This window comes from Galeopterus variegatus, unplaced genomic scaffold (genome assembly GCF_000696425.1).
Source record: "Galeopterus variegatus unplaced genomic scaffold, G_variegatus-3.0.2 Scaffold2300, whole genome shotgun sequence".
NCBI lineage: Eukaryota > Metazoa > Chordata > Mammalia > Dermoptera > Cynocephalidae > Galeopterus > Galeopterus variegatus.
The window spans coordinates 206,849-276,033 of NW_007728411.1; the positions used below are offsets into that span (position 1 = coordinate 206,849).

The 69,185-nt window shown below is 46.8% G+C and overlaps 2 protein-coding genes across 2 annotated transcripts in view; both read right to left on the reverse strand.

Moving 5' to 3' along the window:
* The window catches only part of LOC103597390, a 30,620-nt gene extending 21,280 nt beyond the window's left edge, over positions 1 to 9,340 (reverse strand). The window contains exon 1 of the mRNA XM_008581218.1: positions 9,114 to 9,340. Within this exon, the coding sequence (XP_008579440.1) occupies positions 9,114 to 9,340 (227 nt within the window). The remainder of the gene's footprint in view (positions 1 to 9,113) is intronic.
* Positions 9,341 to 11,894: 2,554 nt separating this feature from the next.
* On the reverse strand, positions 11,895 to 60,538 carry DAP (death-associated protein; the record flags this gene model as incomplete). The annotated part of the gene is made up of 3 exons (XM_008581220.1): positions 11,895 to 12,090; positions 13,463 to 13,505; positions 60,442 to 60,538. Coding segments are annotated over 3 exons (254 nt in total), but the record flags the coding sequence as incomplete, so codon positions are not given.
* Positions 60,539 to 69,185: the final 8,647 nt, after the last annotated feature.

The window sequence follows — 69,185 nt, forward strand, 5'->3', positions numbered from 1 at the left end:
CAAAGCATGGCAGTTGGATTTATAATAATATTTAGGATTAAAGAGGAGGATAAGGGAAAAATAATTTTCTCTTGTCATAAATGCCCTTAATTGAATTTTAGAAAGTCTGCTTGGAAGAGCAGGTTAAGTCTTAAAATGTTGTGAGGATGTATGGACACTTTAATGTGGTCAAAGTAAAAACAGATCCAAGACGTTTTGAGGACTCAGAGAAAAATGAGCTGCAATGAGCTCTAATGTTGGTGAGCTTTGTGTGTCAACTTGGCTGGGCCATGGTGCTCAGATATTTTGTTAAACCTTATCCTCGAAGTTTCTGTGAGGGATGAGATTTACATTTAAATTGGGAGACTTCAAGTAAATCAGATTGCTCTCCATAATGTGGTGGGACCTCATTCAATCAGTTGGAGACTCAACAGAACAAAAGACTGATGGCCCCTGAGCAAGAGGAAGGTCTGCCAGCAAGAGGGCCTTTGGACTTGAACATCAGCTCTTCCTGGGTCTCCAGCCTGCTGGTCCTGCTGCAGATATTGGGCTTGCCGGTCTCCATAAGTGTATGAGCCAATTCCTTATAATCAGTCTCTCCACACACACACACACACACACACACACACACACACACACACACACACACACACGCGCGCGCGCGCGCGCGCGCACGCCCTTTGTTTCTGTTTCTTTGGAGAACGCTGGCTAACACAACTGTCAGGAGGAAATTTCAAGTACTCAGAGTTTCATGTTTCACTACCACCTACGCGGAGTCCGCCTCTCCCTGTTCTTCAGGAGCATACAGCTGAAGATACCTCCTGGGAGGATTAGGAAATGCCTGGATTTTTGTTTTGTTTTTGTTTTTATGCTGCAGAGGCCAGCAGGGTGCCAAGTCTTGTGGGAATAAAAAGTTTGCTTTTGGGTTCATAAAAAGATGCATTTAACCAGCACAGCAGCTGTGAAGCCGGGAAAAGCTGCAGAACAGCAGCAGAACACCAGGGGCTGTGGAGGCAGGAGGCAGGTGTTTTAAAAAGAATTAATTAATTAAAAACCTGCTGGCACTGATGACCTCTGCTTTCCACCCCCACCTCAATCCCTGCCTTTTCTGGGGCTGCCTGAGCACGGGGCATACCAGTGCTAGGCTGTGCCCTTCACTTAGCTGGTGGTCATTCTGCTGTCTCCATGGCCATGTTTTAGTCTGAGCCACCACCAACCACATCATACCCTGTAGCTTCAGCTCCCAACGCGCTCAACGTTCACCTGGCGCCCAAACCGAGGCTTATGGAAGAGTGCGAGGAGCAGCATTGCTCTGGTTGGGGTGTGTGTTTGAGTGCTCTGAAGTCAGGATTCACTCTCATGACACCCAGTTGTGTTCATAAGGCTCGTCTCAGGACCCGTCTACCTTCTCACTGGTTGCTTGGCCTCTTCTTGGCATTTGCGATGACTGGGCAGAATCTCAGAGTATCTCTGATCCTGTGTCATAAACTAACAATAATTACAATGATGATAAATTAACATTAAAAGAGTGCTCGCGACTTTAACATGCACACAGCCCCATCTGGAAGGTTCTGAAAAAGGTTCCCCTACAGTAAGGTGATAAAACTGAGGTTTGGAAAAGCAAGCTGCCTGATATATTACAGGCAATAAGTTGAGGAGGCAGAATGTGAACCCAAGGCCCACCCCGAGCTTCTGGGTTCTCTGCCCCTGGCTCGGGCCCCATCAGAGGCTGGTTCCAGTTTGAAGAGTGGAGTGAAGGAGATTCTTTGAAGTGGATGGGCACGGATCCAGCAGAAGCCCAGGAGAAATTTTAATACAGCCCCTGTTCTCCTCCCTGGATTCAGGGAGGAAAGGCCACAGGACTTCTCCCCTCTCCAGGAGGGGCCAAGAGGGGCAGTCCCCAGGGGGCTTGGGAGAGGGTGTCTGCTTCTCTGGCAGTCCCAGGGGAGAGCACTGGGCTCTTGGTCCTGTGGAGTGGCAGCTGGATGAGGCAGTGGCACAGGAAGACGACCCTCCAATCCTGAATCAGTCCAAAGACACTTGTAAAAATTATGAGGGATTTTTCTCAGTGAAAATATTCAAGGGACTGACCTTTGTACTGGAACCACATGGGCCTGAACAGAGACCACGGTACATGGCATGCAGGAGCTGAAAGCAAAGCAAGTGTTGCTGACTTCTGGATGACACGTGGTCCCTAGAGGGTCCTTAGGGTCCTCAGAATCCTCCAGCCCATCCCTGCTCTGGCTCTCATGAACGTGGGACTTAGGCCTCCTGTCCAGTACCTAGCTGTTGTTCCTGAACACCCTCTTGATTGGCAGGGATCCCAGCATCCCTTTCTGGAATCTTCTCTCCTCGCCAATCGCAAACCTTTGCACCTTCCCAGCACGTATGTCCACGAGCGGATCCCTGTCCTATGGATCCTAGCCCTGCCTCCGTTTACTGAGTGCCTGCATTAAGCAGGAGGTTGGTATACACAATTCCTTCTTGTCCTCACAAGGCTCTGTGGGTACATAATGGCCTGCTTAGGCAAGGGCAGAACTGGGGTCTAGATATGCTGATGGAGGCACTCTGTGCTCATCAGGGGCGAGGTGTGAACCGGTCAGGTGTGGCTGGAGCCTGGGCTTGCCCTGCAGTGCCATCAGCCCTGCCTTCCTTGATCCCCGCTTTCACCACCTGACCATTGCCGGCTGTGTCTGCTCAAGACCCCACATTCCCATGGCTCTGCTCAACAGAGGACAGCCGTCCCCCACCCCGTCTTCCCTAAGCAGAGCTTCTTGCCCCCGTGAGGGTTTCAGATCAGCATGTGCCCTTGCAACAGATCTTTCTCTGTGGATTCTGCCTTCTGCTTAAACCACCCTCTCCCAATCCAAATGCTACCATCTACTAGCGCTGGCGACTCTCTGTGTCCCTGAGATTTCAGCATTGGTCAGGGGTTTCACCCTTGGGGTTTCAGCATCCAAGTGGACCCTCCCAGGCCTTCTCATTTCGTTGATTTTTCTCAGTTGGATCTTTGCTGTACATGTCAGGGTTCTCCAAAGAGACAGGTTATATACATAGATATATGAGAGGGGACTTATTAGGGGAACTGGCTCCTGTAATTGTGGAGGCTGAGGAGTCCCACGATAGGCTGTCTGCCAACTGGATGCTGGTAGCGCAGCCCAGTCCAAGTCTGGAAGCCTCAGGACCAGGACACAATCAGCTGATGGTGTGATTCTCAGTCGGAGGCCAAAGATCTGAGAGCCAAGGGTGCTGCTGGGGTAAGACCTGGAACCCAAAGGCTGAGGAGTCTAGAGTTCTAATTTCCATGGTCAGGAGAGCAGAGTGTGTCCCAGCTCCAGCGGATAGAGTGACAGGTCCTCCTTTTCCTCTGTTTTTGTTCTCTCCGGGCCCCAGTGATTGGATGGTGCCCACCATACTGAGGGTGGATCTTTCCCACCCAGTCCACTCAGGCCTACAGGCTACTCTCTTCTGGAAACACCATCCATGGACATAACACAAAATAATGCTTTATCAGGTTTCTAGGTATTCCGTAATCCAGTCAAGTTGACACCTGAGATTAGCCATCACATTTGCCATTACGCCACCCTGAATTCCTCCGACTGCCAGTCTCTCTCCTGCCCTCACACCCCAAGGTACTGTCTCTGCAGTACCAGCCCCTCCTGGGCTAGCAGGCCATGAGGTTTGCTTGATAATTGAACATAAGACTGTGGTAACACTGCTTGCCTCCAAGTCCATCTTCCAAGCCTCAGTTTCCTGGTCTTGTGAGTGGGTGAGATGACACTGGGGTCTGCATCCTGGGGTGGATGGGGTACATAAAGCCCTAGCACATAACAAATAGCAAAAGTGCATGTACGAACGCTTGGTGCACGTCGGCTGAGACTGCTCCCTGGCTGGGCCCTACATGCAGCTCTCTCAGTGCATGGTGGGAAGCGCTCCTGACCCTCTGGGCCACAGCCTTGCACCCACCACGATGCTGATCCCCACTGCCCCTGGAGTGTGGGCAGCCTCTCCTTTCTCCAAGTCCACGGCTGGAGGAGTCTAAGCTTGGTGCAGCGATTCCACTACAGCTCCGCTCTACCTCAGCTCAGTCTTCCCAGGCTCGACAACCTTCTTTTTTTTTTTGTCTTTTTTTGTGTCTGGCAACGGATCGCAACCCTCAGGGTCGCACCCGTACTGGACTGGGACCGGCAACGGGATCACAACCCTCAGTGTTGCGCCCGCACCTCGCTCAGCCAGTGAGCGGGAACCGGTCTGTATGTGGGATCCGAACCCTCGGCGGGAGTGCCGCCATGCTCCCAAGCGGCGCACTGTAGCAGTGCGCCACCGGGCCGGCCCCTCGACAACCTTCTGAATCGCCTTTCACTGGCCTGCGGGTCACACATGGCGACCTTTCTGTTGCCTGTTCACAGACGGCCTTCTATGGGCTTTGCTGAGAGGGCTGAGCTGGCGCTGCTGAGCGGGTGGCCTTAGCTGTCCTCTTCCGGACCTCCACACCACTGTCCTGCGTCCACACCAACTTCTGTCATGCTCATCTTCATCTCCAGGGTGGGCTCCCTGCTCTGGAGCCCGAGCCCACCTTCCAGTGATTCCGCTACCATTGCCATCACTGACCATCTGGCTGCTGTTCTCTTCTCATGCCTTCAGTCACTCTGGGCCTTCCTCACAGCAAGTTCAGTTCTCCCTTTAGTTCATGCTGAAAACAGCCGTCCCTTCTTCAAACCCACTTTCCTCTTCTTCCCATTATGGACAAACCTCTATTCTGACTCCTGGAAGTCTGGCTTCTGGCCTCCCCTCCACCAGAGACCCCGGCTCTCGGGTCACCAGGAGATGGAACTGTCACCTGTCTTTAGCACCTGGCCATCCTCAGCCCCTGGGTCCCATCCGTGTGTGCTCCCCTTCCCTCCGTCGCACCTCGGGCTCACGTGGCTGTGCCGGGGCTGGCCCGCGCCCCCTTGCCCAGCCCGCCTCAGTGGCACCTCCTCGCAGACACCTCCAGCTGCTCTCCCGCCCCGCACCCCGCAGGCTCTGGTCCCACCTGTCGGAGCCCCGCTCAGTCGCTCTGCCAGGAGGGGGACACATCAGACTCTGCCCATGGTCTCTCGCCTCCCACACTCATTCTCCCGCTGTCGGTGCTCGTTTCTGTCAACTCCTTCCCCAACACCCTGGCCACCCAGGCTCGCAGCCGCAGCGTCTCCTGCGTCTCCTGTCCCTCGCCTCAGAACCACACTCTGCGATCGTGTCGCAGCAGCAGCAGTTCCTACCTGGGCTTCCTGTTCTTTCCTCCCAAGACCATGGCTGAGGGAGACATGACGCGCCATGGAGACGATGCTCTGCCGTCAGAATGACCTGGATTCAAGCCTCAGCTCTGCCATTTGCTAATAGTGACTTTTAAGAAAACATCTTTGAGGTGTAGCTACCATACTGAACAGCTCTTCCATCTACAGTGCACACTTCAGTGGCTCTCAAGCACATTCACAGACACGCACGCATCCCCACGGTTGATTTTAGAGTATTTTCATCATCTCCAAAAGAAACCCCCAACCCTTTAGCTGTCACCTTCTTATTCTCCCTGCCCCCACCAGCCCTAAGCCTGGTCTCTATAGATTTCCCTGTTCTGGACATTTCCTATGAATGGCATCATATGATGTGTGATCTTTCGAGACTGGCTTCTTTCACTGAGCATGTTTTCAGTGTTATTCCGTGTTGCAGTATGTTTGAGTCCTTCACTCGTTTTTATGGCTGAATAATATTCTTTGTGTGGATACACAAAATGTGGTATTCTTCAGCAGATGGACATTTGGATTGTGTCCACTTTGGGCAACTGTGAATAATGCTGCTGTAAACACATGTGTACATGTTTTCATGTTGACATGTTTTTTAAAAATTTTATTTGTTGAATCAAAATCGATTACACATATTTTTGGGCTTGAACATTGAGATATGTTGATTAAATCAATATTACTAGCATATATATTGTTACAAATCATAATTATTCTTTATGCCCCTTGTCCAGTCTCTCCCCATCCCCCTCTGCCTCTCCCTCCCGCCTCTGATAACCCTAGATTTCTTCTCTCCTTCTCAAAGAGTAATGGTTACTCTGGATTTGTTGCCTAGATGATCTGTCCAACGCTGAGAGATATGATCAGGTTCCCCAATATTATCATAGAGCAGATGCGTCTTCTGTCACTCTGAAATGGGTTTTGTGGAAAGAGACATCGTCTTCTTTTCTTTGTCTTTGCTAGCAACTCTTCTTGTGTGAATGTGCTCCAATGGTTGGCGGACCATCTGTGTGGTGGTTGTGGCATCTAGCCACTTTTGCGGCAGCCATGGTTACTGTGGTGGCTGTGGTGGGCCACCCAAGTAGAGGTGCTATTTTTGTTATGCTCCTTGGCACTGGTGGTGTGCCTGGTTGTGGGGTGTGTTTGGTCCCCTTCTCCATGCCTCTGGTCCCTGGGAAGGCCCCAAGGTGCTGGCGCCATGTGCCTGGTTGTGGGAGAGGGGTCTGGTCCCCTTCTCCCTGTACCAGGTCCCTGGGTGGGCCCCGAGGTGCTGGCACAGTGTGCCTGGTTGAGGAGGGAAGTCTGGTCCCCTTCTCCATGCCCCGGGTCTCTGGGCAGGCCTTAAGGTGCTGCCACCATGTGCCTGGTTGTGGGAGGAGGATCCGGTCCCCTTCTCCATGCCTCGGGTACCCAGGTGAGCCCTGAGGTGCTGGCATTCTATGCCTGGTGTGGGAGGAGGGTCCAGTACCTGGCTCCATACCTCAGGTCACTGGGCGGGACCTGAGGCACTGGCTTGGTGTGCCTGGTTGTGCAAGAGAGGTCCAGACCCCTTCTCCATGCTTCAGGTCCCTAGGCAGGCCCCAAGGCTCTGGCTTGGTGTGCCTGGTTGTAGAAGAGAGGGCCAGTCCCCTTCTCCTTGCCTCAGGTCCCTGGGTGGGCCCCGAGGTGCTTGCATGGTGTGCCTGGCTTTGAGTGGGGAGTCCAGTCCCCTTCTCCATGCCTCAGGTCCCTGGGCAGGCCCTGAAGCACTGGCATGGTGTGCCTAGTTGTGGGAGAGAGGACTATTCCCCTTCTCCTTGCCCCAGGTCCCTGGGTGGGCTCCGAGGTGCTGGCATGTTGTGCCTGGCTGTGGGAGGGTAGTCTGGTCCCATTCTTTGTGCCCTGGGTCCCTGGGCAGGCCCCAAGGTGCTGGCGTGGTGTGCCTGGTTGTGGGAGAGAAGTCCGGTCCCCTTCTCCTTGCCTTCGGTCCCTGGGCAGGCCCTAAGGTGCTGGCGTGGTGTGCCCGGTTGTGGGAGGGGCGGGTCCAGTCCCCTTCTCCATGCTTCGGGTCACCAGGCTGGCCCCAAGGCACTGGTGCAGTTTGCCGGGAAGTGGGAGTGGGGTCCGTCCCCAGATCCAAGCCTCCAGTTCCCAGGCAGGTCCCAAGGCGCTGGTGGTGTGACTGGGCCAGAACTAATTTTTTGTTCTTTGCTTCTAACATGGGGGAACCTCCTGTGGGAACCAGTACTTGAGCTGTGTGGTTGTTTAAATTGTTGCTTTGCTGCTGTTTCCCTAGGGAAGGCTTTTTGTGCAGCTCAGGGGTTAATGGTTGACCTTATAGGTACTTCCGGCTCTCCACAGACCCAGTGCACCTGGGTTCTGTAGAAACTCTGATCTGGGCCTGAGTCTTTTCATCAAACTGCACCCCATGCAATTCTCTATTCCTGACCAGTCTCTTCTGAGTGGTCCTGTGCTGATTGGGGGGCAGATCAGCTGTCCTTGCTGTGTTCAGTGTTCCCCTGGTAGGCCTGTCTCCTCTACCGCCTGTGCTCCAAACACTTCCCATGGGATGGGCCCTGCGCTGGTCCCTTGCGATGACTCACCGGCCTCTGAATGGCTCCCCTTTTTTCTGGTTTGTTCTGGCTCCTCGCTCCTGTGTGGGTCCATGGGAACCCTATTAGTGGTCTTGCTGTCCTGGGGGCCACCAACACCCTCTTCTCCCCTGCTGCCTCCAAGCAACTCCATCTGAAGGGCACAGCTGTGGCTTCTGCCGGCTCCTGCTCCATGTGCTCATCAGCTTGAGCCTTAAAGCAGCCGCGAACCGAAATGCTCAGAGCAGCTTTTTCTTTCTCTCATTGTGGTTTCTCCCACCTTCATGAACTCTGTAGGTCTCTCCTCCTCTTCCCCTGAGCTCCAGTGGCCCCAGCTTGGCTGATGTTACATTTTTATAGTTGTAAATTTGGTTGACTTGTGGGAGAGAGTGACGCTGGGGATCATCTATTCTGCCATCTTGATCGGATCCCTGTGTTGACATGTTTTCACTGGTCTTGAGTATAAACCTGGGAGAGAATTGCTGGGGCATGTGGTAACTATGTTGAATTGTTTGAGGAACTGCCAGACTGTTCTCCCCAGTAGCTGCACCGCTTGACATTGCTGGCAGTGCTGTATGAGGTTTCTGATTTCTCTACATTCTCATCAACTCTTGTCATTATCTGACTTTTTGATTCTTGCCATCTTGACAAAGTGGCATCTCATTGTGGATATGTGATTTGCATTTCCCTGGTCACTAAAGATGTTGAGCACCTTTTCCTCTGCTTGTTGGCCATCTGTGTATCTTCCTTGGAGAAGTGTTTGCTAACAGTGACTTTTGACACCAGACACTGAGCTTCAACCTTTCCATTTGCAAAATGAAACAACCACCACTGATGGAGCACTGTCTTAGAGAACAAGTGTGACCTGGAAGCACAGTGACTCTCTGAACTAAGGGCATGTGTGACTGAGAGCTGCAGCTCTCACAAGTGACTGGAACCAGGGGCAGACAGCCCTCCCAACCCTTCAAATCCCTGCTTCCAGTCTTCTCTCCCTGCCCCCTGCAGATGGGCTTTAACTGCTCCATGGCCAGTGACACTGTGTTATATTTGTAGCAGGTGAGGCATTATCAAAGAAAAGATTTTTTTTTCTTTCTTTTCAGAAAAGCAATTTACTGAATGAAGTTATTAAAATGGTGTGGGCTGGGAGTGAGGTTCCTGGCTTTTCAGCATATGGTTTATGTCCTGGGTTGAATAATGCCCCCCCAAAAGACATGTTCAAGACCTGTGAATGTGACCTTATTTGGAAAGGTCTTTGCAGATGCAATTAGTGAAGATGAGGTCATACTGCATTAGACTGGGCAGTAATCTAATGACTGGAGTCCTTAGAAGAAGAGGGAAATTCAGACACTGACACACATAGAGGGAGATGGCCATGTGATGGCACTGTGATTTTGGATTTATGCTGCCACGAGCCAGAGTGCCAAGGATGGCCAGCAACCGCCAGAAGCTGGAGGAGACGAGGAAGGATCCTCCCCCACAGCCTCTGGAGGGTGCATGGCCCTGCCAACACATTGATTCAAACTTCTAGACTCCCGTTTGTCACACCACAGCAGCCTCAGGAACCTGATGCTGGTGACAATAATGCTTTTGAACAATGCAGAAAGCCCTCGAGGACAGTTCTGCTCAGTTTGTGGCGTGTCTGCATTTCTGTCCACCACTATTTATTTACTGACAGCAGACTCTCTGTCCAGCAATACAGGATGAGTAAGACCCTGGTTCCCGTCCTCAATTTAGAACAAGACACAGGATGCCAGAGAACAGGAACAAACAGCAGCTTCCAGAGGCACTACGGAGGGCGCAGGCAAGACCGGGCTGTCGGGAGATGGATTCCAGCCAGGACCGCCTTGCCCAAGCAAGTGCGTCACCCAGTCCTTTCCTGATGAACATGGCTCTGAGTGGGAAAACTTCAAGGCCCCTCCCAGCTCAAATCCTGGGATCTGATTCTGGATCTCTCAGTTTAACAGCCGTGGTTCTCTTCTTACTCACAAGGGTCACAGAAGACCTTTGATAAAGGCGAATGTCTTGCACATCAAAAGCTGCTCACTGCTGCCCCGGGCTTGCTACTACTAATTAGCTCAGATCTGTTCCCAGAGGGCCTGCGTAGCACAGAGCTAGCTGCTGGGCCCAAGTAATATATTTTAATCAACTGTATTAAGCTTTTCCATTTTATGACATTTTAAGTAGATGATTAGACCTGAGTTGCCAGATGTCCAATAGTTTGTCTTTGTGTCTGGCAAATAATTTTTGAAAATATCCATCATGTACGTGTCTGTATTTCTATTGAAACCATCTGGTAACCCTAGTGGAATGTAAGAGGGACTCTGAAATATAAGAAAAGACAAACCACGAGAAGTGCAGGAGCTTTATTATAATCATAATTATTCTCAGTGTTAACCATGGATAAATTCATTTAGGAAAACATTTTGCATTCAATGTTCTAGAGCCTAGAGATGCATGCCAGATCTAGTTAAAAGTACAGGAAAAACACACCTTTGGAAAGAATGGTACTCCCTCTGGCTGCAGAACTAAAAAGTATTCAAGATGCTTCTGAATTTCTGTAGCCGAGGGTATGATGGTCTGTACAGGCCTGATTGGTGCTGCCGTTCCAGGTGGCCCTTCCTAGATGCTGGCTTCCCAAGACAGGCCGGGAGGAGGCTGCTAGTTTCGTGTGTTCCGTGAGGGGAAATGACACAGTGCCTTGAGGGTGACACTCGGGCTTCCCCTAAGTCAGTTAGCTGGGAAGCCAAACACTGCCTTTAAAATGTGAGGCAGTGCTATGCTTGTCCCTCAGGGAAGAGAGAGAGCTGGGCCTGACAGCTCTGCCTGTACTGACACCAGCTGGAGGTGTGGACTGGAGAATGGTATCAGGAAGGCTGGTGGTATGGACCCTGCTTCCAGTACCACTGCTGACCTGCAGCAAATTCAATTGTTGGGGAGAGGACAGTCGGGGCTGCACCCTTTCCATAAGCTTTGATCCAGAAGATTTTAATGTCTGACTAGATAAGCCCTTTGTTTTTCCAGAAAAGCATGGCATGTTATGGCCAGATCCAGGGAGCAGGGCAGAGTGGCTCTGAGCAGGAAACACGTATGTAGGTCAGAGGACAATTGACGTGCCCGTGAAGACCGGCCCAGGCAGGTACACGTGTGGGGCAGGAGGCATTCTGTACAGTTAGACTGACTGGCAAACAGGTTTTCTAGCTCAAAGGGAATGTGGTGTTACACCTCCCTAGAGAGACAAGAGCAGGTTTTTCACCTGGTCTTTTCATGCTTTTGACTCTCGTTCACGTGTTATAGAATTAGCAATAAGTCTCCTCCTCCGCCCTGGTCAGTGGTCACTTCCAGAACTCAAAACCATCGGTGTGGTTACTGAAACATGCAGGTTTGCCTTGATTTTCCTGGTGGAGCCTCTCTGGATTGAGGCAATGCTGGACTTGGGACCCATGTTGAGATCTCATTTCAGAAATGCTCCCCTGCCTACATCTTCATTTCTCAGCATGATGCCTCCTGGAATAAGAGAGCCATTTCAAAGCTGCATGTTTTTCTTTGGCTTCCCCTGTGAGAGCCTGATCACCTGTACAGCAACCCCTCACCCCACAAGGGAGGAACACTTGGTGTTGCTGTCGCCTGTGGCAAAGGTCTTTCCTACGCTGCCTTTCCAAAACCGGCCACCTTAATTAACTTCCTTATTGCTGACTCTCCTGTGGGTGTGAAGACTTTATTGTCCTATTACTAAAAAGCCTGAAATGATTGAGCTTTTCCCCTAACCTTAATCTAATGCTCCCCAGTTTGTGCCTTCTTGTTTTTAAGATCACAGATAAGGACCCTAGGAAATCACTAAAACAGAACTAAAGCTAAAGTTTGAATGACTTCATTTTACTAGGGTCTTGGCAACTCTGCTAATGGCACTTCTGGGGCACAACAGCCCTCGAATGGCATCTAGCCAGGACTCCCTGCCCTGTAAACAAGGTTTGGGGTTTGGGCCATTTCTAGTTTTAAATATGGAAATTTAAGGCAAAGGAAGGTTCGCTTTGCTTTGTCTTAGATTTCCCAATCGAGCAATACTTTGCAGCGTGCCAGTTCTCTCTGCTCGGAATATCACATGCAGGAGAATGGCACTGCTGGGGAGGGTGCGGGGTCCGGGTGCTGGTTCACTTGCGGGGCTGCTGGATGTGCTGTGTTCTCGGGGCAGGGTGCTTGTCCATGGAGGCGTGGGGCTTCTGGTGAGCCACCTGCGCGGCTGCAGGGGGGAAGTCTTTGTCACCCTGTCAGGAGACACAGAACACAGAGGCTGATCAACAGTGAACGTCTGGGCGAGTGTAAGAGGAAGCCCCCCACCCCAGCGTCCAGCCCCCGTCCCTGCAGCATGGGTGGGGACTGAGTAGGTGATGAAATGGTGAACCCATCAGCAGGCAGAAGCCTGTCTCCTGTTGGCTGGAGGGGGTCTGGAAGCTCTCATGGGTATCAGAGCTGGGAGCTGCAGGTGGCACTGAGGCCAGGCACCATCAGGACGGTGAGAGTGCTCACTGCCCCATGCCACAAGACACAGGCACCGTACCACTCACTCGCAACGAGGTGGGTGCAGCAGCTTTCTTCTGCTAGGTCTGTTTTGTGAACAGACCATCTGATCATTTGAATGGGGGCAAGACAGGGCTAAATCTAGTCTGAATTCAGATTTGCTGCCACAGCTGTGAGCCAGACCTGGATGCTGGTTGGGAAAGAAAGTCACAGGCAAGGGCTGAAAGCATAAAACAGAGCAGATTTGACCTGCTGAGTCTCGGGGAAGGTATCTGGCTGTGTCCGGGATGAATCAGCTTCTCGTGCCATCAGTGGGTGTATGACTGGAGCTGGGGCAACTGGCTGAGGTGTGAGCTCAGACTTGTGCTAGCATTCAATTTTCTCACATGTAGTACATATGCCACCCGTCCGTGCAGGGTCTCTGGGTGGCTGTGGTCACAGCTCCACCGACAGTGAGCTGTCCCCAACTATGGCATTTTCTTCAGACAACATATGATAAAGATCGAATGTCCTGAGGGACATGGATGGCACTCTGTGGGAATTTGCTGGTGGAAAGTCTGTAGTTAAGACAAAAATATAGATCTCACCAGAAGGGGGCTCTTCTAAGGTAAAAGGTGTGACAAAAACCATGAGTTCAGTGCACGGTTGGCAAACAAAAGCAGCCACAAATGGGTCGTAAATGAAAGGGCATGGCCATGCCACCAAAGCTTCATTCGTGGACACTAAATCTGCGTTTCATTAATTCTTATGTGTCATGACATGTAATTCACATTTTGATATTTTCAATCATCTAAGCATATAAAGACATTCTCAGCACACAGGTCACTTAAAAATGCCTGGCCTGCGGGCCCTAGCTTGTGACCCCTGGCTCAGTCTGAGGAGGGAGGTGGTTCTGCAGCCTGTGTGGCTCCCATCTGCTGAATCACACGTTCTTAACTGCAAAAGCACAAAAGCTCGCTGGAACGTGAGCGCCCAGGAAGCCCCGACCCGGGTTAGATGCGCAGTGTTGTCTGGTTATTCCAGGCAGAGCTGAACGGGAACAGGAGGAGTGGGGGAGGGCGCACTGGGCTGAGCTGGCGGCCACTGCAGATGCTGGCGGAGGTCGCGAGGAGCTCTTACCCGGGCGACAACACCAGAGATGAACACAGTCGGTTTGGGTGGACTGGAAGACAAGATGGGAGAAGGCGGGTTTACAGAACAATTCACTACAGGTGAGTGCAGAGGCAGGCACCGTGAATGTGGACCAGACTGTTTTTAGGGGTGGAATCAGCAGTGGCCATTTGGGCCACTCTGAGGAGCAGGGAGGGGATGCGGGCAAAGCTCTTCTTCTGAGGTTTTCGTCATGTCGATTGGGCTGTGTGGCTCAGCAGCCTCCCTCTCCTGAGCTCAGGGCAGACATACAGTGAGAGAGGAAAAGAGATCGCAGCCAAAGGCAGAATTGCCTAAAAACACTTCATGTTTTTGTTTTTCTGGTTAATCCTCAGTGTTTTTGTTGACTAGCCAGGACAGGGATCCAAACCCTTGACCTCGTGTTAAAACACCGTACTCTAACCAACTGCGCTCTTAACCATGGGCAAGCCCAGCAGTTCTGGTTTAATGCAATTTTGGAAACGGGCGCTCCTCTGAGGCAGCTTCACACTGGGATACATTGGAGACTCATCAACCAAGGGTCTCCTTCCTAGCGTCCTCATGGAGCCCACGGCTGGCATGAGACCCTACATAAAACTCCAGGCCCCTATGGACCCCCACGTATTACACGTGTAAGGTCCTTGTGAAGCTGCTGTCACTTCTTAACATTTTAACTCACACTGAGCTCGCCAAAACTGGCACAGTACTGAGGAGTGGAACACAGCACCAGAGTAACACAGGTTCGTTGCTGAAATGCAGACAAAGCACGTTCAACTGCTACCACCTGGAGATAATCACTGTTTACATGGTAGACACCCTTCTAGTCTTTCTTATGGGTAGATGTACTTGCTTATTTTCTTATTAAATTTTTTTCTTACAAAAAGAGTGTTTTGTAATTTGCTTCCTTGACCTGAGGACCTGCGGAGCACAATTCAATGTTAGGATATACTGTTCCATGTATTTTTTTTGATGGTGCATATATCATAGATTAAAAACAATGGGACACAGTTTGGGATAGTGCACAAGGTGTATGCACCTCTGAAATGCCTGTTGGGACAGTGCCATCAGGGGGCAACTCATGGAGGTATAAAATAGACACACACACTAAATGGGACCGTAAGCAGGCTGCCCCTGACTAGTAGATCTTGCTTTGTGGAGGTGGAGTGGCAAACACTGGATGCAGAGAAAAGACAGGCACCAGCTTCCAGTAGCTTCCAGCAGCCTCCATGCCGGAGGCTCCCGACAAGCTCCTCGTGACACCCCAGCCCCACCATGCAGCAGCCGTGCCACCCATGGCTCTTGGGAACCTGGTTATCAGGAGTCTATCCCCAGCACTTGCTCCCATCTGTGTGCATACAGGTGTCCAGACCCCAGGGACCTGCCATGGGTCTCACTCTTCCACCCAACTGCCTCGAGACATCTCACAGGAGATGTGTGTGAACTGTGAGGGTAAAGGATCATGACGAACCTGCTCCAGCCGGAATGTCAGAAACCCAAATAACAGAAGCAGCCTCACGTTTGGCTTTTGACTGCTTGGGGCCTGCTGAGGCCAGTTCCCTCTTCCTAATACCCACTTCAGCATCTTGTCCTCATGTGAGCCCCTCAAGGAGACTGTCCCATCACGACTGCTGAGTGGCCATGCAAGACTATGAGGGCTAAAAGGGACTCCCGGTAATAACAATGACCCCCCCCCAAGTCCCGGCTTATTCCAGGGGTGTCAGGGAGTGTGGTTGCAGATTTCAAGGGTCTCCATAGGTATCTGTGGAGGATGATTTCTTCGCTAAACCCCTGATCTTACAGGAGGCACCTGTGTTTTGATGAGTCACCATCTAATCTTCTGAGTATTAGTGGCTTGTTAGTTTCTGCTCAGAAAGGGAGAGCGTGTCAAGGGAGAGCGTGTTGGACTCAAGAGTAAAGAAATGTACTTCCGATAGCAATCAGGGCAGTGGGTGGAGGTGAGGTGGGGCTCGTGGGGTGCGGTGATGAGCTGGTGCTGGCTGGCTTTGTAAACCAGGCTCTGTGCAAAGCGGCTATTCACTCAGCTGGGAGTGGTGTTTGTGACTCGGCCCAGAAGCTGGCACGAACAAAGGTCTGCAGGCCCCATCAAAGGGACTCAGGATGGAAGGAATGTGAACTTGGCCTTGTGTGTACCCCAGCAGGCTAATTCTGAAGCCAAGACAGGGAATGTGACTTGATGGCAGCAAGCTCAGGTCAGAGCAGCCTTTTGGGGCACAACCAAAGCAATGTGCATTCTGTCCGGTTACCTTGGGGCAAGGGAGGGGCAATGTTAAGATCCCAAAGACTTTATCTTGCACTGCTGTTTCCCAGTGCCTCCATCTGTTTGATACTGGTAAGAAATAAGGTTCTGAGAGAAGTAAAGGAAAACTCTGCATATCCAACACATTTGCAAGTAAGGCTCTTGCTTTAACATGGCACTTAAAAAAAAAAAAAAAGAAATTCAAGAACAATGCTGCATGTGCAAAGTCTTCTTTGGCCGAGAGAGAGGAGACTCAGGTGGGAATCAACAGGGACACCAATAGAGGGTCTACTTTAGCTCTGGTCAGCTCCAGGAAAATGTTGCTGCTGAAGATAGAGCCCAAGCTCACCCATCTCCTAAATTTGCTTTAAAACCAAACCTAGTTCAGCAACTAATTAAGAAAAACGGTTTACCATAATTTTGGCCATTTTTAAGTGCACAGTTCAGTAGCATTAAGTACATTTATAATGTTATGCAACCATCACCACTATCTATTTCTAGAACTGTTCGCCATCTCAATGAGAACTCTGTACCCACTAAAAAATAACTCCCTGTTCCCCACTTCCCCCAGCTCCTAGCAACCACCATTCTACTTTCTGTCTCTATGAGTGTGACTACTCCAGGGACCTCATACAAGTGGAGTCAAGGTTCATCTATGTTGCAGCATGTGTCAGAATTTCAATCCTTTTTGAGGCTGGATAAATAATATTCCACTGTATGTCTATACCACATTTTATTTATCCACTCATCCGCAGATGGACCCTTGGGTTACAGTGGAATTGCTGGATCATATAATTCTGTGTCTAACTTTTTGAGGAACTGCCAAACTGTCTTCCAGTGTTTGAACCATTTTACATTCCCACCAGCAATGCACAAGGATTCCTAATTATCCTCACCAACACATTTCCTTTTTTATTTTTGACAAAAGCCATTCCAATAGGTGTGAAGTGGTATCTCATTGTGGTTTAGACTTAGCTAATTTTAACTAATTTTAAGAATAAGCTTCCCTGCAGCAAAGAATAATAAATATCAATCTGTATTGATCATTCCTTCAAGGTCTTTAAGAACCAAAAGTCCTCCGAAAAAAATCCTTCTTCTCTTCTCTAAAACTGAAAAGGCCATCATCGCCTGTAAGAGCATATGGCAGCTGCCTGTGAACAGACGGCAAAAAGCTGGCCTGGTCCCTGGCATCTACCAGCCACGCCCACCTTCACAGAACTCTTCTTTCAGCATGGCACATGTCGCACTGCAGGTGTTCACCAAGCTTGGCCAGAGGCCCCTGAGCACAACACCGTTTTCCACCCACAATTATTGGCACCTTAACTTTGTAAACGATTGTTTATTACATTTATATAGTAAAAACACTTTTTAAAATCTTTGAGATATGATAGCTTAAACAAAGATTCACAAACAAGAAACCCTGGTAAGGAATCTGGGTACAAAGCTGTGCTTGCAAAAAAACACGTGTTTTAAATTCCATTAGTGTTCCATGCAAAGTACAACCTACATTTCTGAGATTCTATAAACTGTGGTAGCTGCTTTGAGGATTTATTTAATCTGATGAAAACCATTCTGACAGATGCTGTTTTGAAGATGCCACATTATTTTCTCTCAGGAAACAAGAGACAGTGAAAACTATCATCCCTATCCTATCATATCCTCAGGACTTTCCAGTCTTTAAAAACCATGCTTATTTAAATTTAAAGGAACTGCAAGCCAGGCAGAATTAGCCAGGATTAGAGTCGCAGTAGCATTCCCATACGTCAGCAGAAACCGCAGCTTTGCCACACCTGGGACTGAGTGGCTGCTGAATGTGTGTATGCACAGATCTCTGCTGTCCACCTTTGAAGAACCACGTCAAACTCTTAACAAGGTCATTTGTCCTTAACAAAAGTTCTCTGTTATTTATTTTCTAAATTTCCTTAACAAATAAGGCTTACGCCCTTTGGTGTTTCATGGAAACTGTAGATGGGCAGGATAAAATGCAGAAATGCTCAGTGAACTGGTGATCTGTGGAGTGCAGACATCACTGAGACTGAGTTTGATGGTCTTATCTTGAACTGAAAGTCTTGAGGGCTGAGGAACCTGAATTCATGTTTTTAAAACTCCCCTGAACTCCAGAACAGCAGTTATTGAAATAAATTTCAATATATTTTATTTAACTCGGTATATCCAAATTACTACCATTCCAACATGCAATCAAAATAAAATCATTGAGATGACTTGACTTTGTTGACTGTGTGTTCTAAGACTTCATGAGCTTCCTTGTCAATGCAGGTCCCCGATGCCGTGATTTTTCTGCCCCAGCTCTGAGGTGTAAAGCAACACACGCTGCACACTAGAGCTGGACGGAACCCTACTGGTGACCTGATCCAGCATCCCTCCAGGTGGAACCTGTTGCTGCATGTGCCTTCACACCTCTGCAGACAGGAGCTGAGGGCTCCCAGGGCAATTGGGGAAGTCCCCATGTGACCTGCATTCTGGCTTCCTGCACTTTGCTCAGAGGTCCCATCCCAAGTCTAACCTGGGACATTTCCCAGGCTCAAGGGCATGTCTTCAAATTCCTTCAGTTGCTCTCCATTTAGGTTCCAGTGTGGTTTCTAGATTTTGCCCAGAACTGCACGTGACACCCCACATGTGCCCACAGAGTCCTTACAGACCACCCGTGTTCTAATATGACTCTCTCCTGGGCTACAGAGAGCAGGTCAGCCCGAGGAAACAATGCTGGGCTCCCAGGAAAAACCGATTGCTAGTACTAGTCTCGTAAGATCACTGCTGACAGGCAGCTTGTGTTCAGAGTAATCCATGTCTGCTGACTTGCTCTCCCAACTTGTTATGTGGGGTCTTCCCTCCCTCCCTTTGGTGCAGGGGGAGCTCCTGCACCCCGAGAAAAATTCAAAGCCCTTCCTAACCAAAGACAGGACTGTGTGCAGAAGGGAGGCATTCGATGCCCATATAACTGGTTCGTCTGTTCCTCCCTAACAATCCTGGTAGGGATTAGGGTCAGCTTACTTACCATGCAGGGCCATTTTGGGATGGGAAGACCCTCTCTCTCTCTCTCTCTCTCTCTCTCTCAAGTCACTGATCCTACTGAAAATAGCCAAGATGCACAGGCTTTACTGGAGAGTTGTGCAAGTATTTAACAGAATCATTTCCATGTTAGCAGCTCTCATCTGTGTTCAAGGAAGACCACTCAAGCTATCCTCTGCAAATGCTTTATCCTCTTCATGTAAACGCACTCTAAAAATACCAGCGGGAAGTGTTCACACTGAAGGTGGGGACATAGCCTTTCACGCGCTTTTTTTCCTTTATTTTCCCTAAAGGATAGGAGTGATCTTAGGTGACAACAACTACTATCTGTCCATCACTTACTATGGGCAAGGCACAGAGTTAAGTGCTTTATTTAGAACTGTTGCATCTAACCCTCTCAACCCTGCAAAGCAGGAACTGTTACCTCCATTTTACAGACAAGAGGAGTAAATCAGAGAGGGTCAGTAATCTGCCTGAAGGTTGCACAGTAGGAAAGGGCTGGGAGCCAGACCTGGAATAAGGCACATGATCTTGCCCATGAACCCAAGCCCTCATTTTGGGGGGCTTAGTAGCCTCGATTTTTAGATTCTGTCTTCTGAATATGATTTAGAGATGCAGATTTTTAAGGTAAGCAATCTAAATGTAATTTGAGAGTCCCTTATTCAACCAGACTGTGCAATACATTCACATCTACTTAACTATTTACTTTCTGACTTGATAATGAATTTTTTTCTTAAAAACTATCATTTATATCTTTAGCACTTAACTAGCATACAGGGCACTTCCACATAAATTATTCACTCATCTGATTCCCCTCAGCAGGTGTTATTTCTATTTTATATTTTATAGCAGAAAGGCTGGCAACTTGTTTGTGGTCCTGAGAGCCAGGGGGAGCTCTCAGGCCAGTGCTAACATGTGAACAGCTTGACTGTTCCCTTTCCCATCCCACTGAAGACAAGAAGAAACTAATGAAAGTGACATGGTGGCCAAGGACGGTGAGAGGCCGCAGTGGGCTCAAGCTCCAGCTTACTTGAGCTTACAGTGGAACCCGGTTGTGTTCTGGGGAAAGGGCTCGGAGGAAAGGGGTCTGGAGCTGTCAATACTGAGCCCACCAGCTCCTCCTGCACCCCTGGCTTCTGATCACAGCCCAGGAAACAATGACGGAAGGAACCCTGGCCTGGACATTGACAGTGTCCAGCGGTAGCACAGCGCCATCTGGAAAGGACTCTGATGGCTGTCAGTACCTGGGAGGGGCCAGCACGTGGCACTACCCCTTCCTGGTTAGAAAGTACGTGGGTGCTCAGAAAGGGATTTTCCCCTAAAAATCTCCCAAAAAGTCAAGTTGCCTGGTGAGTCAGGGGGCAGAGCTCAGAAAGCTGCGAGAGTCTCGATTTCATTCTCTAAGAAGTTAAACAGTTCCATGAGAAGATACCTCTCCTGAGGCTGAAGCCACAGATGGGCCCTATTTAACCTGCGGCAAACCCACATGGAGTGCTCTGCTGCCCCCCACCACAAAGCCCCTCGATGGTACTGTGCACCAATAAGAGGGGAGGAAAGGGCACCAGTGGTCTCCCCAGTTCCAGTCCCACCAGTGGGATCTCTTCCTGTGCATCCCTCCTGCTGGGGTGGGGGGTGGGCGGGTTTAGCACTGGCTGGGAGGGACCTCACTGGACCACACGAGAGCTACGGCATCGCTCCCACGCCTCCACAGATACAGACTGAGCCCCTTCCACCAGAGGGGAGAACAGGTCGGAACAGCGGCTGCCCCCAGGGAGCTTATAGTCCAGCAAACAGTCCGAATGTCAAGTGGAGATGTACAAATGGCATTGTGTGCCAGGAGGGAAACAGAGGGCGCTGTGCTGGACACACTGGGGGGCTGCTTTGTAAAGGGGAGTCCATGCAGATCCCAAGAGGTGAAGCTTGAGCTGAGCTCCACATGTGTGCACGTGTGCATGACAGAAAGGAGGACACGGCGCTGGGGCACAGAGGTGGAGGGGCACGCAGTGATCAGCTTTCGCTAGCCCGGAGTGAGGACCGGGGGCCTCTTCTCCTACAATGACTTGGGGTGACTTGGGGTGTGGCCCAGCACGTGTGATCATTTACCCAGGAAAGCAGTCTTCTTGCTGACCCTCCTTATGAAAACTTGGGGCCCTTAAGGCAACACAAGAGCAAATTCTGAAACTCTATTTCAGTTTCACTCTGAATCTGTGGCTTACAGAAAAATATATTCCTACTGGGATGATTTAAAAAGAACATTTCCTAGTAAGTAGATGAAATACAAATCCTTTCCTGCCATTTTTAGTTCTTGAAATATCATCCTGACTTGGTCTTAATATATTTTTGTTATGAATTTCCTAGACACCAAAATAATAATTAGCGTGGCTGGTGAGCAGAGGGGAATGCCTCAGTCGACTGCGCCCAGACACTGCTTTGTAACGTCATTCTTCAAAGCTGACAGTCAAGGTTGCCCAGAACATTCCCACAAGATGGCACTGCTGGTCCTCTCAGTGTTGGCTCTCAGGGCCTGCAAAGGCACTGGCCGGCTCAGCCATCCCAAGGATGACTAGAAGACGATGGCCACCACAGGCAAGGGCACCTTAGAACAGGTGCGACCCCTTCTCCCTAAGGAGTGGTTTATTGTCAAGTGAGTCTGACGGAGGGTAAATACAACACAACTCAAGTGCTTTACGTACAATTCTAAACCCTAGAGAAAACAACCTGGAGCCCAATTCCTTCTAGATGTGATATATGGCATGTATAGTTGCTTTCAAAAGGGCACGGGCAGAGTTACTCTTCCAGTGGAGATCGTTTGAGCTTGTGTTCAAACTGGTCTAATAACACCTCGTTTTTAATGAGAAGACAGTGGTTTCACAACACTGGAATCAGAGTCTTCACATCTTTCAGTGAAGGGACTGTGACATAGCAATAATTATTCTCTGCTCTCTTAGTAATCCATCCCCTTACTCAGACATACTGATTTGAGGCTACTGTGATTTTTAGGGCAAATCCTTACCCCCAGCCTGCTCTGAGTCTGTCATAGAGATGAGGAACGGTCTGGGCTGGGTCCTCGTGAGGGAAGGATGCTCTTGTTTGGGGGTTCTAAAATACTCTTTAGATAATGTGCACCCACAGATATTTGGTTAGTTGCTGATCCAGCAGTTAAAACTTCACCTACCCACTTAGTTAGAGAAGGCTAAAACCCCAAGCACCGAGTGTGTAGGGTAAGAATGGCTTATACACAGACGATGTGCTCCACAGACAGTCAGAAGGTGGCGTGAGAGCCACTGACTGCTTCAGAAGGGGCTGGCAATCTTCACTTTACCTCTAGATGGGCTCAGAAAGCTACCCTAAAGCGCAGTACTCTTGACATTCCAGAAACCCCATCATCCAACTCACAGCTTTTCCCGTCTCCTTCTTCCCTCTGCTCTTATCGCCCCCTTTCCCTGGATGCAAAGGAGATAAAATAAACACAGTAAGCACCCTAGTTACTCATCTCGCATCTCGCAGACTGAATACCTAGTGAGTGTTTTGGGCCCATGAGTCTCTCATTCTTCACACACAGAGGAGTGACATGCTGTGACAGGAGAGACCCAGGCCATGACTCCCCTGGTGGGCTGGTGGGCAGGTGGGCGAGGGCGCTGGTCACTGCCTGTGCTGGAAAATCCCAGTTGTTTGCTGCTGCCTGGAGCTCAGAGGAGCTTCAGAAGCACCAAGAAAAGCTGTGTGATGGCGCGTTTGAGGGCCTGGGCTTCGGAGACTCACTTCAAATCTCAGTTCAGATGAGTAGCCTATCTGAGCCCTAGTGTCTGTCTGTAAAATCTAATACGACAGATACCTATTTCGCAGAGCAGTTGGGAGTTTCAGTGAAATAACATGTTCACTTTGCTGAGAATATGCCTCTGCTGACAGGCTCATATTGAATGGCAATAAGTACTGAATTAATTTCCTATATACACTCCAGAAGTTGCTTTTTTGTCTTTTAATGTAATCTAAGAATTCCTTTCTTCCTTTCTACCTAGAGAATTTCAGGGCTTCTTAGAGCTTCTTTGGAGAATGCCAGGATGCTCACTTGAATTTCCCACTCCTTTGCTGTCAGTACCATGCATTCCAGGGGGCAGGATTTGAGGGCACTGTGATGAGAAACAAGTTCTCAAGTGCCCACCCCGCTCCCAGCATCCTGCATGATTCAAGCGGTCTAGGGCAACAAAAATGACTGCCTCCTTTACTTTGCTATGTTCCAGAGAATACAACTTTTAGGAAAAACATAGGTTATCATTAAAGGCAAGGGACAAGTTTGAAAATTAAAAAAAAAAATTGTGTGTCTGTTTCACCACTTGGCAATGTAGAAGATGCTGGCGGGGGGCAGGGGGGCGGGAGCCTGCCTATTGGGTAGCTCCAAAGCTGCAGTGTTGGAAGACTGGCGGTAGGCAAGCCTCCCCTCAATGTGCTAAATCAGCATCTGTGATATTCGGAAAGGCTCTAGGGGCTGCCTAGGAAGTGCCCGCTCAAGGTGTGTCCTCCTATGGTTAGCTCATCACAAGAGAAAAACGTGCTGTCATCCAGCATAGCCTGAGAACAATCTAATTATCTGGGCCGGCCTGGTGGCGCACTCGGTAGAGTGCAGCGCTTGGGAGCTTGGCAGCACTCCCACCGAGGGTTCGGATCCCATATAGAGACCAGTCTGCGCACTGGTTGAGTGCGGTGCGGGTGCGATGCCGAGGGTTGCGATCCCGTTACCGGTCACGAAAAAAGACAAAAAGAAAAAAAAAAATCTAATTATCTGACAGTCTGTATAACTGCCGTATATGTATTAAAAAGGTGACACGCTACTTGATTTTAGTAAGTAACACTTAAACTTTGATTCCGAATACATCTGAAATTCTTTTGAATTTCAATTATGGCAAAATGCCAGTGAATAATAGTTAATGCTGATTAAACAGGTGCTGAGAATCAGGGTATTTATTGTCTATATCTTGAAATAAGATCTTCAGGTTCAAAGTTCAAGTTTTAAAATGGTAGGATTTTCAGGAGGATGGTATCCATGGTTCAAAGTACAAAGTGTGTATTTTATATAGGACAGCTAGTAAAAAGCTTTAGAAAGGAAAATGACCACATAAGTAGAAAAAAATCTGACAAGACAACTACTAATAGAATTCCTGCTAGAAAAGAAGTACACATTAATCAAATACAGACAACAAAAACTTCATCTGGTCTGATTCTACTCCCATCCCTGGTAGTACAGGTAGTTGACCTGAAATGGGACCAACTGTCACTGGGATGTTTTTGTTTAGATCCCAGAAATATAAGAAGAGAAATGCCAGATTTAACTTGTTCTCAGGATACCTTCGGCTGGTCTCATAGACATGGGAGGTATGCATCTAGCAAGAGTCAAAACTAAACACAGCTCAGACGAAAGTCAGGTACATCTAATGATGGACAAGAGCTTTCTCGTTTCTCTGTTGCTGAATTCACCAGTAACTACTCTTAATCCACCTCCACACGTGTGTCAGGGGAGGGTTTTGGTGATCTGAGTGTGTGGTCACTCCCTAGCCAGTCATGCTGACCTTATACGCTGCACTCCTCAGCCTCTGGATATGCAAATTCAATTGCTGTGTGATTGGAAATGCTGGCTCTAGGGACCTTCCTCAGATCATACCAAGTGCTCAGGCCTTTTCTGGAATTAGCAGAAAAAGGGAAGCAGAGTCAAGTACTCAGAATACTAAACCCACCACCAATTTTTCTTACTTTTTAAAAGCAGCTGGTGAGTTAGGGTAAATTCCATTCAATCCAAGAGCCCCATCCTCACCCCTCACCTACATGTTTATAGCAAGTACTCCAGCATATTCAAACAGCCTGGGAGAACAGCAGTGTAGACTGTGGCACAGACTAGTGTCAAAGTCACTTAAAGTATGGATTTTGAGAAATGCACTCTGAGCCACTGATTGAAGTCCTCACTTATTCCTTGATACTGACTAGTCATGATGCTCTGATGATCTTCAGTGACTAGGTCACATGGGTAAATCAGTAGTCAGGGACCTAAAGTTCAGTTATGGCTTATTTATTAGTTGGTTTCATTTATTTATTCACTCACCATACACAAACACACACATACACGAAGATACTTCAAAAAGTTTGTGGTAAAATAGAATTAAAAGATAATTGAAATCTTTCCATGAACTTTTTGAAGACCCCCATATATATACATACATACACATACACATATGCATGCATATATATATATATATATGTTATATATATAGTGTCTACTAAGTAGCAAACATGCCTCAAAACCGGGAGGTATCTGCATCATCTCTGGAGCACCTCCATCTGTTTCCTGCCTGGTTGGTGGCTGGAGGGACTAGGAGTAGGTCCCTCTCCTCACCACCATCATCTCCCTCCTCCTCTGCACAATCAAGCTTTTGTTGTTCACCCACTGTACAGGGGCTGGGTTAGGGGCAGAAGATGGGTCCTAGAACACCCCATAAATATCATCAAAAGGCCAAAGGGGCATGCTTGTGAGGTTTAACAGAAGCCAAAGTGGAAAACAGGTCATCAACAGGGCTTGTCCTTGTTTAGATGTGTCCAGTCTCTGTGGCAACCATAAGAAAATGGAGTATGTCCTTATCAACAGGAAGACCAATACTCCATCGAGTATGCAAATTCCCCCACAGCTGCCCCTGAGGACGTGTGGGAACCACAGAATCCCCACGAGCTTGGCAAACAAGGAAGGATTCCAGGTGAGGAATGAAAGAGCGGGAGCAGGGAGCAAAGCAATATCCACACGTGCGCTGCACGGGGCCCATGCCCAAAGAAGACCCCCACCTCCTTCCTTCCAGTGGTCCTTCTGCGCGTCTCTCTCCTTGAGGCCCTTTCCTTTGCTTTCCATGGGGACAGCCAGAAGGTCTGCCTCACCACCTATGGATCCACCAACGATGCGGTCAGTGTGCCTCGTTATTTACAGTGAGGTGGCTGATGATGGACGCCGAGGCAGACCCACGGGGCTGCAGGAGAACAGGGCCAGCAGCAAGAGACCTGGGTTCTCACAGAGAGCTGGCTGGCAATGGGCACTTGAGTTAAACTCTTGCAGTCTCAGCTGCCTTATGGGAAATGAGGAGCTAAGCACTCCTCCGGTGCTCGTGGGACCTGGGAAGACCAAATGAGCTCCCACGTGTCATCACTCATTAGACGTAGAAGGGAACTGTTATCAAGTCAGCGTGTAAACCAAAGCAGATTTAGACAGCCCGAGTGACAGTTTGGAGGAGGGGAGGACTGGATTATGGTTATAAAAATAACAGTAGAGCAGCACCGCCCTGCGTGTGGAGGACGGCCCCAAGTCCCTGGCAAGGCTCAGGGCCCCAGTGTGGGCCTTCCCGGGGCTGTGCGGAAAGGGCTGAACTCTGCCAGGTGAGATGCCCTGGAGAGACGGTCACCAGCACAGAGAGGGTGGCCGGGACAAAACCCTGGGTGACCCCTCAGCAGGGTGAATGCTGCTAGGGAACATCAGGGCTAAGTATAAACCTGGCATTTAAGAAAGCAGAAGAGAATTTATACGTTATAATTCTCACTTTGAGAAGGTACACACGAGGGGACACCCCCTAGAGCACCCTCCTGCTTCCGCCGCAGCTGGGCAGGCAGGTCCACCCCTCTTACTTCTCAGGCCCATCTGTTCCCTGTGACAGAAAGTATAAGAACAGTGTGGCTGTGCTTCAGAGGAGTCTGAGAACCACCACGACAAATGAGAATGACCTAAAGAGGTTGGGGCAAACAGAAGAACTGGAGCCTTTGCTTTTTCTTTTAACACCTGCTGGGCCCTGCAGGAAGGGGTGCTTTGCTTGGGCTGGGAGAGGGAAAGGCCATTTTTGGTTGAAGAGTAGGCTCTGGTTGGGGAGCTCCAGCTGGCTCGGTTGAGCCCCTGGGGTGGACGGGATGCACAGGGCAGTTAGCATACGTGGATCTGTGCTCAGCACCACTGTGCCTGAGCTGTGCATCTGGTAACTATTCACTGACAACCCCCCGGTGCCCCACAGAGCTCCGTGCTGCAGCCTGACTGCATGCGGCACTAGGTCTGCAGGGTGGTATGGGCTCAAGGCAGATTGACCTGCTTTGCAAGCGAACTCAGGGCCCCTGTTTCTCTGGGCCACATGCCATAGATAAGATAGCCCTACAATTCTGCATTTTGTTATCCAAAACCAGATCACATTACCTGACCAATACACGTCCTCCTGTGGCCCATGGGAGAGAAGGTTTGACATCAGAACGATCCAAGAAATCTGGGCCATGTGGTCCCTGCTCTGGAGTAGCAGGGTGTGAACCACTCGTGCTTCACTGTTCCATGTACTCCATGAGCAAAGCTGTCATCTGGGAAACCGGAGGGAAGGACCCCAAGGAGAGGTGACACCCAGAAGGAAAACTATGGAGTCTGGGTGGGGCACGTGTGTCCCCGGTCAAGCCCCGAAGCATCTGTCTGCTATGGGACACATCTCCGCAGGAGACAGAATGCAGTGCTTCACACGAGGTGTGTGAGTGAAGGGCCCAGATGGTAATCGTCTGTTCCATGCCACCTGTTCCACATGGTGGACGTGGGACGGGATGGAGCCCTAACTCAGAACATGGCTTCAGAATAAAGTTCTACCACGTACAAAGAATGGGAGTTGGAAGTGTTCTTTTCAAGCTCAAAATGCAATTTTCACTTTTTCTCAGCATTTGCCTCAATAAGGTACCAATTTGAATATAAAGAAAAACCCAGCATCTTCATGGTTCAGTAACAGGGCTGAGTGAGATGGGGCCCTAAACACAGTTATTGGGGACATAAGTACAAACATTTTCTGCACAGTAGCCTTCAAAAATCATTGCAATGGCAGATGGCATTGTGTTTGTCTTCTATTTTTTCTTAAAAAAAAAGGGGGGGGGGGGGGCAACCAATCCACTGCTGCCTGCTGTCTCCTCTCTGACCAGAAGGGAAAACGCACTTTATTCAGGGCGACAGAATTACACCTCACCTTTATCCCTAGGATGGTGACGTGCCCCTGACTCCCTGTGACAGTCTGGGTTTAGGCATCTCTCCTGGTGTAATTACTAATAGTCCCTTCTTTCACTCTTAAAAGCATACCAGACTAAACATGCTACATGGTCACTCCAAGCTGAGACAGAATTCAAGAGTCTCATTTCTGTGGAAGAAGTGCTCATATTCCTCGTATAATGCTGTATTTGAGCCAGCTGGTAAGCACCAGCTTCAAGGGCTGGCTCACACGGTATCTTCCTGTTGCTCTCCCTGACCCTGACCCTGACCCATGCAGAACTTCTACTTTCCCAGCTGTATTCCCACAGGAGCTTCCAACTTATCACAATGTGGCATGGGCTTCTGTGTGCCTGGCTCCCTTTCAAGGTCAAGGATGATGGTGAAATTTGCTGTGTCCCCAGTGGTGAGCACAGTGCCTGTCACATACAGATGTTCAACTAATGCTGTTAGCACTCGACGAGCATCGCTGGCCAGGGATCTCAGCTCAGCACAAGTTCGCAGTTAACGGCCAAGGAGTCAGTTAACCAGAGTGCTTCACTGGGCCTGTCTGTTGCTCACTTCTTAGGGATGCACACAGCTCTTCCTGCACAGCGAACCTCAAAGGCTTGCAAAAGAGCAATTAGAGATAGGGGATTTATTTTTGTTACCTAACAATCTGGATCCACTGGTGATGGAGCGATAACCTGGAGTCCCCAAGTAAATGGGCTCTTCCTCCAGCTTCTGCCAGACCAATCTTGAAGGTTAGTAAACAATTTTTCTCTCTCTTAAGAGGGAGCTCAGGCTAAGAGGTACTTCAGAACGTCTCAAGCAACCTTGAGAATGGTGACAGAACCATCAGTTGAATCTTAAATGATAAGAGGTTAGCTGGGGCAGGAAGGAAGAGAGGGACGGGGTGTGTGCCTCATCAAAGACCACTTCCAAGAGTCTGAATTAACAACGTAGCACGAAAAAACCCAGCCAGCTTCTGTACGGCAACTTCCACGGAGCGGCCGCCAAGGGCTGGATTTCTTTGCAAGACTCTTGACGTTTTTCCCTAAACATCTGAAATGGTTCAGAAAGTACAGGCGATCAGAGTGAGACTCAGGCTTAAAGGCAGCTCATCTTGTAGAGAAACTGATGTCTTTATAAAGTGTGATGTCATTCACGACAAAAAACCCAACTCAATGCAAAAGGGATCATAGCATCCAAGGCATTTTCTCAGGAGCCGCAGAGAAGATAGAGACGTGCAGCCATGACTCATCCTTGGCGTGGACGATCTAGCATGCTCTGCCTCCTTGACTATACAGATTCTCAAATACCTGGAAGACCCAGGTCTTAATTTTGAAACTTTCTTCTCTGTACCTAGAGCCACCCCCTGATCACTGGGTTTAGTCATCTGCTAAGTATTTGGAAACATAACCTATTTAAGTTGATTTCCATTTATCACCAAGCACCTAAGAGCAGGAGCGAGACGCAGGGCTCTGTGAGGAATGACCCGGTCTAGGGCAGTGGGCTACGGTTTACAAAGGAGGTGCTCCCAAAATCAGGAGCTAACTTGTCGGGACACAGAAGATTTTTTCCCCTTAGAAACAATATGAATGATGGTTAGGTCCCTGAACTGTCTCATAATCCATGGGATACCAGTATAGATTACTAAATGCCAGTGTCCTGAGTTTTGGAGCTGAGGGGTGGGACTGGCTGGCTGGCAGGTTTCTGCAGGGTGTGGCAGCCCTGGGGCATGGGCATGGGGAGGCGACTCCTGCAAGGGTAGGTCTATGTGCTGCACATCGGGTGCTTCAAACTGAGGGACAATCGTGTGAGACTCTATTTTAGAAACCTGGAAACTCACTGAGAGAGTAGCCCAATAAAGTTAGCTCTAAAAAGACTCTTTTCCCTAACAATTAAAAGAAATACACCAAAGGACCTGTGAGGGATGTATAAATTATTAAACTATTAAGAAGTTGCAATTAAGTATGCAGTGTTAATTCAATAATTCATACTGGACTGGTACAACAAGATTATTAAGGCTCGTAAAATACTGCTGGCTTTTGGCAGCAGCCAGCAAGCTGAGGCGTGGGCCAGTTGCTTTTTACACAGCATCCTGGGTGTGAGGCACCAGGGGGCTTCTTCCTGGCTGGCTTCCCAAGGTCCCCAGTGGAACAGACAGCAGGACCCTGCTGGGTCTCACCGGCTTGGGTAGGCAACCGGCACCAGCTTGTGTCTATGGCTTCAAGAGGGAGCTATGGGAGGGAGGAGGAAGGAATTACACAGCACCCAGGCCACTTTGGTGAGAAGCATTCACGTGGGTGTGACAACCTCTTGCCTGAACCCAGGAACAGGGCATCCTGCCCTTCAGAAATCCAGGACAGCAGGTGACATTCACTGTTGTGTGGATCTTTGCACCTCGGAGTCTCCATTATAGCCCCTGATCTCCTCTGACTGGAACCCTTGGGGCTAGATAGGGTTCAAAATTCAGAATTTTCCAAATTTTATAAAGGTAATATGTTACATAAATCATATATAACGAACAGGCCCAGAGAGGTCTGGAGCAGCCCCCCATATTCAAATCCACTAATTTTTCTATAGCAAAACATACAGATATTACACTGAGCAGGACACATAAGGACTATAAATAGCCTCACATCAGCTCAATTTTTGCCACGGTATGAATTTTAGTGTGAAAATATGAAAACCTTTGCAGCTTTCTGAGTCCTCTGGGCTGCGTATTTGCTTGCCCTGGCAACACGGGCACTTTCTTTTTTTTTTTTTTTGTCCTTTTTTTGAGACCGGCCACATCGCGCTCAGCCAGTGAGTGCACAGTGCATGGCCATCCCTATATAGGATCCGAACCCTCGGCGGGAGCGCTGCTGCGCTCCCAGCGCCGCACTCTCCCGAGTGCGCCACTTTTCACTACTTCCTATGCGTCTCTGTGCGACCACCCCTTATGCCACCAAAAAAGAGAAATGGATCTGGGATAGATGAGATGGGAAAGCTGTCAACAGGTAAAAAGACTCACAGGCATTTCTCTTGGAATGCATGGAGAAGCTATGTCAGCGCTATACATTTATGTACATAGGGTAAAACTGGATTCACTCAATTAAGCAAAACTCTTGGCAAAGCAGAATAAAACAAATGCAATCAGGGACTTTCTTCCAAATTGTCAGTCCCATCTCAGCCTTTTCTTATAATTTTAAGGAGGAAATGCTTAATCTTAATTATTAATTCTTCTCTACTCTGAAAGTGTTTAAAATATTTTCTATCGAATGGCTTTCGCACAATAAAAATTTGGATCATTTTTCATTGTAATCCATTGTGCACGGAAGCACACTCGCACACACACACACACACGCCCTTAAAACAAACAATTCTGACGCTTGTTAGCTTGGGATGTACTCTAATATTTTCTTCTTGATTCTATTCCATTTTCTTAAAATGCTGATGTCTACCCACTAACCAACTTCATGGCCCACCAAGGGGCTACAACTTACACTCTGAAAAACAAGGTTGACTCTGAGCAACACACTGAAGGATGACAGTTTCCTGAGCTTCCACTCTTCTCTGTATCAAACAATGAGTGAAAGTCACTGTGTTACACAGGTGAAGTCCTGCACTACAGGTCTGTTAAGAGAATGGGGTTCAGGGCCAACAGGTAAGGTCATGACCACTGTCAAATGATCTCAGAACCTCGGACCAGATACACACGGGCACAGGAGGACTGTGTGTGCTTGTTATAAGGTGAATGGTTTTTCCAACAGAGTAAAACCTTATTTAGTTGGATTTCACTAATTCTAAGTTTATGTTCACTGGGAGAAAGGCTGGGAAAACAGGCAACATAAATGAGATGGCAGGAAGAATTTAAGAAAATAAGGTTTGGGGAAGACATCCAAACACCCTGTAATGAAAACCTACACACAAATAATTGATATGTTGATTACAAATAATTCTTACTTAGCATTAAATCATGTCTCTTCTATGAGGAGTTTACTGGACACCATTCTGTAGACAAGTCTGAACTACTGTGTGATTATGAAAGTAACATCATCACATTTCTTCATAAATATTTAAGAATTTGGATTTTTTTTTTCCCTTTTTGTCTTTTTTTCGTGACCGGTAATGGGATCACAACCCTCGGTGTCGCCCCCGTACCGCGACCGGCAACGGGATCGCAACCCTCGGTGTCGTGCCCGCACCGCGCTCAACCAGTGAGCGGACTGGTCTCTATATGGGATCCGAACCCTCGGCGGGAGCGCCGCCGCACTCCCAAGCGCCGCACTCTACCGAGTGCGCCACCGGGCCAGCCCAAGAATTTGGATTTTTAAAAAGCATATCAGATTATCATTCGCTACAATTAACACAAATTGGTGCAGTTCTACTGCATGAGGTTATGCTTTTTAAATATTTTTAGGTTTGTACATTTTCAAAATATGTACACACATTCCTAGAAAAACTTGGACAAATTACTTGGGATGGAAGATAAATAAAAAATTCAATACCCTGTCTATTTACAGTGTAACTGTTGCACGGTGTAGAGACCCAAACAGTATATTCCCAGAGGGGAACCAGTCAAATAGGTAACATGCTAAATAAATTCCACCACTGGAGGTTTGTTGAAGGTTTCCATAGCCCACCTCAGTGCCCACGTGTGTTCATAAACATCCCACCACAACGCCCAGAGGATGGCTTCGTGGGCACTTGGGTTTGGCAAATGTTGGGCTTAACAGGTGTGCGGCGTTCTCTGAGGTAGGGCCTTTTGCCAGGTCCTAAGCTAAAGTGCGTGTGAATTTCCAAGAGGGACCCGAGGAGGATGCTTGCCCAAACTCTCTGATCCTCTGACCACAGGGCTCTCTTTATCCGAGAGTACTTTTCAGGACTTGCACACTAGCAAGACACTGCACAAAGAATGTACCCACACTCCACAATGGCACTGAAAATGTGGCTAACGTAAACGAAGCAGCAGTTACCTGCTCATAACATGTCCCAGGTGATGCCCCAGAGGGAAGAGTGATTCACCTGGAATTGGGCAGAAAAGCACATTCTCGGGCCCCACCCCGTCCACCTCCATCCATAACTCTGGGCCAAGCTATCTGTGTTTAACCAGCCCCAGGTGAGGCTGAGAACCAGGTTCTGCTCCAAGGGAACAATGCCCACTGGAGGGGGGCAGCCCCAGGAGGTCTGGTCATCTCCACCTTCAAAAACAAATTAGGGAAAATCAGCTTCCTCACATTGAGGACATGAAGACAAACAAGGAAATGCTTTTCAATACCCTGGCTGCCTCTCCCGCCCCACTACAGAACAACCCAGCCCTGCAGCCTTAGCGGGCTGGGCAAGGCCCTTCCAAGAGCCTGCCACTGGCCAGGTGCCACTTGGAGGCCTTAACCAGCCTTGATCACGTTACATCTTTTGAAAAATCCTATGAACAAAGTATCACTGGCCCATCTTCAAGTAGGGAAACAGGCCCAGAGAGATGCAGTTATTGGGCCAAAACCACAGAGCAGCTCTAGCAGAGAGAGTCAGCCCCGCTCTCACCCTGCGCTCGCCTCCCTGCACTGGGAAATGTGATGTGTCTGCAGCTACGACATCAGACAGGACACTGAAGAGTCACAGAAGACTCTGTGGGGCTCAGGAATGACAGAGTATTCTCAGTGAGATAAGGTGGCCTTTGAAGTCGGGTCTGGAAGCCTGGTGGGAGGGTGGGTGTGCTGGGGAGACGCAGAGGAGGGAAGGAAGGAGGGACCGCATGGAAGGATGGGGCAGGGGAGTGCAGTGGGGAGTGGGGCTGAGAAGGCATCTTGAACGAGGACCTGCACTGTCCTCTGAGGATGATGGGGAGCATCCAGGAGGGGAATGTTCTTCCCCCGGTGTGTGTCCTGGCCAGAGGCAGATGGTGTCTCCCACCGGAGCCTGCAGCCCGGCGTCGGGGAAGATGCCCAGGCTGTGGCGAGGCCCAGCCCAGACTAAAAACCCAGGAACAGCCACGTGCCACAGCCTACTCTTGTGCCCTCGACTCAACCTGTCCCAGCCTGAGCCCCTCACAGGGGAACATGCATGACCACAGCAATGGGCAGCCTGCAACTGCAGACAGCAGCACATTCCTGGCTCTCAGGACCGGCTCCATGCTCAGGGCCTCTCCACCCCATTCCAGGGCCGGGTACTCAGTGAGGATTCCATGCAGGGGGCGATCCACTGACACAGACAATTTCAACCCACTGTGGCTTAAAGATTAAACAGAGCTTCAGCGAAGCCCACCCCTGCCAGGGAAGTTGAGGCTTTTACCTTCCCTGTGTCTACTAATGCTAAATTACCTTAGAATTTCACCCCAGAGCCAAGAGCCCTGTGTCTCCATTCACCTTCTCCCGAAAGCCAGCCTTGGACAGAGTGGGACTGGGGCCAGAGGAGGTCTGACTGGAGCATAATTACCTTAGCTTGATTAAGAAACACTTTATAGGCCTCTCCAAATGAACACCTCCCCATTCGGTGCTTTGAGGACACTGTGACAGCTACGATAGCAGTGCTTTTTCCTGGCATTTAGAATCCTCTGAACTCCTACAGTTGACCTGTTTGGTACTTCTCACCGTCCTCCCCTACACATGTCTGCCCTCAAGCACTGGGTATGCACTGGACTCCAGACTCAGTTTCTCCTCTAACAACGTCCAGCATTTGCAAGCACTGCAGGGATAATAGCAGTACACAGACCTTCCTCAAAGAGGCGACACTTTCAGCATCAGCACCAGGCAGGGCTGGAAGCACGTGAGGCAGGTGATGACCCTGTGCTGAGAGGCTGTTCTGGGTTGAAATGCCCTTCCCACCCCAGTTTGTTCTGCATCCAACATTCACATGTTAAAGAATGAACGCCCAAAACCTCAGAACACGACTGCATTTGGAGACAGAGCCTTTAAAGAGGTAATTACGTTAAAAACGAGATCACTCAGGTGGATGGACCTTAATCCAGTATGACTGGTGTCCATATTAAAAAAAAAATTAGGACACAGACACACAGAGGGACATGGAGACACAGAGAGACGGAGCCACCTACAAGCCAAGGGGAGAGGCCTCCAAAGGAACCAACCCTGGGGACACCTTGATGTAGAACTTCTGGCTTCCAGAGGTGTGAGACAGCACACACCTGCTGTTTCAGCCGCCCCATCTGCAGTCCTTTGTTAAGGCAGCCCTAGCAGACTACCACAGGGACACTTAAGGCATGTGCAGAAAGAACCCAGGTGGGATTTGCTCCTGGGGCTGCAGAAGCAAGGCAAGGCTTTGTGAAGAAGTGGTGTGTGTGGGGCCTGGGAGGATCAGCACAATTTGATGAGTCAAGAGAACCTTCCAGATGCAAAGGCCTGCAGGAGGAATGAGCATCATGTGGTCTGATAACTGAGCAGACACTTGCACGCTCAGGTCACAATTCATGGGAAATGGTCCACAAAGAAGGCTGAATGGAGTGAGACTGGGCAGCACCTTAAATGACAGGTTGCAAAGAGCAGGAGCCCATGAGGCCAAGGGGCACAGTGGGGAGAGCTCTGGACCAGGGCTACGCAAGCCCTGTGGTTCTGTGAATTAGCTTGGAAGTCAATGGGAAAGCCCCTGGCTTCCCAGGGTTTCTGTTTATTCAATTCCAAAATGACAGCACTGAACCACATCAGTGGTTATCAGTTTTTCCCCCAGTAGCACAAAATCCCCCTTTTAAAACATCCAGTCTCAATGGAACCCCAATATATCAAATGGATCTAAGGGGGGGCTGTTCTTGTTGAAGTGGAGGGGAGCCTGAGGGGGACTCCAAGGCATGGTCCATGGGGCACACGTTCTCCAGCCAGAGGCTCCATGATTTACTCCCAAGGAGTAATGGTTATCAAGTGGGGAAACTGGAATGTCAGAAAGACATCTTAATATTGGAATCTAAGATAAAATGGACTGGGGGAAGACCCAGGCAGAGAGACCAGTAAGAGGTTACTGCGGTAAACCAAGGCTAGGGTCCACGGCAGTCGGAATATTTACTTTGGGGAGTTAAGTCAAAGGAATAGTGATAGGATTGGGCTGGACAGCAGAGGAGGAGAAGAAAGATGACTGGTTTTCAAGCCCAGGGGAAGCGGAAAATGAGAGAGGCTGTGACTGAAACAGACAGTGAGCAAGGACCGCCATTCATAACATGCTGCATCTTACACAAAGCTGGTGTCTTCTCATCTGAGACGGATTATTATTTCACCCCCATTTTATACCCAAGAAGCCCAGGCTTTCAGAGTTAGTGTTTTTCCACGAGCACAAGGCAGCGAGTCACAAAGCTGGATCTAAAACCCAAGTCTTGTGTCCCAAGCCCTGGGCTCTCTGCACTGCCTCCCATTCAGAGCTGCAATGGAGCTCGACAGCCTGAAGCAGCCGTCCCTGCAGGCAGCCAGGGGTGGGTGTGCTCTGGAGAGGCCTCAGAGTGGGGGTGCATGATGTGGCAGTTATCCCTCCCCTGGGTAATGACTAAGGCAGGAAAACATGCAAGTCCTCCGGTGGATGGTGAATGGAAAAAAGCACAGAGGCCTGAGGGCTGAGCATTAGGGACAGACATCCTACAAGGGAAAATTCCATCAGTCAGCCTGTGTATTTTCTCTTTGCATTTGGAAATGAAAAGGGTGATTGGGACTGGCAGTAATAATGTGGACTCACAACCAAATCACTTAAACAAAGCTGTGGGTTCTCTCCACACCGAGGGCACACATGGGCTTTGGAACATGACAGTCCCACCAAAATCCGGACCTTTGCAAAGGTGTCTGATGCAAGAGAAAATCAGAGTAGACTTCACATATGTGTTTAGACATATGGTTTGATATAACACAGATCTAAGAGGTGTAGGATGAAGTTCTTAACCCAAGGAACCCAAAAGAGAACTTAGGACATCCATGAACTAGGCTAGGGGAAACAAACAAACCAACTACCCACCCTACATCTTTATTTCCATTAACATCTAAGTGATAGTTAGCATTCCCTCTCATTATGAAGCCAGGCAATAAATCACAGTAGTATCAGCAGTATCTGTAACTTTTTGTTAACAGAAAACACAGACATTTTTAAATCACCTTACTGTTGCTGCAGATATCTCCAAATGTGGTTTACATTTATCACCACTTCAAAGTGATAGCAGAGATCAGACCTATCACAAGACCTTGTTAGTGACTCTTTAAAAAAAAAAAATCGTAATTTAAATTAATATTCTGATAACTGCATTCATACTTCTTATGGCAAGAAAACCTGTAATACAAGTAGACCAAAATAAGATCAGGAAAAATATAAAGAGAAAAATTCAAAAGGATTTGAAAAATGAAGAAAAACAGGTATACCGATACACAGATATGCAGACTATAAGGATCTCTGCACTTCCTAGAGTTGAGTCTCAAATGGACTTAAACTTCCTTGTATGCAAAGTGAAGGGAGTTTCACGGACAGTTGCTGAGTCCCTATTTTTTAAAAAAATTTATTTTTATTTTAACATTTACTTGCACTATGTGTGGGGTGCAGTGTGTTGTTTCAATCCAAGCGTACACTGCACAATGACTCACACAGGGTGGATAGTGTAGTTTTGTACCTGTTAGTTCACCTCTTCTCCCCTCCACCCCTCCCCTCTAAGTCTCTGGTAACCATTATTCTACTCTCTACTTCTATGTCAACCACTTTTTTTTTTGATTACACGTGTGAGTGGGATCATGTGGTATTCAACAGATGAATGGATTAAAAAAACAAAACTGTGGCATATATATAATGGGACATACTATCATTTGCAGCAACATGGATGGAACTGGAAACCATCGTGTTAAGTGAAGTAAATCAGATACAGAAAGACAAATACCGCATAAGTCCCTATTTTTAGAGAAGGAAGGGAGGTCCCAAATGTAAAATGCTGGAGAGTTTAAAGACTCTGTAGCCTGACATCCAGTGGTTTTGGTCCTTGCAAGGATGCTGCTGTACCTCCCACTAAAAGAGTATTCATGAAGTAGGAACAGTGGCCAGACTACATGGCTCAGGATGGCAACGGGAGTCACTTTCCAGCCCATCTAGTAACACTCCCACCTATCTCCAGGTGATGCTCGCTCAGGCAGCCAAGCCTAGCAGCACCAGTGCATGCCCAGCTCCATTCTACCCATGGGGCATGGGGCAGAAGCCTGACCCACTTGTGGGTTCCTACGGCACCATTCTCTGGCCTTCAGAAACTCAGGCAAGTGGGCAATGGCCTGTGGGTCATTAACAGGCGGTCCCTGAGGACCCGGCAAATGTCTTTTTAAAATAGCTGCCTGGTCACTTCTAGGTAAATAACACCCCTTGCAAGCAACGGAAAATGCTAGGAAGAGTTAACACAATTGTTGGGGAGTGAGTGGGTTAACTAGGTCTTGAGGAAAATGGGGCACCGGTTTTGCGATGCCATGGAGAGAAGAGGGCAGGCTGACGCAGACAGGGAGGCCGCCAGCCCCGCTTGTCATCTGCGCCCCCTGCCCGTGAGAAGTCACTGTGAGATTTCAACAAGGAAACTGCACCGAGGTCTTTATCACTTTCTTTACATGTCAGCACGTCACCTGTAACAATTAATTTGATCATCCCAAATTGGATCTGACAGGAAGCCTCTCGATGATACGCCAGATTCAGCAGAGATAAACACCGTGGTTAATTTCTCCAGCAGAGGATGCAGTATCAATCCAGGGCCGCTGTCATCAATTTCCGTCCCACTCACTCACATTGACATTGCCCCCTTTAACTGATAGCTGTGGCCAATTTTAGGAAATGGGGCATCCCAGGGTTGTCTGCTGATCATTTACTGTTTTCAGATGGGGAGAGCCAGAAATTGAGTGCCCTCAATGGAGAATCAGTGGGTGAGGTGAGGTTGAATAGGCTCCCAAACTGTGTCGGGAAGGAAATGAAACGTGACTAGAAGAAAGCATGATTTACAATGAACTCTTTAGGAACACGTCTACTGTGCAAAGTAAACTAACTCCCTTTGGGATCTAGACATCTGTGGACAGCAAGAAAAAATAATATCCCCAATCTACCCCTCCACCTCTATGCTAACTCTAAACTTGTTCACTGATGCAGCTGCTGGCTGCCAAACCCAGCCTGGACCCGAATGTCACCGTAATGTCACCCTAATGAAAATTATCTGGAGGAAAATGACAATGTTAAATGATGACACTTTAGCCACCAACAGCCAGACCGTTCTCACACGCACCACCTAACGACTGGCACTCATTGCCAACTCTTTCTTCAAATTACTATTCCTCACCATCCTTCCAGGACTGCAGTTAGGAAGGAGCCCACAGAACCGCATATCAATCACAGAAGCCGCATAGCAAGACATTCAGTGTTCGATGTACCGAGAAATCCTCTTTACACGTCTTTATGCTTCTGGCCACTGCAGCTGCAAAATCCCGGCCATTAGAAGGGACAGCCATCTTTCAGAGCAGTGTTCCTTGATGGAATGTCAATGCCAAAGAAATACAGACAGATCTGCCATCTCTCCTCCCTCTCCCATCACAGTCTCCTCTACAAAGAGCAAGCAGTTAAAAAAATAAAAACCTAAACATTTAGTCTCTCTAAAACAGTATTGGTAACAAACTCTTACACTGATAGAAGACAGAACATACTGTATTAACAGCCCATCAGATCAAAAAAATTAGAATAATAAAAACCATGGAAATTAATTCACCTCCCCATCTATATCTATATCCCAATCTACATCTACAACTGTATAGCTCCTATACTATAACTATAATATGATTTGCACAAGATCACTCAGCTAGCTAGTGGTACAGCTGGCCTGACTCAGGTCTTCTAATGGGGTCCTTGCATTTCACCATGATGCTCTGTTCGAGCAACTTGGTGGCTCCACGACCCTGGAAACAATACTTAGCTCTCTGGGTCATCCCAGCAAGACTACTATCGTTATGCTTGCTTCCTTGGGACACCTGAGGAAGATGTAACAGATGGAGGCACATGGAGGAACAATCACTAAGAAGACTAAGGCAAGAGATAAAACTAAACAGGTCTTGAGTGTTTTTAGTAAAGAAAAAGACAGCCCGCCATAGTCACTAATTAACACATAGCACTTTCCAGGGAGAGACTGCTTCATAGGCTCCAGGCCAGACACTAAAGCAAAAGAATGATGTGTGAAACCAAGCCCCACCTCACTGCAATCTCTGGTCTGAGCTGGCTCCCCATTTTATTATACGCCATTATCTCCATCCTCATTACAATGCTGGGTTGTGACACCTTCAGTGTTGACAGAGATCCTAAGAACACATGAAAAGGAGACTTGCTCAGCACCTGAGCATCTGCTGGGTGTCTATCTGGAAGACTACTGAAGTGAAGACCAAATACAAAGGGTGCATTGTCTGGGTGCAAAAAAAAAAAAAAAAAAAAAATAAAAAAAAAAAAAAAAAAAAATAAAAAAAAAAAAAAAAAAAAATAAAAAAAAAAAAAAAAAAAAATAAAAAAAAAAAAAAAAAAAAATAAAAAAAAAAAAAAAAAAAAATAAAAAAAAAAAAAAAAAAAAAAGCACGACACAAAAGTAAACCTGTAAGATTTGTCCAATACACCACAGAGAACGGGCATTCCACTTCCTGTTCTATCCTGAAAACATTTCACAATGACTTGCAGTAAAAACTTTAAATTATAAAGATTTGAAGGCAAAGCAAGCACCTCTACTCCTGTTTAAGTCTGAAATGATTTCTGAACACCTGTCCAGGACCTATTGTACCAGCAAACCAAGGCAGACAGCCTCAGGGAGGACCAACCCATCTCCAGAAGATTCCTGAGGACTGACATATTTTCTTATCTCCTTCAGAGTCCAGCGAGCTTCTAGCTACATAACAGGAACCCCACACATATGAGGCTGTTGTTAACTCATGCTGTGCTTTCCCTTCTTTCAAAGCTGACAGATATTCTTTTTTTCCCCTCATTTTGTTTTCACTTAAAACTCCCATATGAGAAATAGACCCATGTACAAATCTTGGCCTACAAGATGAGGAGACAGGCACCAAAGGTTAGTGACTTACCTAAAGCCACCCAGGAGCACTGGGCCAGGACCCCGGGAATCCCAGGCTCCTTCCCTTAGCTCAGGACTTTTCTAGACAGAAATGTTTACACACATTTCAGGCAGACGAGGGGAGGGAGCTCTTGGGGGCTACGTGTACCCTACTGTTAGGTTTAGTAGTCATAAATGTGGTCTTGGATTAAAAAAAAGCTGTAAAGACCAACAGATGAACTAACAGACAAAAGGCACAGCCTGGATTGGGTCAAACTTAAGCCACAAGGGGAAACATTTCCCTCTTCTGGTTCTGTGTCCCTGAGGGATGCCGACCCAGTGACTCAGAGGAGCAGCTCATGCTCCTGGGCTGGTCCTCAATGCCTCTCTTCCAGGGATGCAACCACCTGGGCACAAAGTTGGCTCTGGAAAATCCAAGACGCATGTGGGTGTATCCCACCTTACTCCCAGGAGAAGGGGCGGTTCCAGAGGTGCTTGCTGGCCTGATCTTTCCACTCCCTTCTCTCCCACGCACGCTGCCCTCTGGCCCAACACCTGCGGGCTCGGCCTTGCCAGGGCTGGAAAAGGTCTGCAGTTGTTTCTACCTATAACCACATCTGGAAACTCTGGCAAAATGAACAGAAACTGTTCCATTCCTCAGCAGTATTTGTTTTGGGCCCATTTGGCACCACCCTTCCCATTTAAGGCTTATTTTCTTTCCGTTTGAAGTTCTATCGAATTTAGTAGCGGTGAGTCATTGGTTTTCACTATGACTCCAACTTCCTCTTATTTGTACTTTTGCTATCTGAGTTCCTCTCTGTGCAGTAGCCTTTGGGGATCTCCAGGGTTTGGCCTCTGAAGTGAAGTCATACCCAGTCTTCATGCCCTGTGCCTCCAATCCTGAGGGTGGCTTCTAAGTAGATGATTGCTTTCCTGGCTCTGAGGCTTCTGCCACAGAGATCTGAAGGCTCACCAGAAGGGGCTGTCACGTCAGCCAAGCATGAGATGCCCCTGCGGAAGCTGCTGCCACTGCAGAGCTGCCCGATGCTGCCCTGTGCCTCGTACAACCACAGGCCTTGGGCTGACAACTGGGTAGAAGGAAAATGACAGAAGCTCCTTCATCTTAAACGAGCTTGGAGGGAAACCAGTACCTAGTAATACAGTGTTAGTGCTGAAAAGATGTCTCTGGATTAAAAATTCCAAGTAAGATTTTAGGCTTTCTTCTCAATACTTTCCCTTCAACTCTTTGGGAAAAGATGGCTAGCTATGAGAACAGAAACGCAGGCACGAGAGTGGGCAAGGGTCTTTGGAATCAGACACATCTGGAGTCCAATCCTATTTCTGCAGTTACTGTCGGAATGACCTTGGGCATGTCATTAGTCTTTCTCAGTAAATCTCCTTGACAATAAAATGGGATACCGCTACCTCCCTTCTATGCTGTAAAGACAAAATAAGACTATATAAAGAACCTAGCCTAAAGGTAGCTTGTATGTATTTGCCAGTATTTGGCTATTAGACTTTCTGAATGATGGCGAATTGCTTGTTAAATATCAGGGACAAACTTCTAAACTTCTCATTCCCCAAGGCTCCATTAAGATGAGACATCATAAACTCAACAGGCTGAATGACAGATACTATCAAAACAGATTACAGCCCCATAGAAAAAATATTCAATTCTGCCCTATGGACAGTTCATTTATACCATCTCTCTTTTCTCCTCTGAAGTACTTATAAATATGGTGGCCAATTAGGAAGTTATAATTACTCACCCACAACTAAAGGATAAAACCTCACACAACATTTTCTTCCTTTTACAGTCTTGATACATTTCTGGAAAGTGCATAAGCTTCACTCACATTATGGAGACTGGGACAGTGCACTTGCCTCAGATCCTTGCTGCTCCCCGTGCCAGGGAGCTCGTGACAGATGCAGAGCCCAGGCTCACCCCAGCCTTGGGACAAACTGTGTGTGTGTGTGTGTGTGTGTGTGTTACACACACAGAAGACGCAGGACCTTAGCACTAGTTCCCCACGTGCTGATCCTACAGTGACGGTGACATGATAAGAACCAAGTGTTACCTGCGCATGCGGTGGAATAATCACAGGAGCCCTGATCTTACACAAGGCTGCAGGTGACCTCCCCTTCTTCCTCTCTGGAGAGAGAAACAGACACTTATCTTGACCCTGGAATGTAAGCAATTATCTTAGAGGAGCGGAAAGGACGTCTTTACTACTCTGGACCTTCTCTGGGGAGGGAAGACTTCTCCAGGCTTTATTGTCCTGGAATGTCTCCTTATACAAATATCATTAACCTGACTGTAAATGTCTCTGCTTAGAGGATCTGTACTGTGCAAAACCACGAGATGTCCATGGAGAACTGTCTCTTGACGTGCCCATTGTCACAGTAATAGGTGGCTGGAACACAGCGGGATTGTACCCGGCCTCTGCCCCAGTGGAGCTGGCAGTCTGAGGAGCAAAGAGTCAAGACAAAGTGCTATGAGAGGAGAAATCCCAAGTGCCTGTGGGAACATACGGGCCTCCCCCCAACCCAGACTCTTTCACCCCCATCCCAGGGAGATGGGAAGGAAAGGCTGTCAGGGAAGAAAGGGGTTCCCAGGGCTGCTGACTACCAAGCTGAGATCTGATGGTCAGGATAGCTGGCCTCTGAGCACAAGGCAGGGACTGCAGTAATGGTGCAAGAGGTACGTGGGGAGGGGGCTGCACACTTGTTCCTGATGCTAGAGGGCCTGACTTTATTCTGAGGATTCTGGATGTGAGGGACTGGGGCAAAGGGAAAACAAACGTTGATTTCCTGGTTCTGCTTGAATAACTCCGTACTGAGAGTCTAATAATGAGATGGGAAAGCCAGGAGGAGAGCAGTGTTTGAGGGAGGAAAATGGTGTGCTCAGTTTGCAGGCAGCTGAATACACTGCAGGAATATAGATGGATACAGCCAGTCTATACATAATCAATAGTCAAAGAAGTAGAACATCAAGGTGTCGTAGTTTATTTCTTTTTTGTTTTGTTTTTTGGATACCAGAAAGTAAATTTTTATTTTGTATTTGTTTACTAATATTAGTTTACAAATATTTACTCTTCTGTGAATTATTTGTTCACATTCTTTTTAATCCACTGCGAATTTGATGTTTTTATTATTGATTTGTGTGAGCTTCCCATTCATTTTTACAGTCTATATTAGGTTATTAATTATCATGGCTACTTAAAAAAACATAAGTAAGGAGAAAATATTTAGATTTAGCCCAAGGGACAGGCAAGAAAGATAACGAAGACCTCTGATGGACTGAAGTCTTTTGACCTACATTCTCCTGCCCAAATTTTCAGAGCTTCAGGGAAACAAGATAGAAAAAGATACAGAGTGGTAACTTACGGGTTTACAAAATTAAAGCAATGCTACTGATCTATAATTTTACTGATTTGTGAATGTCCTCTAGAAAACTTGACCTGCCAGTAAGTCCAGGTAAATGGATATAATCGTCAAATTCCTAGGTTCAAATTAATGTCAAACAAGGAGAAACTACTTTGCCTGAAGATATGACTTTTTGACCATAACCCACAGCAAGGGGTGAGGGGGCCACGCCAGGCCTTGAAGCAGCTTTGGAGAAATACACCCCAACATGACGGCACCCTTACCCTTGTGTGAGCGATGAGGGGGGAGAGAAGCAGAGTGGAAGGGGCAGAGGAGAGACATGCAGATCAGCCCTCCCTCCAGCATCAGCGACATCACTTGCTCTGCCTTTCAAAATGACCACTGATGCTGTTCCCCCCGACCACGGCAGACTCCCCGTATTTCTGCCAATCAAAATTCTACTTGTGCTTTTAGGCTCAGAGTATCAACTTTGTCACATGAATTAAACAGCGTGTTAATTAACAGCAGTCATGTTGTTAATTGTCCTAGTTTTTCTCTTAAGCTACAGAACTTATTTAATATTGCTGGATATCAACACCCCTTCCCAGAGAGGAGTTTTCAAAACCATCAGGACAATTCTCTCGTGTCCAACTTCTACTGAATCCACGCTTTGGATTCAGTTAACCTTTGCTATGGAGGTCACGCTGTGCTCTTCTGTTGGTAGGAATGTTAGATAAATAGAATGAATTGGTGCTCTTATAATCAAATTTAAACTTTATACCCAACCACTGTCTTCGAAAACAGACATCCACATCAGAACTTGCATATTCCTACTCTACTGTCTTAGCCTTCCTTCCCTTCATTTCCCACCTCCCACGATGCCTCCCAAAACAGTAAACGGCAATTACTTCTCTTAATTTAGTCAGACTGACCAAAGTTGCCCTAAATTTGGTTATCATTGCAGAAGGAAACTGCTCCAAAGGAACACTCAACAGATGTCATTTATAATCTTCTTTATTCCCGACTTATATAACTTCAAAGTTATCTAGTTAGTGGTGGCAGTCCAACTTTTTTGACAAATTCTTGGAATACTAAAGACATACTATTTTCGCCCATGTACTGTAGCTGCCCCACACTGGGCTCTGCTTTGTAGAATGCCAGGGCAGTGGCAGCCAACCACACCACTCGTAACGATCATGCCTTATTTGCAAGATCCTTAGCTTCAGGCTTGCCCATAAATCTAGAAGCCATGTCCCTAAACATCCTATTCTAGTTTCCCCTTAGCGGAAGCCTCATCTTTCCAGCAACCCTGAGTCCACAGTGGAGCAGAAGTGCTCAGGTGTTGTGGCACTCAGCAAGAGCATGGCTTTGCCAGCCCAGACTCACCCATGGCTCCTGGGGACACTGCCTCACAGCCACATCCTGGGACCGCCACCCATGACTCTTTGCATCCTCTCTCCACACACCATTCGTGGTAAGAAAATTCGGTGGGGTGGTTCTTCTTGTGCAGTTTTTGTAGGAGATGACAAACCCTGGTGCCCCTGCCTGCTTTGTTTTCTGCATAGCTCTGAGGAGTCCACTTGCCACACCATACACTCAACTGTCCATGTGCTTACTGTCTGATGCTCCCCCTGGAATGTAAGCTCTGTAAGAAGAGGGATTTTGTTTTGTTCATTAACATGTTACCACTGTGTAGAAGAGTGCCTGGCACATACATAGGTGCTTCAGATATCGGGGTGAATAAATGAACGGCTATGAGCAGTCGAGTGGAATACTTGGATATGAATGCACTGAGAAACAGCTGAAGGCTGCTGTTAAAAGAAATTATTGGGGTACAAAAACTGTCCAGTACAAATCACAGAAGAGTGGAGGACAGTGAAATTCTAGTAACTTAAGCAGTATCTAGTTAATTCTGATGGTGTCTGTAGGGACTAATCTTTAAAAAGACATGGCCTTACTCAGAAACCACCTCAATTTTTCATTCTAAACATATATGGCCTCTGCATATGTCTATACCCAGGTTCAACATGCATACCCTGGGGACCATGTCTGGCCTTAAGAGAGGGCTCTGCTGAGGGTCTTGGGAGGGGAATTTTTCGGGCTTTGTCTGGGCGCCACTTGTTCCCGGGACCCTGGGCCTGCATTCTGATCTCTTGCTGCGGCCTGGCTTAGGATCCTGAGCCTGTGCTGTGCTTCCCTAACCTTTCTCTCCAGGCTCAGTTCTAGGTTCTGATGTTCAGCTTAACCACCCTCCCTGGACTTGGTTCTTCAATGTCTAGATCTGGGGCACCTGTTCATCCCCTCTGCTCCAGGAGACGTCCCTGAACTGGCCTCTGCCTGAACACATTGCCTAGGGACTGTCTTTGTGCCTGACTTTCTGACACCCACTCCATCTCAAACTGTACGACTAAGACAATCTCTGCAATGTTTGATTTAGGGATAGTCACATGACCCAGTTCTGGCAAATGATTTTGCTAGGGGGCTTTGGAAAAGCTTTTCTTGCTCCTAAAAGAGATGCAAGAAGAGATGCCTGCTTCTTCCTCTGGATACCACTTGTCTAGATGTGATGCCTGGACTTGCTGTGGCCAACCCTTGCCAGCCTGACAGGAAGCTGCCCCAGGAGGAAGGCAGAGCTTCAAGCAGTGCAGACAAGTGGACCTGGAAGAGCCCGAGGAATCCATCTCTCCTGCAGCCAACCCCACCCTGGTACCTCTTCAAGGAGGCAATCCGTGTCCTCGTTACCTGAGCATACCTCTCTCCCCACCTCCCTCAGAAGTGTCCTGACGTCCCTGAGGATTACAGTCATCCACGGCTCTCTAGAAGGCCCTTTCACCACACTTAGCTTCCACTTTCCCAGCTAAGAAAACATTGGGGCTGGACTATAGCCATGGTTCCCACTTTTCACGTATAAGGACTTTTTAAAAAAAAAATTTTTTTATTGAGGTATTATTCATAGAACATCACATTCACCATTTTAACCACCTTAAATTGCACAAATCAGTGACTTTTAATACATTCACTGTGTTATGCAACCATCACCACTACCTCATTCCAGAACATTTCCATCCTAAAAATCAACCCATACACACCCATTAATCTGGACCACCCCATTCTCTCCAGCTCCTGGCAATCAGTAATCTGATTTTGTCTCTATGGATGTGCTTGTTCTGGACATTTCATATAATATGTAGCCTTTTGTGTCTGGTTCCTTTTACTTAGCATAATGTTGACAAGGTTAATCAAATGTTGTAAGATGAATCAGCACTTCATTCCTTTTTATGGCTGAGTAATAGTTCACTGTATGGATATACCATACTTTGTTTATCCATTCATCAGCTGAGGGACATTTGGATTTTTTTGGCTATTGTGAATAATGATGTAATGAACACTCATATACAAGTTTTTTGTTCAAACACCTGTTTTCAATTCTCTTGGGTAAAATGCCTAAGAGTAAAATTGCTGGGTCATATGGTAATTCTGTTCAGCTTTTTGAGGAACTACCAAACTGCTTACCACAGCAGCAAGGGCTTCTTTGTTGGGTTTTGTTTAAAAATATTTTTATTATGGTAAAAAACATATCATAAAATTTACCATCTTAATCATTTTTAAGTGTACAGTTCAGTAGTGTTAAGCATATTTACATCCTTGTGAAACAGACCTCCAGAACTTTTTCATCTTGCAAATCTGGAACTCCGTACACATTAAACACTGACTCCCCATTCCCTTTCCCACCCAGCCTCTGGTAACCACCATCCTACTTTCTATAGCTATGAAACTGACTGCTTTAATACCATATATAAATGGAATCATCCAGTATTTGTCCTTTGGTGATTGGCTTCTTTCACTCAGCATAATGTCCTCAAGGTTCACCCATGCTATAGCACATACAAGATTTCCTTCCTTTGAAGGTGGAATAATATTTCATTGTATGTATATGCCATGTTTTGTTTATCCATTATCTGTCGATGAACATATAGGTTGCTTCCACCTCCTGGCTACTGTAAATGGTGCTGCTGTGCACATTAAGAGCACAAATATCTCTTGGAGATCCTGCTTTCAATTCTTTTGGATATACACACAGAAGTGAGTGAAAACTTCTTTTTAACATAAAAAACTTTGTGAATTCCTGTCCTATAGTTTTCCTTTTAGTATCTAGATCATTCTGGATCTTTAGCAAAATGTGACATCTTACCTCTCAAGGACTCCTGAGAGCACCCGGATTAGGTGACCTTTCATATTGCGTCCAGCTCTAGATCTAACAATTCTATGAGATTTCTTGAGTATAACACCACCCTCAACACTGCAGTCAACATTAATTCTACATTAATAACTACAGCTCTGCCTTACTGGATGTACACAACCAAAAAATCAAAGTAAACACCCTGCCTAGAGAGAGCTGAGCGCCCAACAGAACACGCCTATGAGGATAGAGAATTTTCTTCCCCAACACCAACACTACGCTATTCACCTCTTTTCACCAGCTGGAAAATAAGAAGTAACCAAGTTAGTAAGTTAGTTAACTATTTATCTTTACAGAGTCACAGTCTAAGGTAATTATTTCTGATTCACCGAGTATTTTCTGGGTGCTATGCATTCAGAAACAGTTGAAGACAATGGGGTTTATTTAGATAAAGGGAGTTTAAAAATTTCCGGTGTGGTAATTTTAATGTAATAAACTCAATAAAGGTCTCCTGCTTCTACGTAGTTATTATTACATATTTCATTCTATAAAATCCAACTGCTGAAGAGTTGATTTAAATGCAGTTCATATGCTTATGTAATAAGAAAACTTTCCTGATAAACAGTGCAACCTTTGAGTCGTACCGTAAAAACAAAAGAGTCATCTGTTCCAGGAGGCTGACTCTAGTGCAGATGCACATAGCATAGCAGTGTCTGGAAGGGAAAACTGATAGCTCCATTTCCTCTTTTCCCCTTCCATCTGATACAAAGAGCTCTGCTGGTGTTATGGGAGTGTCACCGTCTTGTAAGGAGGCTGGGGGCCTGTGGAAGGAGAGAAGCAGTAAGGGGCCACTCGGAAGCTAATAAATCACACCTGCTTTCCAATCTGTATGGAACCAGATGTTGTACAAACTCGGTCTCAAAGCCTATTACCAGCAGCAACAGGCCCTAGAGGAAAGCCAGGCTGTCCATACTTTCCTTCTCATCCCCATGTCCAAAGCGTTCAGCCAAGATCCTGTGACATATGGATGCCCATATGCTCTGTCCCTCTGTGGTGAGGCTTAATTCACTACCTGCCAGACTCTAGCCTTTCTCTGGTGCCATCAATGCCAGTGGAGAAATCAGGCTGGGTTCAGCAGAAATCAGAGAGTGAGTTCCTGACATGCTAAAGACCATGACTTCTAGGGCACAAAGTGTCCACGTCACACACATCTATCTTGCTCTGTGCTCAAGGCAAAACCGTATTCTGGGCAAAACTTAAAATGTGCACAGTTGCAATCCTATTGATCATGCTAAAATACACATATTCGCAGGTTTTGGAAGAAATGTTTAATGTCTACTACACATGACAGCAGAACTGGTATTGGGGCCAACATGAATCAATCAATGTCTAAGGCAGTCCCTTGTGCTTAAGAAGGTGATGACTGAGTTGGAAAAAATGAGATAAACATGAAAATCTATTTACATTTATTTTTTATCTAAAGAAACAAAACAAAATGAATTAAGTGTTAGAGTATTTGCAACATACATTTGTCTGTAGGGAGACTGTGGCCACACAGTCCTGAGGGAGGGCTCCAGAAGTGGCAGGGTCACCACCCACAAGCCCTGTACCCCTTCACTTGCTTTCAGTTACTCTGTGTGGTTAATGAGGTAATTAAATAAATTCTCTAGTTTCATCCCTGATATATCCCAAGTGCCTAGAACTGTGCTCACATATTGTATTCTGAATTTAAATGACCTTTTACAAAATGGACAGGTGGCTTAAAAAGATTGCCGCAAAAAAATCTAGGGGCTGAAGCTAATCCACATACAAGTGCAGTACACAAGAAAAATAAGAAAAATGGAAAAGCTCACACTTCTACTCATTAGTAACCACATTACAAATGCCAATGATCTAATCAGATTTGACAAGAAGCACCCTTCCCCAACAAAACCTGAAATTACCAGGAAGGCCATTAGAAATTTAGATTTACATCCTGAATCATTAATGAGAAACCTCACCTCAAGGGTATTTGGACCTTGAGATGTTAGGTGATGATAGTACAAAGTCACAATGATTGGCAAGACATTTAAAATATTGCTTATTTCATCTTTAATATGTTACCATCCATTATGTATACATTTTATAACTTATATAGTGGTAGTGTAGTGCACATATATGAGTAAAATTTTAAAATGAACATACATATATTGAGGGTAAATGCAGAAGACTTTTTAAAAATTGATGGCGAGCATGATGAAAGTTTGGGGCCACATGCCTGGTCCAGAGTATCCCCTGCTCCAGAAGGGAGACTGCTGCAGTGCTCATCCTGGGCAGTAGTCAGGACTGGCACAGGGGAGAGAATCACTTGCCATGTAAGCCTCCCGGTTAATAAATTATTGTGCTGCCACTGCTGCTGGGAGGTCAGCAGAGCTGGGCACTGCAAGTTGAGCCTAGTGGCATGAAGTGCTGCTTGCTTGTTGTGGGTTGAATTGCGTCCTCTCAAAAATATAAGTGGAAATCCTAACCCCAATAGCCCAGAATGTGATGTTATTTAGAAATGGGGTTGTTGCAGATGTAATTAGTTAGGATGCAGTCACATGGAGCAGTGTGGGCCCCTAATCAGGTGTGGCTGGCGTCCTTATACAAAGGGAAATGTGGACACAGACACTCACGTGGTGAGAACCGCATGTGCAGACAGCAGCCATGCTGCTGGCAGCTGAAGAGCCACAGCAGTTGAAGAGGACTGCAACAGACCCTTCCCGAGCACCATCAGAGCGATCTCAAACTTGTGGCCTGCAGAACTGTGGGACAATACATCTCTGCCGTTTAAACCACCCAGTCTGTGGTACTTCATATGGCAGCCCTGGGAAACCAGTGCACTGCTTCTCAGAGAAGAGGAGCCGGCCTGCTAGGAGTTCTGTCCATCACGACCAGGTGGGAATGAGAGTGGGTTTGTGTGAGCCCTTGTGGAGCCGTCTAGACAGGGATGCTGCCATTAACAGGCTGCAGACTCCATATGGGCAGACAGACACCCAACCTACCTCCCAGCCTCTCGCGGATGCCGTCCGCATGGCACTCGGTGGGCAGTGGACGCTGCCAGTGGACTCAGGCTCCCATCTAGGGATCTGGGGCCTGTGCTAGCTGTTAACCTTCTGCTGCCCAAGTTGTCCCAGGCACAATGATCACCCTTAGCACTCCCTTGCTGGGAAAACACTTCATCAAAGTCTCGCTCTGCCTAGACTGAGAATGTCGATCTCTGAGTCTCACTCAGGCAAACCAGACAGGAAGGGCTGCCTAACAGCAACCAGAGTGCCCCCCTTTTCCTCGCAGGGCAGACAGGGCTGTTTACTACTGTCTTATGCTGCCATGAAGTGGTGCCTCACGTGCTGCTCATTCTGAGAATCTCGCTGTGCCTCCTGTAGAGCTTCTCCCTGGCACAGGCATCTCAGTCCACAAGCAGATGACAACCAGTTAGTCCCTTCATAAGGACACCCCATGTCACTCAAGGCCCCAACCATGTGGAAACTCTGCCTTTGGGATGATGATGACATTGGTTCACCACGAGGTTTAACTGAAGTTCAATCTTGCAGATCACAGTTCAAAGATAAAAATTTCCAGGCACATAGGCCATGGGATTTAGGCTGGCACATGGAAGTTTATGGTACTTTGTAGGGCAGCCATCTCTACTTCAGAGTTTAAGATTTTCTATTTATCTTAACAATTAATTTTACAGAGAGAACCACTAAAAATTGCCATAGATAACCTTTTAGCATCTGTTATGGGTTGAACTGTGTCTCCCAAAAAGGATATGTTGAAATCCTAACCCCCAGTATTTCAGAATGTGACCTCATTTGGAAATAGGTTCTTTTTTTTTTTTTCCTTTTTGTCTTTTTTTGTGACCAGTAACAGGATCGCAACCCTTGGTGTCGCACTTGTACCGCTACCAGCAACGGGATCGCAACCCTCGGTGTTGCGCCCGCACCGCGCTCAACCAGTGAGCGGACCGGTCTCTATATGGGAACCGAACCCTCGACGGGAGCACCGCCACGCTCCCAAGCGCCGCACTCTACCGAGTGCGCCACCGGGCCGGCCCTGGAAATAGGTTCTTTATAGAAGTAATCAAGTTTAAATGAAGTCATTACAGTGGACCCTAAAGCAATGCCTCATGTCCTTATGAAAAGGGGAAGTTTGGGCACAGAGACAGACACAAACCGAGAGAAGACACTGTAAAGAGACACGGGAGAACACCAGTAAAGGCAGAGAGGACTGCAGTGATGCACCTGTAAGCCTAGGAATACCAGACACTGCTGGCAAATCACCAGGAGCTGGAGGAGAGGCATGGGACAGAGCCTCCCTCCCAGCCTTGGAAAGAACCAACCCTGCCAGCACCTTCATTTCAGACTTCTAGCCTCCAGAACTGTGAGGCAATACATTTCCGTTATTTTAAGCCACCCAGTTTGTAGTGCTTTGTGGAGGCAGCCCTAGGAAACCAATACTTGTCCCTATAGTTATAACTGTCTCAGGCAAGAATCCCCAGTGAATGCCAGAAGTAGCAGGTGAAAGTTTGATGAGAAACAGGATATTTATATAGTCACAAAGTATCTGTCCACAAGATACTTATTAATTACAAAAGGTAAAACAATAATGTCACAGTGGAGAAATGGCAGACACCATGCTATCCAGGTGATCAAAGTTATCACCTGCCATGGGATGTGGAGACATCATGTGCCTCCTGATTTGATGCAGCAAGAAAAACAACACAGTAATCCCCCCTTGTCCGTGGTTTCATTTTCTGCGATTTCAGTTACTTGCAGTCAACCATGGTCCAAAAATATTAAATGGAAAATTCCAGAAATAAACAATTCATAAGTTTTAAATTGCCTGCTGTTCTGAGTAGCACTATGAAATCTCAGACCTTCCTGCTCTGTCTTAGCCAGAATGTGAGTCATGCTTTTGTCCAGGGTCCAGGGTCCAGGGTCCCCACAGTATACATACTCCCTGCCTGTTAGTCCCTCATTGGCTGTCACAGTATCACAAATATTGCTTATGTTCAAATCACCTTTATTCTTCTTAATAACGGCCCCAAAGCACAACAGTAGTGATGCTGGCATATTGTTATGATGGTCCTATTTTATTATTAGTTATTGTTGCTAACCTCTTCCTATGCCTAATTTATAAATTAAACTTTATCCTAAGTATGCATGTATAGGAAAAAACACAGTATACATATGGTTCAGTACTGGCAGCTTCAGACATCCAATGAGGGACTTGAAATGTATGCCCCACAGATATGTGGTATCCCAAAATGTGACCTGAATCTAATCATCAGAGAAATCAAATTGAGAGACATTCTACAAAATAAATGACTTGTACTCTTCAAACATGTTGAAGTCATGAAAGATTAAAAAAAAAAAAAGAAAGTGCAGTTGGTTAGATCATGGGGTTTTAACGCCAAGGTCAAGGGTTCAGATTCCTATACTGGCCAGCTGCCCCCAAAAAAGGATGTGGTGGTGGCTGGAGAACCGTTCTAGATTGAAGAAACTAGAGAGATATAACTAAATGAAGTTATTATTCTAGATTGAAATCTGAGGCAGTAGCGGGACAATTGGCCAAATCTGAATGAAGTCCATAGATTAGATAACAGCACTCTTTCAATGTTAACTTTCTGATTTTGATAATTATATGGTTCTTGTTTGCAGTCAATACACACTGAAATATTCAAGAGTAAAAGGCATTATATCTGGAACTCATTCTCAAATGATACAGAAAAAGTTCATGTTAAAAGACATGAAGATTTAGATATATGTGAGGGTAGGAAATGAAGGGAGCAAATTAGATGAAATTTTATCACACAGGGATTATGGGAGGGGTAGACAGGATTTTTTTGGTACCTTTTTTGCAGCTTCTGTATGTCCGAAACTATTTCAAAATTAAAGTTTTAAAAAAAAATCACCAAAGATGCAATAATTCACTGGCTGCCTAAAATCATTTGACGTATTTATATATAATTGTCTCATTGACCAATTATTTATAACCCCATGAGGCAAATATTATGATTCCCAGTAGCACTCCAGGCCTGACCCAGAGCAGCTAGCAGAGGCCCACCTTGGTTGGGGAGGATGGAGAAGTGACAACCTCCCACCCTCAGGGCTTAGGCACACACACAGAGCCTGCTGAGGTCTGAGCTGGGGCAGGAAGACAGACACTTCCAGGCACTCGTATCCTAAGCCCTTCTTCTAGGGAAGGTTAGGATCCCACCTTCAGTGTTTCTGAAGACTTGAATCTAACTCAAGCAACAGCAGGGCCCAGGCCTAGTTCAACTAGTATCAGCTACAGACACTAGACAGACACATGCACGCGCACGCCCACCCACACCAGCCCACTAATGTGCTTGAACAGAAAAGACATGCCATTTTCTGGACTGGCATAAACATTCTTTACTTCAGTCCCTAGTGTCCTTACTTCTGTCTCTATTATTTTCTTACACAAGAGGTCTCACTTTAATTAAAAATTTTGAGACACCTGAAGAAGTGATGGGACCCATCGTAAAGAAACAAACAGTAACGAAACCAGGAACAGACCCTGGTGGCCCAGATGTTGGACTCATCAGATGAGGATTTAAAAATAACTATGATAAATATGTGTGAACAGATGGAGAATTTCAGCAGAGAAACGGATACTATATATTTTTAAGAGCCAAATGAAAAGACTGGAAATGAAAAGGAGGTTATCAGAGATGAAGAATTCTTTCACGGACTTATCACCAGATGGGCACAACAGAGAAGGGAACCAGTGACCTGCATACAGGTCAACAGAAAATACCTAAACTGAAATAGGAAAAAAGAGGGCGCGGGAGGAGAACAGAGCATCCAAACCTGTGACCATATCCAGTGGTTTAATGTCAGTATAACTGGAGACTCACAGGGAAAAAAGAGAGAATGAAGCGGAGGAAATGTTTGAAAAGATAATGGCCAACAATTTTTCTAAACTGATCATACCAAACCATAAATCAAAGAAGCTCAGTGAACCCCTAGTAAGAAGAATATAAAGAAAACTATACTTGGTACATCATAAACAAACTGTTGAAAAACAAAAATAAAGAGAAAATGTTGGAAGCAACTAGACAACCTTGGTTCCCCTGATTGGAGAATGGTGTTTAGACACCAAGATCTGGGTCCTGGGGATGCTCATGGCTACACGGGTGCCAGTTCTTGGTGAACATAACTAGGAAATATAGGTATGTATGCTAACCCCTCATCCATATGCATTTCTGTATCTACATATATGTATGTTTGTATCTACTGTCTCTCCATCCATCCATCTAAAACATGAGTTCATACAGACACCTCCAATTCCCCTCCCATAGCCCAAAGTTGACTTCAGTCTTCTCCCTACCTGTAAGCTCTATCTCATGATCCATAATCCATTTACTTATTTGCTCAATCCTGGCATACACACAAGGCAATTTTGGAACTGTTAACCCATCTCCCCGCAGGAAACCTATTTACTAACTGGAGGACAGCATTCATGCACAGTTCTTCTTTCACCTTATAATATCCAGTCAAAATGCTGATTTCCAAAGTTACCTCAGTAATTCCCTGCTCTCTTCAGTGTGGCTATAGTATCAACTGTATCACAACTGGGCTCATCTGTCTGTGTTTGGGTGTCATTTTGGGTCCCTCCCACACCCTGGTTGATTTAAGCTGTTGGCTTATTTTTCAGGACGTGAAATAGCTCCAGGGTTCTAAGAACAAAAAGCCAAGCTCAGAGGACGGCCGCTCCCTGCTCACCCTCCCCACCCAGTGCCACTTCCTCCTCATTTGCCCCTTTCGCCACCTGCCTTTTGATGGCAAGTGAACCCATTAGTTTCCAGTGTACCCTTCCTGTTACCCATTCCATTTTAAAATCATGATAGCACCTCCATAAATGGTCCACATTAAACTGTTTTCTTTAGTAAATCCTGACTCCTGAAGTCCATTCTATGTCTGCAATTTTCCCTTTACATAATGAAGCTGGGCACTTTATCTTACTGCACTAAACAAAAGGCTTTGAGGAAAATCACTGCTTTCCTTAATTGGGGTGGTTCTGAGATGAAATCTAGCAGCCACTTAGGAAAGTATTAGCTAATTATGAAGCCCATTACTCTTCTTGGATATGAAGAGTCACAGGTAACCAGAACTCAGCTTGATGGAAATTCTTGGGCAAGATATTCACATTTCTGCTATGTTCTTTTTTTTTTTTTTTTTTTAAACACAGCATCTGAAAACAACTTGGCAGCATAAGAAATTATTTTTAATCTCTGGAAAATTACAAGATTAAAGGGAGTAAGAGTTGTCTAAACATTTGCCAGAAAAATAATTACTAGTAAAAGTTGTGGGTTCTTATTTATTTATTTTGGCATATAATAACCTTTTTAATGCTCCAGTTGTTTATTAATTGGTACTTGATTTTCCATTTAATGGGGAAGGGAGCCACCAGAGATGAGTCAGTAAACTTAAAACCAGTCTTAAAAATCAAGGAAGGAAAACACAGAGTTCTGCAAATGCAGAATTATAGCTAAGGAAAAATCTGTGATCTGACACAAGGCAGATCTGAAGAACAGATCTTTCATATCTGAAGAACAACTGATCAAAACATAAAAAAAAATACAAAACTTTAGGATTCAGGTACCATGGATAGTGAAGTCATGTGCCAAAAGACATTTCTAAGAGGATAATTAAATGTTTTATAAATTCTGCAAATAAATGGGCCTTTCCATAAGTGAAGTAAAACTGGCAGAGTCCCCTAAAACCTTGTAAACTACAGATTAGCCCACCTACTTGGGGGGAGGCTGCAGATGGATAGCACTATAGGCTTGAGGAGTACGCACAAGGTCATGGACAACCCCAGAATCAGTAAGTCTTATTTACAGAGGGATCTGAATTGTAGTCCATGTTGGTCCAGGAGCTTCTATAACATATTAGGGGCATGAGCTTCCAAGTCAAGACAGACTCAAGGGTAAATCCTGGCTGGGCCACTGACTGGCTACATGTCATCAGGCTGTACAACCTCCCTAAGCCTTGCTTTCTTCATCTATGTAATGGGCACAGTGACACCACCTTACAGGTGGTGTGGGCACTAAATCTGATGTGAATCACTTCATAAGTGCGCAGGAGAAACTAGGAGCTCGACTGGTAAGCAGGGCCTGGTGGCTAAGAATGAGGAATCTGGGACCAGCTGCCAGCGCTGGAAAGTCGGCTCTGCCACTTACTCACTGTGTGACTTTGGAAAAGTCACTTAACTCTGAGCCACTGAAGAAGGAGTTGTAATCTGGAATGGGGACAATAATCAATAACCAACTCTGAAATAGGGATCTAACAAGTAAAGTAGTTGTGAGGATCAAAGGAATTACCATGGACAGAGCACTCACAAGAGGGCCAGGCCCATTGACCTCTACAAGAATTACTGAGGATTGTTATTAACTATGAGTATCCATCAGCCCACCAGAAGAATGGAGAGTGCGTGGTGGTGGACATAAACTACTGCACAGAGGACCAGGCCTGACGCAGGCTTTAGAGGGAGCTGTGTGGGCAACATACATCAATAACTGAAGAGTGTACACAGGCTCACCCACTCTGTAAATGCTGTGTCAAGTGGTTTAACCCCCAGCGGTAAAGGGTCAAGCCCAAGGCAAAGACAAGCGCTAACACACCCGTAAGGAACACACTGCAGCGAGCTGGCTGCAGGAAACAGCAACAAAAACAACTGGCTCATGTGTTGTGCAAACCCTACCCTGGGGCGGCTGCTTCAAAATATTTGGTTCTACAGAGACAGAGAACAAATCTTTAAGGTGAACAAAATGCTAAAATCTAAAGTGCTGTGGTGTGAGATCTCTTCTCCTGTAACTGTTTGTCCTCTGGCATATTTATTTAAATCGCTCATCTTCTATAAACGCTGTATTTTATCTCATAAAAAAAAAATCAATAGAAAAAAAAACAGTGGGCTGTTCTGTCCTTATTTCTAAACACGCTAATAAATTATCATCTCTCATTGTATTGGCACCACATTAGGCAGGGAAATGGCTTATCCCATTTCAATTCACACAGAAAAGCATGCGTCTCATTAACTTTCCAGGATTTTCTTTCCCAGGGAAGGCTTTCTCTCTCCTCCTCTTTCTTGCTTCTTAAAGAAACAGCTGGGTGTTAAGAAGGGCGATGACAGCCCAGGTTTCCTAGAAGGAAATCACTACAGGCCCGTGGGCTCTTAGCCTCAATTCTGAATTTAAGAATGCTCTGAAAACCAACAGTTTCCTTACAACTCATATAAAGGCAAAAGTTAATCTGAACTGACATAAGTCCTTCCATTTAAAAAATTTCTCTCACTTGGTCTGAACATCACGCAGATTGCAATACACTGCCTGAGACCCCACTAGAGGCACTATATGGTATGTGCAGTTTTATTCTCCTAACATCTGTATTATCTTCCTAAAACCCCCAAATTTCTGAATTTTGAAATAAATATGAGCACCAAGCCTTTTGAATAAAGAAGTGTGGACCAGTAGGAGAGTTACTGATGCTGCTGTGTTCCAAACACAGCTTTGTGAAAACAGCTAGTGAGAAAGATAATTCTAGAATTTTCCTTAAACCATCCTCTTCTTTTAAAACCGTAACTTGTACTGAACCTTCACATTGCTGATCTCATGGTTTAAAATGGTCAATAATCACTCAGAAATGTCACCAAAAATGTTGTCCTCCCCTCACGTGGCTGCACCGTCTCTCAAACTGTACGAGGTTTTGCAGAAAACACCCAGTGGTGGGAGATACGAACGAGCAGACATGTGGGGTTACCAAGGCCATGCTTGCCCTTCTCACGGTGGCACATGCTCCTGGGAGCTACTCTTTTGGGAGCACGGCCTGCTCTGGACCCCATAAGGCCTGGTTTAAATTCCTGCTCCATTAACTAGCAAGGTGCATGGTATGGGCAAGTTTACATCTTCTGTAGGGTTCTGTTCGCTCATGTGTGAATCAGGGAGAATACCAGCTACTTCTCAGGACTGCTGGAAGGAGATGAAATTAAAACCATGAGCCTGGTCCACAGAAATAGAGGTTAGCTGTTTTCCATGCCCCCTTTCCCTTTCCATACTTTCTTTCCTCCTCGGGCTGAGACATCATCTGGAGACAAGTTGTAAGTAGAAAGCTTAGCGTTCACTTTCTTCTATGGGAACATATTCATAGAAAGGTACGTGCATTTGTGGTGGCTGTATATGACAAGGTTGAAGGAAATGGATTTGTATCGAGGTCCTGGAACCAAACTCAAAATCAGAAACTCCAAATAAAATTGGTGTTGAATAGAGAGGGGAGGACGTAGGGAGAGCAGGGATGTCATTTAAGTCTGCAGGTTAATCACAGGGTATGGCCTCGCTGATTCCAGATCTGGTTGAAGAACAGGGGGGAGCCCAGATGCTTGCACACATTTCTTAAATCAGAAGTTCTCTACCCTGGCTGCACAGATGGCCAGCCCACCCTTGAGATGTAACTAGCATGGCTGTTCTCAAAGGCCTCCAGGTGATTCCGTACTGCAGTCCAAGTTGAGAACTACTGCCCCCAGACTGTTGGCACGTGCTTCTCTGGAATGACAGTGGAAACCTGGAGTGCAGAAGACCTGCAGGGGCAAGAATTCGCCTATTTCCTCCACTCTGGTGGTCCAGCCTGTGGGGAAAGGGTTAATCAATGGTGGCTGTGTGTGCCACCAGAGAACCAAGGGACCAAAAGAAGCTGCTACAGGCTGTGCCGATGTGCTCCTCTTCTGCACAGCCTCCTGGGTAGTAAGGGAGCAGCCCTGGCTAAACTACAGGCACTTGCAGCAGGTGGAGGTAGGCGTCTACCTGCCAACCTGATATAATTCCCCCACACTGCACACGAAGACAAACCGGAGCACGGGCCTGGCAGCTAGGTGGGAGCAGGGTGGGCTGGTGGGCTTTAGTCAGGAAAGAGGATGTGCTCTAGATGCGCTATTTCTACCTTGTCTGGGAACAAACCCCTTGCCTCACTGACTGGGAAGAGAAAAATACACAAAACAGGGCTTATCATAGCCCAGGAGTTATCAGAAGCATAGAACAGAGAACAAACGTTAATGTTTAACTTAATGGGTCTTTGTGAAACCCGCTCAAGAGTCACCAGAATTCTCCCACCTGGGGCTTTCCCATTCTTGGTCATCCTTGTCTTTCTCTTCTCTGGTGTCTCCCGCATGTGGGTGTTTCTGCACAATTCGCATGCCACCAGCTTTCACTGAAATGAAATCAAAGAGGGGTGTGATCAGTGTGGAAATGAAACCGCCTGCAGGTCAGGAGGGAATAGCTGGAAAGTTTTGTTGTCCAGTGGCCACGGCCACAAGTCAGTCTGGAAAATCTGGCAGTGACAATTAGTAACGAGGGAAGGGTAGTGTTGTTTGGGGGAGATTCAACATGATACAGAACTGAACACTATCTCTTCCTCCAGATCCACTTAGAAACTTCCCAAGACTCTTGCTGTCTTTTTTGGTCACCTTTCAAATATTTCATAAGAGTGGCAGTGTAACCAGAGCATAACCCATGTGAAGAAAGTGGCTCCTTGCTTTAGGGTTTTCAAGTATTTTTGACACAAGGGCTCACTTAAACCTTGCCCTGTGATATTTTCTCAAATACTGATGACGCCTTTGATGGGGTGATATAGCCATGGGTCACACAGGACAGCTACCATGCCATCACAGAGCCCAGTCAAGTGGCAGCAAAGATTTCTATAGCAGCCTTTTCCAGGCTATGTTGTGAAACTCTACTGTTAAAAGATGTTAATTCAGGGGCCGGCCCGGTGGCGCGCTGGATAGTGCGCCGCTTGGGAAGCGCGGTGGCGCTCCTGCCTGAGGGTTCGGATCCCACATACAGACCGGTCCTCGGACTTCCACTCTCCAGATCCATGACAAATAAACGTCTGTTGTTTAAGCTGCCCACTCTTTAGTATTTTGCTGTGGCAGCCCTAGCAAACTAATATAGCTGTCCATTTAAAAAAGAACTCTAAATCATTTCAACTTGGCAGACACAAAACTTTTAAACTATAACTCACAGATGTAAAAAGTCTGTGCAACTAACCACAAAGAAAACTGATGATTAATGTCAAGGCAACATCTGAAATGGCGAAGTCTCCTGAAGCTCTTGTGGAGCATGTCCACTGTTCGAATAAGTACATAATGTCAGGCCTCAGTCAGCCAGCATTAGCACTCTCATTTAATTTAGTTTCTAAAAACAATTAACTTCATTAATCCCTCTCAGTATGTCTGGTGATTAATGCAGCAATAAAAAGTGGCAATAATAATAGTAACTCATGGCTGAGACAAATTCATTTTAACTTACAATACTGCCAAAAGATATGACGGAACACATTTACTGTGATTGTTGTATTGCTGTCTCTAGAACTCTTCATTTGTAAAACTACAGACAATTATTTTTGCAGGAAGTCTTTGCAGAATTATTTGCAAATCTAATTATTTTTATGAAAGATATTAGAAAAAAAGAAGTCAGGTTTTTGTTGTGGTTGTACAAGACCTTCAAATTTAAAGTAATAACAAACTTTCTCTTAGCAAAAGTGCCGTGCAGAGATGAAGGGCATGGATCCTGGAGCCAGACAACCGGGTTCAAATCCCAGCTCTGCGTGTGCGTGTGTGTGTGCGTGTGCATGTGTGTGTGTGTGTGTGTGTGCGTGAGCGCGTGCATGCATGTCTGGGCAAGCTGCTGAATCTCTATGCCTCAGGGGCCTCCATCTGTGAAGAAAGAGTGACAGTGTTCCTCCTTCCCAGGGACAGCTGAGGATTAAAAGAGTTAGCACCATGAAACACCTCCAACAGGGCCTGGTACACGGGATGTGCTCAACTGTTAGCTAGTCTTACTAACCAGGTTTCAAAAATTACCATTTAGTGCTCAGAGAGATCCTCCATAGTCTTCAAATCCTTGGTGCTGTAAGGTCTCATCACAGCAGTTTCCCCAGGAGTAAATGGAGATGACAGTCTGACCTACAGATGTTGAGGATGCAGCGGCATCCTGCAAAGACCACCACCACGGTCAGCTGACCATCCCTGGGGCTCAAGTCATCATTCCATTACCACCTAAGTGAGCAAGCTTCCAGACAGACACAGATCCCACATCATTCTCCACCTTCTGCTCTTCCTCATGGTCGCTCCGTGCCAGGCACTGCTATAACCACTTCCAGGCGTCATCCCACCTCACCGTAACCCTTGAGAGCAGATCCCGAGGCACAAAGAGGGGGAAGGCAGTACCCCCAAATCACTCAGCTAGCAAGCAGTGGAGCTGGATCGGACCCAGGCAGTCTGCACCTTTAATTACATGTAGACCTTTCCCTGCTTAGACTTCTTCCAGTGAACAGAGCATGCTGGCATCTCAGCAATACAAAATAACGGCATATACATAGGTCCTGGTTACTACACCACTATATGAGGGGAATGAAGAGCTCTCTTCAGGGCAGCTTCCTGCCCAAGAGGTAAAGGAGCAGATGAAGCTCCATCTGTGGTCACTGCAGCAGGTAAGGAAACACCAAAGAGGCAAACGACTGCCCACCCAAGCCTCCCTCGTTGTTAGGGTGCCTGACTGCAGCAGGGAGCGCCCTGGTGCCTTGCTATTGCTAACGCTTGACAGCGGCCTGGAAAAATGCACAGTGGGGAGATGGACAGGTGGAATGAGAAGGGTGTTTCCAGGATCACGCACTACTGCAACCGCCCCACGAATCAGGGTGCAGTTTCCAGCACGGAGGCGGGAAGGGCTATTACTTCACACGAATGTTTCCAAGACACTGACTGCAGACATTGAAGCATGCCTTCAAAGTGTACGCTACCTTCGTCTTGCCTGAGAAACACTACTGACATGGAACTATTCAAAAGGAAGCTAATCCACCTACAAGAAGAGCCAAAAGGTTCTGAGGATTGTCCTCGTGGGAAGAACAAAAGAAAACAGAAAACATTCAGTGCTGTAGGTTAGGCTGAAACCTAATGATCCCAGGTAGAGCAATGAAGTACAGGTAAGCGAAGAAAACATGGAATTGGACTGGTGAGATTCAGTGGGAGGGACTTCCTGATGCGAATAGGGCAAGGGAATACAGTCTGTCTTAGTTAAGAGAAATGGCTCTACTAGCAGAGAGGAGAGAGAATCACTTAGCAAGCAGAGACTCCTGGCTGTGCAAGCTCGTGCAACAAGGGTAGGAACCCTGTGCAGAGAAAGTGGAGAGGCTAAAACGGCAAGAGGCAGCGAACATGTGTAAAGACTGGGACTGACAGTCTGGACCCACATGAGTTATGGGGGGATCCCGATGAGAACCCTGTCCTCCCCAAGACCATGTGGAGTCCTGAGGGGGCTTCCAGGTGTGTACACACCAGGAGGAAGTAATGGCTTGTGCTAAAATAATAAGCCCCTGACACATTCCTGAATTTGCACCCCTGACAGCTGCATCTCTAAAGAAGATGAGGAATAAAAAGGGAAACTGCTTTCTGCACTGAGAATTGCAGACTGTGAAGGTGCTAAGGCAATTAGCTCACTTTCCAGAGGTGAGGATGAAGCTCAGAGACATGGTGTGAACCACAGTGCCACAGAGTTTGACTGAGAGCTAGGCCACGTCCCACCTTCCAAAGCAGTGCATGTTCCACTGCATGACATAGCTTTGACTCAAAGGACAAAGTAGGTGTTGACTGGGCCAGGATGGGCACCCTGCTGGACAGCTGACTGGGCCCCCTTTGAGCTGAGGAGTGTAGGGGGCAGCTGTGTGGGTAACCTTGAGTGCAGGGAGGGAGGCTAACTTCAAAAAGTTCAGGAGAAAGTAGGCTCTGTTGCCTGGAGGTGTTCTGGAGAAACCAGGCACGAGGATTGCTGGTTGAGGCAGGCACTGGTTAAGTGTTCACCAATCCCACTCTCAGCCTCTCTTGCAGTTGGATTGGGGCCATTTAACTGGGTCCTGGCCAACAGTTTGGGGAAAAGTAACTGCAGTAGGCAACATAATGTTCCCTCACCCCGGAACCTATGAATGTGTTGGGTTACATGGCAAGGGGGAATTAAGATTGCAGATGGAATTAAGTGCTAAACAGCTGACCTGAAAATAAGAAGATTACTCTGGATTATCCAGGTGGGCCCACGGAATCACAAGGGTCTTTAAATGTGAAAGAAGGAGGCAGAAGAGTCAGGGTCAGAGTGTGCGATGTATGGAGGACGTGACCAGGCACGGCTACCTGTGAAGGTGGAGGAAGGGGCCACGAGCTAAGAAAGAAAGAAGGCAGCCTCCAAAAGCTGGAAAAGGCAAGAAAACGGGTACTCCCCTAGAGTATCCAGAAGGGACCAGCCCAGCTGACACCTTAATTTTAGTCTAGTGAGACCCAATTTAGACTTCTAAGTTGGGAGGGGGAAGCACTCATAAAACCAGGTAAGAACGCACAGAGCACCGGCTGAAATGAAAAGGACACACACCGAAGTGGCAAGAATGGGTACACACCAAAGACGGCTAGAGAACGAGGTGAAATCTACCACCGTCTTAAAAACGCTACAGTTCGCCCTACCTGGAAGTGTCTGGAAAAATGCAGACTAAAGGGTCTTTTTCTCCCTTTGCATGTTGGGAGAAAAAGCAGACCTCTTATCTGTTCCCTTGTCTTACTCTGTTTAGTGCTGTCATAATGAAATACCCAAGACTGGATGATTTATAAAGAAAACAGGTTTATTTGGCTTATGATTCTGTAGGCTGGAGAGTCCATGATAGGGTAGCTGCATCTGGCAAGGGCCTCAGGATGCTTCCACTCAAGGCAGAAAGTAGAAGAGGAGCCTGCGTATGCAGAGCTCACTTAGCAAGAAAAGCAAGAGAGGGAGGGAGGGGAGGTGCCAGGCTCTTTTAACAACCAGCTCTCATGTGAAACAACTGAGTGAGAACTCACTTACCCCTCCCTCCCACCCCTTTTAGGGCATTAATCTATCCACAAGTGATTCTGCCCCCCACCCCCATGACCCAAACACTTCCCACCAGGACCTACCTCCCAACACTGCCTCGCTGGGAATCTAATTTCAGCATGAGCTTTGGAGGGGAAAACATATCCAAACTGTAGCAACCCTTCAATCTTTGATCAGTGGCTTAGTTGAGAATACTTGGGACTATGCTTAGCAAATCTGTGACTGTATGGTTAATACAATTAAAAGACAAAGTAGTCTTCCATTTCTAGCAACACAATAGCCTAGATAATCTGAAAATTCCTGCAGAAAGATAATTCTGGGAGAATTATCACTCACAACCTTTTAAATGCATCCCGAACTCATGTCTGACTGATTGATTAATGTACAGAGAATTGAATTTCTTTGCAGTTACTAAAAAAAGCAAAGTGGTCTATTTCTCATTTTACTTTAAATAAATATAATCATGTTTATATTTCCATTTGATTTTATTCTACAGGGGATGTAAAGTGTACTTTTAGAAGAAAACCATACATAGAATCAGTAACATTCCAAGCTATCACATATCAGATTTATGAGAATTTTACTGACACATGGTCTTGGCTTTCCTGGAAAATGGGGGGTAGGGGGGATGGAGCCAGCAAAATGTACTTAACAAAGAGATTTTATCCACATCACTACCACACACTCATGAAGACTGCAGAAATGAGTAACAGTGGCTTATAATTATGTCCTCCCTTCTGCTGTGGAATGATGTTACTGCTGTTAGATGAAACAGAAAGAACCTCACTAATTCTAACTTTGCTAATCAGTATTTGCAATAACTCTCATAAAACAGGCAGTCTCACTCCATTTCTCTGCATACTTGAGAGCAGCGGTGAGGTCTCAAATCATTACGACTGGACAACTTTTACAGAGGACAGGAGACAACAGCACATTTGCTAGACATGAGGCAGTGCGACCCGTCACTTGTCAACAGCAGTACTTTGTGTCCGTGCAGCACCCTACTTCCTTGCTCTTCAGAAACCTTACATACCACTTTGCTCCTCTCACACCTCGGGAGGCAGGGCCTGGCAGGGGCTGGAGTCCTCTGTAAGGCTCCCGATGGCCCTAAGGGAAAAGGCCTTTCGGGTCGCTCCCCCTGGGTCACTGGCTCATAGGAGCTGGCAACAAGAAACTGCAAACGGTTTGGTCAATTTTTTTTAATGGCATTGTCATCAGTATCCCAATGGTAAGGTGACTGATGATTCAGTAAGTCAAAAGTGCCACGTGCTTAAAACTGTGTCTGCTTAAAACTGCGCTGGCACATTCCAACACTCACAAACTTTAGTTACTATTTCTACTATTCTGCTACCTAAACTGGTTGTGGGGACTACCAGCATCATTAGCACAGTGGAGAGAGAGCTCAGAGACGGGAAGTTGCACACCACGAACACTTCAGGGGAGTGAGAGGCAGAAGAGGCCTGGGGGTCTCACTTCGGAGCTACTTACTGAGCATTTCATGCCAGGCACTGTGGTGGCCCCTGGGGATAAAGTTATCAATGAGACCCAGCCCTGGAAGCAAGGAGGAGAGAGACAGACAGGTGGAGGTAAGCGCAATAAAGGGAGATTGTGGGAATACACAGGAGGAGACCTGGTTCAGACAGCAATAAAGAGAAAACACAAAAGAACATTAAGGTAGTCACCGTAAGAGAATTTTATTATTTCCGATTGAGGATTTAAGCACAAGTCTGTTATCCAACTTAAGCACTTAATGAAAGCATTCCAAACGTGTTTAAGGCAGTTATTTTGATTTATGAACTGTGCTCTTGGCTATCCTTGATGATTACACGTTTTTATAGTGGGTTGCCTTTTTTTTTCTTAAAAAAAAAAAAAAAAAGAAAAAACACATCTACTCTACAGAACTGCCAACTCTCTGGCAATGCCAGACTAAACAAGAACACCTTGAGCTTCCTGCCAAAAAAGGTTCTCACACAGGGTCCTCTGTGACATGGTGGGGAAAGAGGCCAAGTACCACAGCCTACAAAAGGCACCCTTCTAACCTACATCTCTGGGCCCAGAATGTCAGGCCCTTCCAGACTCTGGCCAAGTCGAACCGGCCTTACTGAGGGACAGTGATACCCTAAGCAGCTCCTGCTAGATTCAGAACCAAAGGATAAGGGATCTTCCCTGAAGTCACTTGAGGAGCTAACCTGTGGGTCTAACTACTCCCGGGGCTCTGATGGAAGCAATGGAGCTCAGGCGAGTCACAGCAGCAAGGCAGCCCCAACCCGCGACTTGCCCAGAGGAAGATCATCTGGCCAAAACCTCACATTTCATAGATGAGGAAAACTAAGCCCCAGAGAAGTGAAGTGTCTGCCTCAAAACTTAGATCCCAAGTTCACTGCTACACCAGCAAAAATAACTCACCTCTTCTGTCCCTAGGCATAAATAACTAATTTGTAATTCACAAAGCCTAGCTGTTTACAATTCAAAACAGAGTCCTGCATGAAATTGCTCCCAGGTAGTTAAAATGTACAGTTTATACCTCTGATCTTAAAAATCTCCATAGGGATATGTCTCTATATGCAATTTAATTACTGCTACTTTGACTTGGATCATTCCACAGATACACTAATGCAACTCATTACTCCGGTGAATGGACCGCTGCTGCCTGGTCCTGGAAATAACTCTGCCACGAATAAACTTGGCCAGTTTACTCTGCAAATAAAGGTGTTCCTCCCTACACGGCCCCACTGTGGTCAGAATTAAAAGTCAGAGTTATTCTTAAAGAAGGAAATCCCTTTGAGGTACTTTTTTTTTTTTTAACCAATGCAACACAAAAGCCCTCAAAGCCTGTTTTCTATCCCAGTGGAAGGATTTTCTAAAACCCCATACCTCTTAAGTTCTCAGGCATCAGTTAGTCATTTTCTACCCCTAGTGCCAGTTACTTTTTCTCTTGCTGAGAGCCTGTCACCAGCGAAAAATCTTACATCCTCTGAAATGCAACATGTTTAAAGAACTGTTCCTATTCACTGTGTGGAGGCAGAGAGTTCCTGTCCAGTAGTGGGGGAAGGCAGATGCACATTTCAGAAATCTTTACTATTACAAGAAGATGGCAAAAATGAGCCACAAAAAGCATCCATGTTTCTCTAAGGTTTCCGTCACTAGAAGAAGACTGAGTTTATAACACTAACGTGTGCAATGAAGACCCTAAAAGAACCCCCCACATCCAGGTGACTGGCTTCTGGGACCCAAGGCCTTAGATCTTCTGACCGGTGTCCTTCCATATGGATCGACTGTCATTGCAAAGGAGAGCAGAAGTGGAAATCGACCAGTTTGGACGAGTCGAAGGAGCAACCAGGAACTGGGAGCAGAAAGGGGTGGGGACGGCATGAGCGAAAAACGGCTCTTTCCTGGATTTAACTTCCTTTACTCAGAAGTGTAGCATTCGGATTTTTTTTCTTTTTAAAGCATGTTTGAGGAAAAGCTGGATGTGAAAGACACTGGGTGTTAAAGAAGTCATATTGCGTGATTAATGATAAAAACTATTTCCGCTCCTCAGGTTCTTTTGTGTGATTTGCTGTCAGCTTATCATGAATCATCAGTAAGACACTAGAAACACTGACTTTTGTTTCTGTCACTGTTTGTAAACATCTGTTCATTCTAAGTAAATACCAACCGCCCAAACTCTTCTTTTTCCGAGTTGTTTAACGGGGCTCCCTCAGACCACACTAGTGTGCAGGCCCCTCCCACACCCGTGCCGTTTCTCGCACACCTGGTGAGGACACGTGTCTCCACCAGCACGGGGCCCCTCCCATACCTGTGCCGTTTCTCGCACACCTGGTAAGGACACGTGTCTTCACCAGCACTGGGACGAGTGTACCTTAAGTGTCGCGTCGCGATGTGACGGTCGCGCACGGGTCACCTGCGTGCACCCAACGCCCCCCATGCCGGGACATTCGGGCGCCCTTCCCCCGCGGCGCCCCCGCCCG